Source organism: Pipistrellus hanaki (assembly GCF_964339955.1).
Source record: "Pipistrellus hanaki genome assembly, chromosome: 4".
Taxonomy (NCBI): Eukaryota; Metazoa; Chordata; class Mammalia; order Chiroptera; family Vespertilionidae; genus Pipistrellus; species Pipistrellus hanaki.
The window spans coordinates 72,317,554-72,388,538 of NC_140506.1; the positions used below are offsets into that span (position 1 = coordinate 72,317,554).

The window sequence follows — 70,985 nt, forward strand, 5'->3', positions numbered from 1 at the left end:
GGGCCAGATCACGGTCCCTCAGAGAGCTGGAGGGCCGGACTATATGAACTACTAATTCCTACTGTAACACCTCGGCTGCGCTCACTGCCCAAAAAACCTGGCGGGCCGGATCAGACTCCTCTGCGGGCCGCATGTGGCCCGCGGGCCGTAGTTTGAAGACCCCTGCAAAGGAATCGTCTTTTGTAAGTCCTGCCCCATGGAACACGCTTTGAACTGGCTCATCCTTGCTAGTTTCCTTGCGGCAAATCCAAAATGAACTGCACTCAGTGAATTCACCAAAGGAGCTTGCTTTTACACTAGTCACAGTGGACCTGTATCCCCCTCATCCCCAGATAGTGTTCCAGTTATAAGTGCTCTGGCACCCTGGTTTGGGATCTAGAGTTGCTCAAGAGAAGGGATCGATTCTAGTGTGTGGACAAACTGTTGTGGCCGGCAAGACCCAGTGGAGGTGGGGGTCCAGATGGCTAGCAAGACCCTGTCGAGGCAGGACTCCAGGCCAGGGAAGGTGCGAGCAACCAGACCCACAACAAAGAATGTAGCATAACTTTTAGTCATAAAATAGTTCTGTTGCAAGGCTCAACCCCCAGGCAGGCATGTCTTGTTTCCAGTAGCCGCAAGGCAGGACAAACAGACCAAACCAGGTCAAACATCTCTCTAATCTATCACCAATGGATTTCATGTGATTGAGACTGCTTAAGCTGAAAATAACCCCCCATCCCAGGTGTTGTATAAACTTTAAATGTTACTGTACTAGTGGATTTTTTCTATAACTTATAACTGACGTTTCTTTGTTAAAACTTTTAGCCAATCATAATCTGCCAGGCATCCCTAAGACAGGGATAAAAGTAACATGCTTAGAGTGGGTTGGGGCTCTCGTTGCTCGCTGCTGTGTCAGTTGAGACGTGACCGTGGACTCGAGTTCATAATAAAGGCTTCCTAAATTCCAATTTGGCTGACTGGTGGTCGTCATTTGCGGGTCGCCCACAACAAAACCAGGCTTTTTACCCTAACGCCTGAGGGAGAGAAGCCTTTTGGGAGACAGAGTTTTATCTTTCTGGTGGTATCCAACCTTTCCATGAAAACCTCCATTAGCCCTTAGGAGCGGCTTAGAATCCATCACTAAAAATACCTGTAACCTGTGAGGAAAATTTGTGAAAAGTCTTTGAAATAAGCAAAAATATTACTGGGTGTTCTCCAGCTCTTTCAGGTTATCTGATTCCATAAGAGTCTGTGCATTTCCTAGTCTTTGTCTAAGATATTTTACAATTCTGTAAATTGTAGAAAATCTATAGTAATGCAAATGTTTGCAAATGATTGTGTCCTTAGAGATGCAATCAATTTCAATTTCTGCCTGTGGGAGAAGCTATTTGTGCATCTATCAGCAAATTCATCTCTGCATTCCTGATTGCCTTTTATATAAATGTTATTTGCAATTTCCTTTGAACCAGTTATTTACATCTTAGTTTCCCTCAGTGCATGAGTTAAAACAAAATCTTTGACTCATTTTCATTTTGTATTTGCATGATCATGACTTTTTTTCCCCTCTCTTGTCCTAACATACCTCATCCCTTTTTTTCTCCCTGACAGCAAAGGCAAAGTTTTAAACCTGCACAAAAAGTGTTAGTTCACTGAGTGTCACAGGATAGAACATGAAGCCACCCCAAACACCAGCGGAAGGGGCAGCTGTAAGCAATGAAAGACAACTGACCATCCTCAGCCATCTCCCTCCCTTTCCCTCTCAAGTTCCTTATGGAGGGAGGCAGGACCCTCTGACATCACTGCTGGAGGCTGCCTCTTGGGCCTGCCCAGGGCCAGCTTCCTGCCCAGTTGAGGCCATCTGGAACTGAGTTTGGGCTAACTTTCAGGTCAATTCCTAGTCACCCTTCCTCTCCACCCCAGGCACATCTACTTCCTCTTTCTGCCGAAGACAACAGAAGTTGAACGAGAGAAGAGTTCCCAAGGTGTTGCAACATCCAGGAGCATGAGGGCAAGTAATGGGTGTTGTTAAGGCAGGGACGGTCCCCGGGGTGTCCTGGGAGTAGCCTTTGCTTATAAAACAGCTTGGATTGAGCACATGCTGGACACCACGTTTCACATTAATCCTCACAACAACCCTGAAGTGGAGAACTTCCTCATCTGAAACAGGATCATGTTGCTAAGCTGCAGTAAACAGGCTCCGTCAGGGGTAGAGCTGGGTGCTTGAGAGACAAGCATCTGGCGCTGAGAGTCCTGCTGCACGAACCAGGATCCCATGTGCTCTCCTCACCCAGCCTCGACATTCCCGTCCTGCAACTGAAGGGACCTGCCACGCCCGTGGTGGCGAGGAGACAGGCTGGCTTTCTCTCCGCCTCCAGGCCATGCTCTCTGCTGCTTCAGCTGGTTTTCCTAACAGGCATGGTCCATCCAGGGCACTCAGACCCTTTAGTGGCTCCTTTTCACCAGCCCTACTCCCTCTCTACTCCATCCTCCTCCGGGGCCCAGGTTCTCCCTGTTCTCTCCTCCTTCCACACCCATGGCTCCCACTTTGCTGATCTAGCACCTGCTAACTTGACAAGCTCAGGGAAGGCTTGCAAACTCAGAGACCTAAAGTAACCACAAAGGATGGTCTGAAGTAAACCTTTTAACTAAAATAATGGTGGGTAGTTACATCCTAGACCTGTATCTTCACTGACAAGGTCAACCTTTGTTGAGCTTGTCTTTTTGCATTTATAATAACATCCTTGAGATGTCTGGGTAAACTTGTTAACTTCCCTTTTTACAAACCTCTTGGGGCTCAACCTAATGTGCCTGGGTGCCAGGACAGGTACCACAAATTCCTTCGTTGTTATGTTAATTGTTCCTGCACCCACCTAAGTAAGTGTCTATAGTTTTACTTTTTATCCAATCACCCCCCTCCCCCTTTGTTTTCTCCCATCTCTCTAATCTATCACCAATGGATTTCATGTGATCTACCTACATCCCTTCCTTTGAATTCAATGTATGAAAATAGACGAGAAACCACCATTCTGTTGAGATATTGCTTCCTGGCAATTGTCGACAGTTTGGCTTAAATAAACTCACAAAATTATTTACAGGTTTGAATGTTTTGCAAACACTTCTTTTATTGGGAAGCATACACAGGTCACTTCACAGGGTGGAAAGCAGCCCGACGCCACTTGGCAAGACCCAGAACAATGTTGGCCAGAGTCAGGAAAGCCACCATCGCTAGGACTAACCCCAGCATCAAAGAGGTGAGAGAAGAGGTCGACTCCTCCATGTCAGGGGTAGCAGTCTTCTCCAAGAAGATCAGTGGCCCCACTGTGACATCTGCCTCTTCTGTCACTGAAAGATGAGACACCCAAGGGTCACCTTTGTCCCTCACCAGGAATCGGGTTAAGGGTTTTGCCTTGCCTCAGTGGGTTGAACTAGGTTTTGTTTTAATCAAGAAAGCTCAAGCCCTAGCCAGTTGGACTAAAGAGTTCTAGGCTTGATTCCAGTCAAGGGCACATGCCCAGGTTGCAGGCTTGATCCCTAGTAGGGGGCATGCAGAAGGCAGCTGATTAATGATTCTCTGTCATCATTGATGTTTCTATCTCTCTCTCCCTCTCCCTTCTGCTCTGATAGCAATAAAAATATATTTTGTTAAAAGAAAGCTCAAAATTGCATCCCTCGGAGTAAACATCTTTAAATGGGGGATAAGGGGAAAGAATGTCACCCTAAAATGACAGCAAGTACCTTAGACCATGAGGAGAGCAATAGCCCTGTGGCCAACTTAAGACCTACCATGCCTGCGCCTGCGGGAAGCAGACTCTTGTCGCTGTCCCGCCAGTCTCCTGGAACGACTGCCACAGCTGCCCTTGTTACAGCAGTGACAGATATCAGCAGTGCCTTCTACTGGGGACCAGCTGAGAGGGAAAGTCAAGAGGATTAGATGACTGGGTTGCCTGCAAGAAGCAGTTTGCTGATAATACGTGTTGAGAAATAGACACAAGGGTAGTTAATCAGGTTTTCTACCCCAGCCATGTCCAATCCCATCTCTTCACCTGTTGGAAGACTTGCTGAAGGAACAGGCTTTGTTTAGTTGGTCTGGGACGTGGTCGGCTGAAGTGACCTTCAGATGGCAGGTGATATATATCTGGAAGTAAAAGCAGTTATTACTAGGGGAGCTCTAAGTTGTATCAGTGACTTTAATAAGTTATTTCTTATATAAAGCTTAACCCTTGGGAGGAGAGGTAGAAGAGCTACATTTTAGAGATGGGCCACAGAAGGTCAGAGAAGAACTTGTCTAAAACTACAGAGCAAGTAGCAAATTGGATTCTCAATTGGAGCCCATCATCTCTAACTTCCCAGCCTTCCCCAAAATTGTCTAATCACCAAGCATGCCCAACCTCGGCCCATTAAGTCAGAACCTTGGGGCTAGGGCCAGGAATCTAGCCCAAAGGGGCCATTATCCCCCAGACCACCTGGGGTAGGTAAAATTTGGACAAAGCCAAGGACCTCTTAGCCAGAGGTCCTATTATATACTCTTCGTGGCACATCAACAGCCCCTGCTAACCCTGCAAGGGCATGGAAATTCTATCACCTTCTCTCCAAAGCCTTTTGCAGAGCCACAAACCTTGGCCACCACCTAGTGGCCAAGTATACAGGCAGGGAAACCATTTCAGAAACAAGGCAGGAGGCACTTCTATCGGCCCACCCACCACAGAAAAGTTCTGGGGCCTAGAGTCCCTATTCCAGGAGGGAACTGTTTTTATCCTCAGCTTCTTCTCAGTACATTTTTTCAGATGCTAACTGGAGCCTAAGATTTTAGGGTGGTTCCCCATTAGCTCCTGAATAAGCTGTTCCTTCTCTCCTTTGCCATGGCCACAGTCAGCCGGGCCATACAGCCCATCTTTGAGGGAGAGCACTCCCGAGCTTGGGCTACCTGCCACTGATCAGCATTGTCTTCCTGTCTCTTAGTACCTCCCTATCCCTGGAGATGCAGATACCAGCTCAGGCGACCACCTGTATAAAATCTTAGGCCCGTCCTCCCCACTGAACCACTTCTGAAGTCAACCTCAATTCCCTATCCCCAAAAGGATCCTCTAGCCCAGTGGTCGGCAAACTCATCAGTCAACAGAGCCAAATATCCAACAGTACAACGATTGAAATTTCTTTTGAGAGCCAAATTTTTTAAACTTAAACTTCTTCTAACGCCACTTCTTCAAAATAGACTCAACCAGGCCGTGGTATTTTGTGGAAGAGCCACACTCAAGGGGCCAAAGAGCCACGTGTGGATTGAGAGCCGCAGTTTGCCAACCATGGCTCTAGCCTATGACCCACAAGGGGGGGACCAGGACCCTTTCTCAAAGTCTGTTCTCCTTTATCCCCGTTCAATCTAGGACCTGCCATCAGAAGCTTCGGGACATCACACTAACAGCTTTCTTGCCTGCCCCTCCTGCTATCTACCAGTCTGTATCAACTACTGTTCTGAGAACAGAACTCTGGGCGAGGTGAGGGAGCAGCAACATACTCTTCTACAAATTCACACTGCTTGCCCCTGAGGCCTCCCAGCTTTTGAGCCTCTGGTTCAGTGGTTTGCTAACCTGGCTGTTTATTAGAGTCTCGGGGAGCTTAAGTGGCTTTTGATGCATTTTCAAGTAAAACAAGATAGACAAGAGGATGGATGATATAGTAAAACATTAATGGTAGAACCTAGATGGTAGGTACATAGGTGTTTGCTATAAGATTCTTTCAGCTTAATTTTTATAAGATGTTGGAAAAGGCGAGGCCAACCTCTCCCCTCTCCCCCTCCCCCCCCCATTAAGTGAAACTATATGGAAATATATGCAAGTATCATAATCACTTTCCAGGGGATCTGTATAGAGCTAGAGTTTAGAACCTCTGTTTTAATCCCTTCTCCCTCCTGATCAGCTATTCCAAACTTTACAACCCCTATTCCTAACTTGCTTAAAAGCTACTTGAGCCCAGCTGGCATGGCTCAGTGATTGAGCATCAACCTATGAGCCAGAGGGTTATGGTTGGATTCCTGGTCAGGGCATTATGTCTGGGTTGCAGGCTAGATCCCCAGTAGGGGGGAGTGTAGGAGGCAGCTGATCAATGATTCTCTCTAATGTTTCTCTCTCCCTCTCCCTTCCTTTCTGAAATAAAAATATATTCTAAAAATAAAAAGCTACTTGATTTTATTTGTAAAAATCTACTAGCACTGTCTGACTATAAGGCAGTTCTACTTGTGCTTCCTGCCCCATCTGTCCATACCTCAGTCATCAGGAGCAGTCTGCATTTTAGCTCCCACTCCCTCCATCCCCTTAGTTTCAAGTGGGCTTTCTCACTCAGTGGTTCTGAAGGGGTGGCCCCCAGAGTCACAGCAACAGCCATTGGGGACTTGTCAGCAATGCAGACTCTAGGCTCCAATCCAGACCTGCTGAGCCAGACCCTGGAGGCAGGGCACAGCAAACTAGTTCAACAGGCCCTCTAGGCGATGCTGATGCATTTGGGTTTCACAAAGTCACTGATCTAAGCCTATGATCGAGTTTAAGATGCTTTGCTGTATGAAAAGTTCTCACCTGCTTTCCTTGCCCTTCTAGAAAGCCTCTGGAAAGCTGACACCTGCTTTTGTCAACTCCTTTACTCAACCCTCCGACCCATCATCTGGGTTCTGGCCCTACTGACCTTGGCAAAGACAAGATCAGTGACCTGGTCACCAAATACCACGGTTGTTGGTGCTCATCTTATTTGAACCGTCAGCTAAGTCTCCTGGGTTCCTCTTCTACTTTGTTCTATTTCTAGGACCCCTGATTCTGTCTCTATCCTTCATGGGTTTGCTACCTAAGGGCCTGTGCCAACCATGCCTTCTCCTTGAAGATCTCTCTAGAGCCCATGGCTTTATCTACTTGGCAAGTTGTGGAGGTACTAGGAAGGGGGCAGAGCTATTAAGTTATTACTTGAGACAACTAGTGAGCCAAAGCATCAGAGTAAGCCTGATAGGCCTCACCCCTAATGTTCTGGGTATTAAGAAAGAGGAATTACCATGTTTCTGGAGTCATTGGCAAAGTGGAACACATCCACTGTGAACTGGAGAGTCTCCGGCCCCGGTCTGGGTGCTTTGAAAGCAGACGAAGCATCGGAGAGGCCATCCACGAGACAACTTTGAAGAGAATGAGTGAAGAATGAGGTTCAAGGCTGAGGAAGGCGGCATGGGTATGAGGGTTCCCCAGAGAGGCAGCCCAGCCCTCACCCATGGAAGTCCACGATGGTGTGATAAGGGGAGGCATTCCGATTTGGCGTCGGGGTAGCCACGCAGTGGTCCACGAACAGTCGCAGTGGCACGTGGCTGCCAGTGTGGACTTCGGCCTGCAGGTGGGCTGTGTCTCCCAGCTGGAAGGTGGGGGACCTCTTCCTAGAGCTCCAGTTCTCTGAAGGACACAGTCAGGTGTGAGAGCCTCTCCCTGCCAGCTCCTCCCGCCAATTCCCCCCACCAGCCCTCCTTGCTTACCCTCCATCAGGTACAAGGAGAAAACCAGCTTCTCCTCCGAGAACACTGTGGTTCTGAAGGGCACCCAGGTGGGGAGTATGCCGTGGCTGCTCACGTTGCCCTGCCTGGGAAGAGAACAGGAGCTACTTGTCATGGGGCTCACCCCATATGGCTCCACATTAGAGGGGGTCTCACTTCCACCTCATTGCGAAGTCTTTAGCTGTGACCCAGCCAGACAGCTAGTCAAGGAAGCTAAACAGACACATGAAGTCTGAGCCTGTCCCTTAACCTCCTGAACTCAACATGGGTGAGTGGTTCCTCCCAGCCACGAGGACATCTGAGCTACAGCTGGGAGGCAGCCATCTGTTACTTTGGTTTCTAGACCCACATCTGCTCCTTGTTAAGGTTCACCTGGGAGGCTCAGTCCCTCTCTACTACTCAGGATTCTTGAGGCCAGTCCTAGTGAAGAAGTCCTCAGAGACTGATGCAGGTAGTTCTCTGGTTCTTTTTTATATATAAATATGTTTTTATTGACTTGAGAGGGGACTGCAGAGGGCGGGGGGAGAGAAAAACATTGGTCACTTGCCTCCTGCATACTCCCTTCTGGGGTTGGAGCCCTAAACCCAGGCATGTGCCCTGACCAGAATCAAATCAGCAACCTTTTTGTGCAAGGGATAACCTCAACCAACTGAGCCACACCGGCCAGGACTTGAGGCAATCTTTTAAATCCACTTCCCTAACACGTGTGCATGCTTGACCTTGCTCTTAGGTCAGGATTTTTAGCAATGCACCAAAGTTCACTAAACAATCTATAATTATAAAAGCGTAATATGCTAATTAGACCAGACATCCTTCCTTCCGGACCAAGAAGCAGCAGGCGGGGGACGCAGGCATCTGGTTCTTGAGAAGCTAGTGAGATACTGAGCCTAAACCGAGACAGGAAGTCCCTGGAAGCAGTCAGGTGTCTCAAGACATCTGCCCCGCTGACCCCAGGGGGATCTCATGGGAAAGGCTACTTCAAGAACCAGACCTCCGCTAACTGGAGCTAGGATAAGGTATCTCAGCCCGAGGCAAGCCTCCCCACGGTCTGCAGACATCAGGCCGGGTGAGCCAACATGCTCCGTTCAGTCCCAAGCAGAGCTATTTTGAAGTGAGAGATGGCCATGATCCCAGCAAGGCTTCAATTCTCTCTGGTTTCAATTCTCTTCCTGCCCTTGGTGACTCCATCTCCCTCACCCAACATCATCAGGCACCAGCTCCTCCAGCTCTCCTTAGCTCTCTCAAGTCAGCTGCCACAGGTCAGTCTTCTCTCATCCCCAGCTGGTCCCACCAGCTCCCACATGTCTCTCCTACCAGCTATCAGAGGACCTTCCAGGTTGAAGAATCAGTTCTCATTCTTGGGGAGGGGCACCTGCAAACTGAGCCTGAACACCTTCACTGCATCTCTGCCCTTCAGAACCCATCTGTCCCCCTCCCTTTATTAAGCCACAGGCACCAGGCCCCCAGGCTGTAGCCTCAACTAGTGACTCACTGCCCTCCCCGGGGGTGTCTGTGGCTCTGCCTAGCCCTAGACTGTCTCAGCCTCACCTGTCCCAAGGCCCCATCCGGAATCTTGTTCTGGGAACTCCTCCCTTGACCTCTCTCCCTGTGCATGCTCACCCCTGTACCCTCGTGGTATCAGCACCATCCTCCCCGAGCTTCCCCCAGAGGGGAGGACAGGGATTAAGACCTACACACTCTGCACTCAGCCCAGCACAGGACCTGTGTTGTGTGATAAGCCACAGCCACCCTCTTCTCACACTGCAGCGCCAAAGTTCACGGGCACTGCTTAGTGCTCAGGGCTTGAGGGGCTTCCCCCACCCACACAGGTGGACTGGGTTAAACCACAGGGAAACAGCCAGATGTGTTGGTCAGAGCTTGGGACCTCCCCCTACACTATTGAAAAAGTGTTCTCAACTCCAAGGGGGGCCTGGACAGCTTTCGCCCAGGGGCAGCGATGGCCCAGCTGCAGTTCAGATGCTCAGGGGGCCCCTGACTCCACCCAGGGCTGAGGGCAGTGACCACAGCCCATGCACGTCCACCTTCTTGCAGCCATGCTGCCAGATGCTGCTGGGAGGCCGACGGGATCGCCAAGGGGCCTTGGCACCCCCCACACTGACCTGGGGAAGCGGCATTCTATGGGCACCTCCACGCGGTTGGTCCTCACGATGGACAGGTTTCCCACGGGGCGGGGGGTGTGGAGCAGGAAGGTGCTGTACACCAAGGCGTCCTCGGTCACCTGAAGGAAAGGGGAGGGTCAACCCCACCAGCTTCACCTGCCAGAGCTGGGCCCACCTGGGCCAGGGAGCAGGGAGGGGAGCCCAACGGAGGCCGGAGAACACAGGCCCGGACCCAAAGCCTGCTCTGCTGGGACCCAGGGAGAGCGTGGTTCCTAGGCCCACATCTGCTCCTTGTTAAGTTCCCTGTGGAGCTCAGTTAGCACCAGGTGCCCTGCCTCTTCTGACTTATTCCACAGAAAGCCAAGTGGGTTCGGGGGCTGCCTGAGGCAGGAAGAGTACAGGCAGGTGCCACTGGAGCAATTTGCAGCTTCTCATCAGCTTTTCAGGAGGTCACCTGGGGCCCAAGTGATTGCCTGGCCCACCCAACCCCAATAGAGCCCTAGCTTTCTATTAAAGAGTGCCCAGCAGACCAGCTGCATAGTTTGTGGGGCCCATTGCAAAGTGAGAATGTTCACAAGATTTTCAGGGCAGCAGGGGAGTGAACCACGTGTGGGCTGTGGAAAGGCACGGGAGTCATTCCCAAGCAGCCCTGACCCCAGGTGATCCTTATCAGGCGGGACTGGGAAACCAATCGCGGGAAACTCTGCACTTGTCAGGCTAGTGGAGTCCTCTGGGATCTGAGATACTGAGGTCTGGCTCCCCTTTCTGTTCTGGTTTGGGATATGGGAACCGGGAGTTCTAAAAGCCCCAGCTTAGTTTTAACAGCTGAATCTAATGCAAGGATTGGAGAGTTACTAAACTAGACTAATTCCTTAAATAACTGCCACATCTAGCTGGCTTCCCAGCCCTCTCCCCAGGGACACAAGGGCCCAGGAGTCTTCAAGGCAAACCCTGGGAACCACACCTAAAGCGGGAGCTCCAGGTGGATGCCTCCAGGGGCTGGGCTTGTCCCGCCCCAGCCAACTACCGAGATCCCAGTCCAGAGCTGGGTGGGCAGAAGTGGGAGCCCCATGATGGAGGGAGGACAGGTTCTCCATGAAGGAGAATGAGTTCAGGGGATTGTGGACCAGCTAGGGTCCTGCCTTGCTGGAAGGTCCCCTCTACTCTGAGGATAGCAGTTTCATTATAGCATTAATTCAATTTGCCTGTCGTAAAATTGGTTTCATTATAGGCCATATTGTTGAAAGGCACAGAACCTATTCATGACATTGAGGACTTACTAACCCCCCCATTTTAGGGGAGAGGTCTGGCCTGGACAACTCGTTCTCCTGAACATGCCTCCCACATTACGCCCTCACTCCCCAGTCTGACCTAAAATGCACTGCCCTCTGGACTCCACCCACCTACCTAATTTGGCCAGCTAAAGGCAGGAGCCATCACCTCCCCCACTCCCCAACCTCATCCCTCCCTCCTCCTCCTCCCAGCCCAGCTTTAGGCCTCAGCTGCTCCTCCTCCCACCCCACAAGTGAAAGGGAGCTGCCCTAGTCCCCGCTGCATTGTCTCTGAAGCCACACTCCGCACTGGGAGCCACCTCTCCCGGGTCCTCCCACCCATGCCAGGCCAAGCCTCACCTGCAGGCTGTTGCCACACTCATGTAGCCCAACCTCAAACCTGACCACCTCATCGGTGTCCACAGAGTCCAGGGGCTCACAGTCCTCGGGGCCCAGGGTGAGGTCTGCAGGCCTGATGAGCTTCCCGGTGCCAAAGAGGTCTTTGCTGACAGTGACCAGGAGCTGGGCCTCCAGGCACTCCACCACAACGCGGCGGGTCCCCCTCTGCAATATGGGCTGGGAGCAGCACAGCTCCGTGCCTCCCCAGAGCAGAAAGCAGACGAAAAGCCCGTAGCTCAGCGCCATGACACCTACACACACTCCCTCCAGTAACTGCTGGGCAGCCCCGCCTGCCCTCTTATAGCCTGGAGGATGGCCACCCACACCTGGGCTCCCAGCTGCCCCCCCCACCTCGGCCAATCCAGTCAGCGAGGCTCTTGCTGCTCAAACTGGCACCCGGTGCGGCAGCATGGGCATCACCTGGAGCTTGTTAGCAATGCAGGCTCTCAGCCCCACCCGAACCACAGGGTCAGAATCTGGTTTTACACTCCCTCCCCAACTGATTTGTATTCATGTTAAAATCTGGGAAGTGTGACCTGGCGGCCTGGTCAATCATAATTTCTCAGCCCTTTCTACTCCCACCCTTTGTTGGCCCTGTCCTCATAGCCCGCTGAGGGAGCTGAGCTGTCCCCGGTGGATGGGGGAGGCCAAGAGAAAGGCCTGGATTGGAGGGTGGGGAGAATTTTATTGGAGAAGGCAGGTCGCTTATTCCAAGTAAGAGCAGGAAGAGGTATCATTAGGAGCTGGCAAATTTTGATCTGCTGCCCGACGTTATGGAAGATAGGAGGGGAGGTCAGTTTAGGTAGAGGCAGCTAATAGAGGTGTAGACAGGACACTGGATGGGCGGGGGAGGGGCAATTTGAGCTCAGAGTTGCTGGAGCTTCAGATTGGGGGGGTGGGGTTGGAGGAGCAAGAGTGGCAGTTTAGCCAAAGTCGGTTTGGCTCAGTGGATAGAGTGTTGGCCTGCAGACTGAAGGGTCCCAGGTTCCATCCCGGTCAAGGGCATGTATCTTGGTTGCGGGCACATCCCCTGTGGTGGATGTGCAGGAGGCAGCTGATCCGTGTTTCTCTCTTGTCAATGTTTCTAGCTATCTCTCTCCCTTCATTTCTGTAGGAAATCAATAAAATATATTTTTTTAAAAAAGAAAAGAAAAAGAAAAACCTTGCCTTCGACATCATTAATAAATACCTTATAAAAAAAAAAAAAAAAAAAGAGTGGCAGTTTGGAGGGCTGGGGAGGATCCTGAAGGTGCGGGCTGAGAGGTTGGGTTGTACTCTGAGGTGGAGAAGCACCACAGGGGGGTCTGAATCAGGTGAATAATCCGGTTAGCTCTTCCTGGAAGTCTTGACTGGAGTCAAGGGTCAGGAGGCTACTGCAGCAGTCCTGGTGGGAGAGAGTAGAGAAGGACGGACAGGGTCAGCATTTACAATGCCCTGTTCTGCCAGGCCTGGGTAAAACTCCTTCCAGAGGGAAAGAGAAATACAAAAATTAATGGCACTTAATTCCTAGGGTAGAAGTATGTACTCAATTGTAAATGCATGCCTGTAAAGTAATTGAACCACAAAAAAGAAAAAAGAAAGGAAAAGATGAAATCCTATCTAATAAGAGAATAATATGCAGATTGACCATCACTCCAACACACAAAATGGCTGCTCCCATGTAGTCAAAGATTCTGCCCCCATGTGGACACAAGATGGCCAGCAGGGGAGGGTAGTTGGGAGGGACCAGGCCTGCAAGGGAGGACAGTTGTGAGTGATCAGGCAAGCAAGAGGGGGCAGTTGGGAGGCACCAGGCCTGTAAGAGAGGGCAGTTGGGGGTGATCAACCCTGCAGGGGAGGGCAGTTAGGTGTGACCAGGCTGGCAGAGGAGGGAAGTTGGGACAAACAGGCTGGCAGGGGAGCAGTTAGACATAAATCAGGCTGGCATGGGAGTGGTAAGGGGGTGAATAGGCTGGCAGCAGAAGCCGTTAGGGGCAATCAGGAAGGCAGGCAGGTGAGCAGTTGGGAGCCAGCAGTCCTGGATTGGGATTGGGCCTAAACGAGCAGTCGGACATCCCTCAAGGGGTCCCAGATTGGAGAGGGTGCAGACTGGGCTGAGGGACACCCCCCCTTCCCAGTGCACAAATTTCATGCACCAGGCCTCTGGTAAATAAATAAAATAAAGCAATTGAACCATAAATGTAAATTGCTGAAATATCCTATTGGTATTTGTGTGTGTGTGTGTGTGTGTGTGTGTGTGTGTGTGTGTATTTCATATTCTAGTTTACTTGTGAAAAAATAAATAAATAAACGGAGGGAAGAGATTACCCCACAACTTCCTCTGAGCTGATCAACATGGGGGTGGAGGGCAGATACAGACAGTCAACAGAGAAGCAGGTAGAAACTCTGAGCACAGGCTGCAAGCTCACTTTGGTGGCCTGCCCCTGTGGAAGCCCTCCCCTCTGGGTTTCCTGCCTTCCAGGCCCAGAAGGAGGGAGTCAGTTGGCCTGAGGCCCCTGAGGGACAATGAGCTGAGAGGCTGTATCCTACCAGCGGGGCCTCACTGGAGGAGGAAGGGGCCTCTTGTATTTGTTACCCACAGCTGTGTTTTCGGAGTTGTGCTTGAAATAGGGTGGGGTGGGGTGATGAGAAATCAGGAACTCCCTAAAGTCTCATATCCATCCCCTCTTGCTCTCTGCCTCAGAGCTAAGCCCCCTTAGAAGATTGCAGAAAAAAAAGATATGAAGAAATTGGATGGGGGTCAGATGAGGCATGTACTGGTGGGGCAGTCTGGGTGAGGATAGAGGTGTCTTAAAAAAAAAAAAAAAATATATATATATATATATATATATATATATATATATATATATATATATATATATATATATTATTTCAGAGAGAAAGGGAGAGGGAGAAAGAGATAGAAACATTAATGATGAGAGAGAATCATTGATTGGCTGCTTCCTGCATGCCCTCCACAGGGGACTGAGCCCGCAACTGGAGCATGTGCCTTTGACCAAAATCGAATCTGGGATCCAAAATCGAATCCAGCACCTTTCAATCCTCAGGTCGATGCTCTATCCACTGAGCCAAACCAGGTAGGGCGACAGGAGTGTCTTTATACATTGGAATGGTGGTAAGCAAGTGGTATGGGGCTTGTGTTTCCCTCTTTTTGTTTGTTTCTGTGTGAGTGTGAGTGTGAGTGTGAGTGTGTGTGTGTGTGTGTGTGTGTGTGTGTGTTTCTCTTTTTTGGAAAGAGAACTAGAGACACCTCCATCAGGAAGCATGGCCTGCCCAGCCCTATCCAGATTCTGGGTCTTTTGCATTGTTTTTCTGAGAAGTACTGCCCTCTGGTGACCAAAATGCACCAAAGGCCCGGCCACTAGCCCAGAGCATAGCATTTTTCTTATCTCCCAGATGTTGGTTTCTAAATACTATTGCTCTGTAAAAGCAGAACCCAGGGATCCTTGGAGAGTTGGCTGATTCAATGGTAAGGCAAAAAATACGAGGAACATATAGTTAAGCCAAAAAAAAAAATGCTCACAAAATGACAAGGATGTGTCAAAAGAACACAAGAGCAAACCGAATGGTGGTGGTGCCTGGGGAGAGGGGAGAGGAAAAAGGGAGGAGGAGGAGAGAGGTAATCTCACTGGGACAACTGTGCATCAAATGAATAGGATAATAAAAACTACACACTAAATAAGAATCTATGAGCATCCATGCTGATGATAAAAACACACATAGGTGGGAAAACTTTTTTCTGTAAAATTGAAATTTCCTTACACTAGAATGCCAGCTAATAACCATTTGCAATCATTATAGTAATAGATTCAGGCAGGAATTATCCGTGCATGTTAAAAAAATTAGTTGATGATATGATGGAGATATTAGCTAAATCTATGGTGATGATCATTTAGCAATATATAAAAGTACCAAATCAATGTGCTGTACATCTTAAACTTCTACGATGTCACTATATGTGACTAAACTTCTATATGTCACTTATATCTTGAGAAAGCTGGAGGAAAAGTTCTGAAGATGGATAGTAATGATGGTTGCACAGCAATGTGAATTTACTGAATGAATGCCACTGAATTGTGCACTTAAAATTGTTTAAAATTGTAAATTTTATGGTATGTATATTTTACCACATTAAACCTAGTTGATGGAAGTTTGAATGCATAGTTTCAAAGCTTCTCCCTAAAGATTCTTTATCAATTACAAAGGATTAAGTGGTTTCTTTATAGTAGATAAACCTGGCAGACACCACTTTAGCCATATTGTCAAAGTTAACTAACCATTAGTGGAATAATGGGATAAACTGACATGAGGTGCCTCCTGAGTATTTTTTAAAAAACCGCATATGTTGGGATATATATTTTATTTATTTATTTATTTATTTATTTATTTATTTATTTATTTTACACACATGTAAAGAGATACAGAGAGAGAATGTGTAGCAAATCGTCACGTTTGCTGAATCTGGGTAAAGGGTAAACAGAATTTCAAACCCTCTCTCACCCTGACAGAGGAGCTCAGTTGCTTAGAGTGTCATCTTGATAAGCCAAGGTTGCAGGTTTGATTCCTGGTCAGGGCACATACAAGAATCAGCCACTGGATGAGTGGACCAACAAATCTCCCCCGCCTCAATTAAAAATATTTAAAAAATTAAAAAATTAAACATAAACCCTCTCTAAGTCAGATTCAACTGAAAGAGAAGACAATGGGATCCAATTTCAGAAAAAGGCTATTAACATGTTTTCAAAAGCAACTACTGAAACAAAATACAACGTTACTAGGCGTAAAACAAACCAACAAAAGAGCTGTAAAATCTTTGAGGAAAATTTTGTGAAAATTTATTGAAAAATCATCAAAGAATACCTAAATGCAAAGAGAGATACTCCATATGCAGGGATGGGAAATGCAATATCATAAAGATATTTCCCCTAAATTAATCTATCATTTCTATAAAAATTCCAACAGGAGAGAGAGAGAGAGAGAGAGAGAGAGAGAGAGAGAGAGAGAGAGAGAGAGAGAGGAACTTCAGAAACTGATTCTAAAATGTATATGGAAAGGCTAAGGGCCAAGGAAACTAAGACTTTTGAAGAAAGAGAACGGGGAGCATTTGAGATCTTGCTCCCTGGCATATATAGTAAGTTTGAATCAAATAAACTCTTATAAAAATTTTCTACATCAACATTTACTTGATGCAGTTGACAAAATTCTAAAGAAGTACACCCAGGACCACCCTGCAGTGCCAGGTACAAACAAGGGCCCATTGTACCCCACCGGCTCCCCATGTAGACAAAGGCATGAGACGTGGATGGAGAATTACATTCACTGCGGAAGCAGACCAGACCCCAGGAGTGGAGCCAGGAGACATACAAGAGAAAGAACATGAGGTGTCCCAGAGGGACGGCAACGATTTGCACGTGACATACAAGATAGCACTTGTGGAAGCCCTCTGCAGGTTTCAGTTCACACTCGCGCACCGTGATGCATGTCAGATCACGGTGAAATACCCGCCAGGCAAAGTCACTAACCTGCATGAGTCCATGTGGTTCGAGGTGAAGGAATGCCACAGTGTTATAACCCCTTTGTGAAAGGTGATCTCTCCATAGAGATTGATGTGCAGTTTCCTCAAAACAACTGGATCAACTCCGACAAGCTTTCTGAACTAGAAGACCTGCCATCCAGACCAGAAGTCCAGAACATTACCTGAGACACAGAGGAGGTAGGGCTCCAGGAATTCAACAGCACTCAGGCTTGAGAGGCAGGCAGAGGCGCAAAGCCTATAGCGACAGCTCCGATGAAGAAAACAGGAGCCACCACAGCTCAGGAGTGCCGTGTGCCCATCAGTAAACCGAACCCATGTGCCCTGGTTGGTTTTTCAGCAATCCATCAATTCAAATAAACAGATGGACATGTCCTGGTCTATGTGTAACTTTTAAAATTGGTATAATGCCAATTGATTTATAAAATAGGAAGTCATGGTTTGATTCCCCATTAGAGCACATACCAGGGCTGTGGGCTTGATTCCCACTGTGGGGCATGCAGGAGGCAGCTGGTCATTGATTCTCTCTCATCATTGATGTTTCTATATCTCTTCCCTCTCCCTTCCTTTCTGAAAACAATAAAAATATCCTATGTAATAAAAGCATAATATGCAAATTGTCCCCTCAACTGGGAGTTCGATCAGGGGGTGGGGCCAGCCGGGGGAAGGGAGGGAAGCCCCAGCTAGCATCTGGCAGTCGCTAGGGACCCTACCAGTGTGTGATTTTCAGGCATTGGTACTCTAGTATTTTTTAAAAATAAAATGAAATTGGTATACTATCTACAGCGTGTATAATTTAAAATAACTACAAAGCTCTACAATGTAGAGTCTACATCTTCATCTGATTGTTCTGTAGCAGAGGAAAGCACTTGAGGAAGCAAGACTTACACTCAAGTTCTAAGGTTCAGTCTTGGACATCCGTGCTCGTTTTCCATCAGTTTCATGTAGTAGATTTTTTTGTTCCCATATTTGAAATTCAAAGCCCACATTATAAAGGTTGTGTGCACTCTGTCCTGAAGCTTTGTGTTTGGCTGCGCCTGCATAACAAGCTGCCACGACTAGAATAAAGGATTTCAGACCGTGTGTCTTGTTTAGGTGCATGGAAATGGGCTTTGCACACAGGAGGTTTGGAGCTGACTGGGAACAATGGGAAATTACATCAGCTGTCATCGCGTTATTGTGTTTTGTTTTGTTTTTTTTCTTTTTCTTTTTTTTTATCGTCTTTTGAAAGATTTCAAAATTCAATAATAAAAAGCAGTTGGTATAAAAAAAAAAAATAGGACTTTTCCTTTCTGCCTGTCGCCCTGTGAGGACAAAACAGCTGGCATGTAATAGAGATAAATTGGGCAGCTGGAATTTGCCGGACACGCCTGTGTACACACCACCATTTGTTAATTCTGTAGTCAGACTTTTGTTGGAGGGACCCTAATGGACTAAGATTTGGTATACTGTTTCGTTCAGTGGGTGAAGTGAAAGGAATTTTAGGATTACAAAAGGAAAGGGGCTCTGGAGTATGTGGGAAAATTTTCATTATCTCACTGTTAAATGTCAAATAATATATTAAATTTATAGTCCACTTGACAGACTATGTGACCTTGATCACAGCTAAGGAAGACTGATATTTTTCAAAGTTTTGTACAGTGTTTTGGCTTTTTATTATAGAAGTGTTAAAAAAATTACCTTAAAAAATCGCCGGGACCGGTTTAGCTCAGTGGATAGAGCGTCGGCCTGCGGACTGAAAGGTCCCGGGTTCGATTCCGGTCAAGGGCATGTACCTTGGTTGCGGGCACATCCCCAGTAGGGGGTGTGCAAGAGGCAGCTGATCGATGATTCTCTCTCACTGATGTTTCTAACTCTCTGTCCCTCTCAATTCCTCTCTGTGTAAAATCAATAAAATATATTATAAAAAAAAAATTACCTTAAAAAATAAGTGCCTAAAGTAAAAGGGAAATCCACTCCCTGCCTGCCCCAACCATTGTTAACTGTTAGTGGTCAGTCCGTCCAGATATTTTCTTTTCTTTTTAATATATTTTTATTGATTTCAGAGAGGAAAGAAGAGGGAGAGAGAGATAGAAACATCCATGATGAGAGAATCATGGATCGGCTGCCCCCTGCAAATCTCCCACCGGGGATCGAGCACACAACCGGGGCATGTGCCCTAGACTGGAATTGAACCTGGGACCTTTCAGTTTGCAGGCCGATGCTCTATCCACTGACCTCCTGTTTCATAGATTGATGCTCAACCGCTGAGCCACACCAGCCAGGCGGTTGTTTGCCTTTTATGATAGAGAGCAAAGTGTGCTTAGAAACTCAAAGTGAAGAATCCAGTTGGGAAAGAGCAGATGACTAGGGAAGAGAAAAGACACCCAGATGGAAAGAGGGAGGTCCCTGTGAAGACAGAAGGAGAGGAGGTCTGGACTGAGGGGGGAGAGGGGGGTCCTCAGGCCAGGGAGGAAGGAAGATGGGGAGGAAAGGAGGAATGAGAGCAGCGTGATGGCAGACCTCCCATCAGAGAGTTTTCTTTTTCTGAAAAGTGGGAAGCAGGGTGAGATCTGAGAGTCAGGAAACTGAGTCCTTCTAGGTGCATGGGCTGTGTCCCCATTTTTCACTCTTGGCCTTGGTCTTGCAACATAAAGAGCTTTGGCTAAACTCCCGTCCCAAACATGTCTGAGCCTCAGGGGCTTTTGAGAAATACACTTTTAGGGGGAACCCATCCCTGAACAGCTTCACTGGAATCTCTGGGGCAAAGGTAGTGAGAGCAATAATCTATATACAGGGTGTCCCCAAAAATATGCACACACTTTAACAGCTGATAGCTCAATATTGAAAATGAAATGTATTTTAATAAACACTGCCTTTATAATTATTCAAAGTGTGTATATACATTTTTGGGACACCCTATATATTTTTAAAAGTACCCTTGGTCCCTAGCTGGTTTGGCTCAGTGGTGAGAGCCATGACCTGCGGACCTAATGGTCCCAGGTTTGATTCTGGTCAAGGACATATACCTCAGTTGCAGGCTCCTCCCTGCCCCAGGCCCTGGTCAAGGCATATGCAGGAGGCAATCAATCAATGTATTTCTCTCACATTGATGTTTCCTTCTTTCCCTCTCTCTTCCACTCTCCCTAAAAATAAGTGGAAAATATCCTCCAGCGAGGATTAACAATAAACAAATAAATAAACAAACAAACAAACAAACAAACAAATAAATAAATAAAATGTTCTTTTTTTAAGAAAATTCTTGCCAAAACCGGTTTGGCTCAGTGGATAGAGCGCCAGCCTGTGGACTGAGGGGTCCCAGGTTTGATTCTGGTCAATGCAGTACTTTGGTTGCAGGCACATCCCCAGTGGGAGGTGTGTAGGAAGCAGCTGATCGATATTTCTCTCTCATCGATGTTTCTGGCTCTCTGTCCCTCTCTCTTCCTCTCTGAAAAAAATCAAATATATATATATATATATATATATATATATATATATATATATATATATTTCTCTTGCTCTCTTTCACTCTCTCTAAAAATCAATGGAAAATGTTCTTAGTGAGGATTTAAAAATAAATTAAAATCACAAGGGGAAAAAAATGCCCTTGGGCATGATGGAATGTATAGTCAGGTTTGGGAACCACCCTGCAGGGCCTCCAGCTCTGTGGTTCCAGGGAGAAGGTGCACCATTTCACTGAAGGTATAAACTATAGAATAAGCCACATGCCACTCCTCCTGTCACCTACAAAGGCCCAAAAGGTACCAGAACTCAAGAGGAACCATAGTAAGATAAAATCAGTAGCAAAATCAGAGACTCTACCACCTGCGTGGGAAACTCACCATGCACATTTTGGCTCCTGTGGCCGTGTTTGCAAGCCAACAGGTGGGCTGTGGGGCAGGTCTTGGTAAAAGGGACTCCCCAGGGAACAGGACTACGGGGTTGAATCAGGGCTATCACAGAAGATCAGGGATGCTTGGCTGCCCTGCAAAGGGGTGGAGACCAATCCAGGCATTTTTGAAACCTGAGACCTGGAGTTGTGGGGAGGGGAAGGAGGGGCTGCCTGGCCCTGAGTGTCCAAGCCAGTCCCCCATCCCCCTTATAGCTCCTCCTCTGCCTGGATGCCCCTTCTCTAGGGCTGCTCCAGACTGTGCAGGACACCTCCACGCTCCCTTTGCCTCCCTCTGCCCCTAAGGGCTGGTGGAGACAGGCTGGGCCACCAGCCAGCTCCATGGACAGAGACACTGCCTCTGCTCACCTTCTAGCTTTGGAAAGAAAGGAAGAAAGATCTGTGTTGATTTGCATTTGGGGGATCCTACCCCCTCCTAAACTTCGGGGGGCAGCAAAAGGGATTTGACCCTGGATTGACTGTAGAAGAAGGGACAGAAAGAGCCCAGAGCATTCCCCCAGGTATGAATTCTTCACTTTTGGTGGTGGTGGTGGTGGTGGTGGTGGTGGTGAGGGGTGTGTGTGTGATAAGTTTTCCACTGGTCAGATGTGGAGTTGTTCTTGATCTCCCAGACCCCTTCTGACTGCTTCATTCCATGAATCTGCGGCACTAGACTTCATTCAATAAACATTTCCTGTGTGCCCATCCTGGGCCAGGTCCTACTATTGAATAAATACCTAGTCAGTCCCTGCCTTCAAGGATTCACAGTCTAGATGGGAAGACAATAATAGTCATAATAGCTACCATACTTACAGTGGGTCAGACACAGAGCTAACCCTTTTATAAACTTATTTAACCCAGCAACAACTGCAAGAGGGAAGTGTATTACTAACCCCATTTTACAGATAAGGACAGCGAGTCTTAGCAAGGTGAGGTCACACAGGGTAGATAGTAGTTGATGGAGCTGGTGGAGTTGTGTTGTGTGGTCTGCCTGCCCTGCACTTAAAGAGACAGTTCAGGGCAGAAGGTGTACTCATGAAGGGTGGGGAGAGAGGGAGAGTGCTTTAGAGCAGCAGTCGCCAACCGATGGTCTATGGACCACTGGTGGTCAGTGAGGTCCGAAAGGTTGGCGATCACAACTTTAGAAAGCCAAGTTCAAAGAGGGCAGGGAATGGTTAACCTTCACTTTGACCAAGGTTCCCAGGGAGTGAGGCAGAAGCAAGCTTGGGGCCAAGTTTGGAGCTAGAGGTAGGCAGGCTCCAGGAGCCCACTGGGAGCTCTTGGGTCAGCTGGGATTTGAGGTCAGTGGAGATCAGGATCAAGGGCCCTTCTCCATCACCCCCAGACTGGGGTGGCAGGGGATACGGTCAGGTGACTTGAGGTTTCCCAGCGAGGCTCCCTGGAAACTGGCTGTCCCCATATTCACATGGGGGGGCTGACCTGACCTGGAGGCAAGTGTCCCAGCAGCCTGAAGGTTGTGTGGCCTGAGGCCCAGGAAGTGGGGGGCAGACCCCAATCACTATGGATCTCCTCAGCAAAGACTGGGCTGTGGCTCCCCCTACTCACAGCTCTCAACTCCCATCTCCCAGCTGTCTCCAGGCCAGGCAAAGGGAGGACAAAAGCTGATTATTCCACTGGGGGCTGTCCTAGGCCCCATGAATGGAGTATTGAAAACCCCGTGCCCACATCCAGATAGGTTTTCATCCTCTCCCCAACCAGACTCTTTGTATGCCAGGGCCGAGGCACAGCCAGGGAGAGATGGGGGAGGGGTGTGTGTGCTGGGATGGGGCACCTATGTACCTGTACTCTCAATATATTGAAAACAGAACTATTCCCTAAGCCAGCACCCTACCCCTGTTTTTATGTGAAGAATTAGGCCTGGGGGGTCTTTCTGGGATGCTGGTTGCATGATGTAAATGTTCACCGAGTTCTACACTTATACCTTAAGTACTTTCTATTTGTATACCGCAATCTAAAATTTAACAACAACAAAAAATCCTCAAGGGCTTCTCATCCCCAAAAGACAGAGCATCCCAAATGGCATTTATTCTCTTAACACTTCACCATTTTTATTTTTTTTTTCCATATTTGTGAGTCACAGGAACTATATTTCCTTGATTTTTTTAATAGACTCATTTCTTCTGATTTAAATTAACTTTAAAGAGAAACTTTATATTGTTCCAATAAATAGAAAGCCAGGACCCTTTGCCATAAATAGAAGGCATTGTTCAAAAAATAAGCACTGAAAACAAAACCATAAATATTTATCTCCCCCTAAATTTATGTGGGTTGCCACCAGAAGCACCAACACCACCCTTTGGGATGCACTGCCCTGGAGGATAAACTCAGTCCTGGGCACAGCTCCTGAGTGGCCTTTCTGGGTTTGGACCCAGGCAACCTTCCAACTTCATGTCCCACCATTCATTTTCACACACTCTCTGCTCCAGCTAGACCAAACTCCTCCTCAGCTTCCATCTGTGCTCCCTTCCTTCTCATCTCCCAGCTGTTGCTCCTGCTGCCTCCACTCAGAATGCCAAACCCACGTGGAAATATCACTTCCCCCTGAAGCTCTCACTGGGCCCTTCCAGCTGGAAGAAGTGACTTGGAATTTTTCATTCCAGATGTTCCTGCTGTGACTTCTTCACCAGCTCCATGATGGAACCATCCACTGGATGGACACTCAAGGAAGCAGAAATTCCAATTGGTCCCCAACCAGATCAGAGCGGGGGGTGGAGCCCTGGAGACCGGAGTACAATAGCTGCACCTCTCCCCCCAGCCCTATCCTTCCTCCTCCTCTTGCCACTGGGTGAGTGCTGACCCCCTAACCCCAACCACTTCCCTAGCTTTTCTGACGCTCAGTTTTCTGTAAAATTATGGTGGGAGGTGGTCTGTAAATGAGGCGGTTTCCAACATTCTTTTCATCTCTGACATCTGCCCAGGGTTGATTAGAGCTAAGGGTTTGACTTGGAGAAGCGGAGGGCTCGGTGCTGGAGATGAGGGATCAATGTGCTCAGAGTAGGGGCAGTTAAGGGACATTGGAAATAGGAAAGGAGGGAAAGGGGGTGGCTGTGGGAAAGGCAGCTGGTAGAATAAATGGAATCAAATGACTTAGGGACTATCCTAACTTTAAAAAATGAAGAAACCAAGTCTCAGTTTCTTCTTTCTGTAAAATGGGTACCTTAGTACATGTCTCAGAGCATTGTTATAAGGATTCTCTGAAGTGATAAATGTGAAAGTGTCTAATCACAGTGATAGCTTGTGAGCAAGTGGACTATTATGGCATTTTTCAATTTCCCTTGATAGGCCAGTTTCCCTGTTTCCTCCCTGCCTCTCAGGCCAGGCACTCAGAATTGTGAGGTAAAGGCGAGTGTGGCGATTTCGGTTGGAATCCCAGTTCTACCTTTTGCTGTGTGGCCTTGAGCAAGTTGCCTAACCTCACTAAACCTGAAGTTTCCCCATCTGCAAAATCCTACCTACTTTATAAGTTGTCCTACTGACTAAGTGGGCCAGGCCACATAAAGCAGTGAGCACAGTGCCTGGAACGTACATTCATGAGAACTGGTAAAGTTTTGAGGGAAGTCAAAATGAACCCAAAAACCAGTTTACACACTTAAAGCAGAGCTACTGAGCATCTGCTGAGTAACAGGCTCAGGGCAGAGGGCTCTGGGGGACACTGAGATGAGACAGGCATGGACACATCACCAGGCAGAAGGCCCAGAAAGGGGAGTGTCTGTGGTGCCCAGAGATTCAGAAGGAATAGAGAGCACTTTTATTTTTTTAAATATATTTTATTGATTTTTTTTTTTTTTACAAAGAGGAAGGGAGAGAGAGTTAGAAACATCGATGAGAGAGAAACATTAATCAGCTGCCTCCTGCATACCCCCCCACTGGGGATCAGAATCAAACCTGGGACCTTTCTGTCAGCAGACTGACACTCCATCCACTGAGCCAAACCGGTTTCAGCATAGAGAGCATTTTTAGCTGAGGGCTCCAGGAAGGCCTTCTGGAGGAGGGGGTTCTGAGCTGGGTCTTGAAGGCTCCCAAGGGCTGTAATGAGCAGGATTGATCAGAGGAGTCTACATGGTTCAAGCCCTGAAGACAAGACTGATGGGATATTAAGAAGTAAGGTGAGGTGGTCAGAAGATACTAGAAGGCTTTGCAGAGAAAGCTCAGGGGTTGGGCCTCCTGTAAGAAATGAGGAGTCTTTGAGAAAATTAGCAGTGGAGTGAGATAAACAGATCTGTCTTAAGCAGCTCCCTCTGGGTGGCCCATGACCAATGGGCGAGGGGTGAACAAGGAGGCCATCTGGGACAGTCAGGGGGGGCGGTGAGACTTTGGGAGAGTAGGAGTAGTGAAGAGGAGGGGCATGATGGAAGACGGGGAGCTAACGCTCTCCTCACTCTATTTCAGCCAGTGCCCTACAGTCCACCCCACTGTCTTTTCCAGGTAGGTGCCCCTGCTCCTCCCCCCACCCCACTCTGACCCCGGGTGCTCAGATGCTCAGACAGAAGACCTCCATTGTTTTAGATGCCCCAAGGGGATTGCACCAGTCTCCCCATTATATAGGAAGGGAGAAATGAGATCTAGAAGGGACTGCTCCTGAGGCTCCCATAACTTCCTGGCAAGATGGGCATCCTGTAGGTTGGACCCAGGGATCCCCCAGGTGCCAGTTCAACCCTCTCCACAGAACTGAGGTTGGTGGGGGGTCCGAGCCGCTGCCGGGGGCGTCTGGAGGTCCTGCATGGCGGCTCCTGGGGCAGCGTTTGTGACGATGACTGGGACGTGGTGGACGCCAATGTGGTATGTCGTCAGCTGGGCTGCGGCCTGGCGCTCCCTGTGCCGAGGCCCCTTGCCTTTGGGCAGGGCCGAGGCCCCATCCTGCTGGACAACGTGGACTGCCGTGGTCAGGAAGCTGCTCTGAGCGAGTGCGGCAGCCGAGGCTGGGGAGTCCACAACTGCTTTCACTACGAGGATGTGGCTGTCCTGTGTGATGGTGAGCAGAGCCTTGTGACCTTGGAGGGCAGACTGTGTCAGATAGCCGGGCTGAAGGCTAGCTACGTGAAGGGACTTCCCAGCGGTAACACTGTTCCATGTAGAAGACCAAGCCAGTGGCTGCATTGCATGGTGCTGGGGAAGAGCTCCAGGCTGGCCAAGAGCCCTGGACCCCAGTGGTGCTTCTAGCTCAGCATGTGACTTTGGTCAAAACTCAATATTACTCCTTCCATATAGGACTCTGGCTATTCCAGCAAAGTCCCCTTCTCATTTTAAAAAATATATATATTTTATTGATTTTTTAAAGAGAGGAAGAGAGAGGAACAGAGAGTTAGAAACATCAACGAGAGGGAATCATCGATCAGCTGCCTCTTGCACATCTCCCACTGGGGATGTGCCTGCAACCAAGGTACATGCCCTTGACCAGAATCGAACCCGGGACCTTTCAGTCTGCAGGCCGACGCTCTATCCACTGAGCCAAACCGGTTTCGGCATCCCCTTCTCATTTTTAAAATCAGATGATTGGGGTCATCACTGGCCACAGGTCCACTTGGCACAGAGTTGCAGCAGAAACCTCTGAGAGGCTTTGATCTTGAGAGCAGTGGTTTTCATGTTCAGAAGAATCCCCTGGAAGCTCAGATTGTGGCCCCACCCCAGTTTCTACTGAGCCTGCGAATTTACCGTTCTAACAAGTTCTCAGATTATGTGATGCTGCTTTACGCACTAAAAGAAGTCCTCTAGAGCTAGGCTTTCTGGACCCGGGGGGCCCTTTCACCTCTCATATCCCTGGCTTTCATCCTTCGTGGGACCAAAGGCCCTGAGGAGCAGACACCTCAGGGTCCACACCGTGCTACTTATACATCTGAGGGTGTGAGGATGGAGAACAGAAAGATCCATTTGTCATCCTCCCTTCCTTTCCAGAGTTCCTGCTCACACAACCCCCAACAAAGAAAGTGTTAACCAGTAGGGCACCCCCTACCACTACCCAGAATGGGAAAGGTAAGTAAAGGCAATATAGGGGGTGGGGTGGGCGGGAACCTGGGTTTTAGGAGAGGGACCCAGAGAACAGTCTGTGATATTAACCCAAAGTGAGAAGAAGATTACTGATGGTTGAGTCTGGTCATTCCTCCTCCCCATCCTGCCTTTTGTACCCCCTCAGGCTGCTCACCTTCTGGATAGGGAAAGAGGATTCATTCCTATAGAATGATTAAAAATAGTCAGCACACGGGCTGGAGAAAGTGAGAGGTGAGCGCCTGAGCTTAATCTAATGGGAGAGTCAGATATGCACAGAAATGGTGATAATGATGTAGAACAAGAAAGTGAAAAGCAACCTAAAAGAGGCACAACAGATAAAAGGCAAGGAAGTCCAGAGGAGGAAGAGCGTCCAATCCGTCAGAGATCAGGCAGGGCTTTCTGGAGGAGTTGTTGGTGCTGCACCTAGGAAGGTGAGAAGGCTTTAGTGCAGTCTTAAAGGCGGAAGCAGCACCACCCAGGCGCTCAGGAGAGCATGGAGGGTTGCTCTAGAGCACATGTGTCAAACACAAGGCCCTCGGGCCAAATCCAGCCCTCCAGGCCTTGCCATGTGGCCCGCACCGCGCTGTCATCACTGCACTCCGCTGTCAGTTTATGACATTGTCAGTTTATGACTGTTCAGTAAACCATTCGGCCCGCGATTTAGGCTGGATTTTAGATTTTGGCCCCTTCTCTGATTGAGTTCGACACCCCTACTCTAGAGCAGGGAGTGACACAGTCAAAGCCAGTCTGTCCTCTGATCCCATAAACCACCCCAATCTGGACTGTGAGGGGACAGTGCCTTGGGGGTGAATGAGTAGCTCCTCCAGAGCTTTAGCTTCCCAGACACCATGCGCTGTGGATATGAGGTGGGCCTAGGGCATTGTAGAAGTGCATTGGGCTAGGAGGTGATGGGAGGCAGAGTCCTGTGCGATTTGCTCCTTGCCCCCTCTTCTGCCCCCACCATCACCAGGTGAGGGCAGCGTGCGCCTGGTGGGGGGCACAGGCCCCTGCCAGGGCCGAGTGGAGATCCTGCACGGAGGCCTGTGGGGCACTGTGTGCGACGATGACTGGGGGCTGCCGGACGCCACCGTGGTCTGCCGCCAGCTGGGCTGCGGGGAGGCCCTGGCCGCCACCACTAACGCCTTCTTCGGCTATGGCACGGGACACATCCTGCTGGACAACGTGAACTGTGAGGGCAGCGAGCCCCGCCTGGCAGCCTGCCTGAGCCTGGGCTGGGGCGTGCACAACTGCGGCCACCACGAGGACGCCGGAGCGCTCTGCGCAGGTGCGGGCTCTGGCTGGACCACGGTCGGTGGGCGGGATGAGGCCGTGTCCAGATACCGGAGGAGCCTAAGTGGGGCTTGGGCGGCCAGGGGGGTTGGTGGCTACCTTGATGTTTCCCAGAGTAATCCAGAAAGGCCCCAAAATTACTGTTACTATCTCAGTGCTGCTCTAGAAGTGCCCCAGGAAACATCAGTACTCTTTGTGGTGAGCTCCACAGCTATGTAATACTGGAGTGTTGTTCTACCAACACTCTAAGACTATCTAGCAGTACCCCAAGAATGCCCCAGGAATTTTCAAGCATATCCTAAGTACTTTTCATGGAACACTTCAAAATAATAGAACCCTATAATTGCCTCAGAAATACTACATTGCAGCCCAAGTGTGTCCCTAGAATTATCTAGCACAGCCCTCTTTAATCCTGATGCTCTTATAATGCCCCACCTGGCCCCTCTCCATTTTAAGAAGTCTTTTGAACAGATACAAAAATAATGGGGCCAATAATGGCACTGCACAAGTGGATTCCACTCTATAAGGTATAAATGCTTGCCCATGCCTCACCGCAGATCAGGGGCCATAATTTCCAGGTCACAGATGGGAAAGCTGAGGCCCAGTGAGGCAGAGCCACACCCATGGTCACACAGTGAGCCTTGGCAAAGTCACGGCTAACGTTGCTGCACGGTCTCAAGCATGACCTTTGCCCTTTCTAGTCCTATTTTATCTGTAGGATGGGGATAACGAGTCTTGTTCTTCAAGTCCCTCAGGACTGTACATGGCCCTCCCCCTGTGGTCTCAAGACCTTCTCTATCTCTCCATTTTGGACACACATTGGGTTTCTGAGAACATCGGAAAGAAATGAAGGCATGTCTGTGAAAGTTCTGTGTAAACTGTGATGTGGACGCTTGTACAACACAAGTGAATTACGACCATTGTCAAAGTGGGGCAGACCTCCTGGGACCCCAGTTGGGGCTAAGCCCCCAGCTCTGGAAGTACAATCCGCGGTCTTCCTCAGAGAAACCCTTCTATCCTCCTGACAGCCAAAGGCTGACCAGGAATAGAACCTCAGCCTCTGACTCTGCTCCCTTCTTTCCGGCTCTAGTTCTAGGGCCCCCGACTCTCACTGCACTGCCACCCTCAGCCACGAGAGAGGACTGGGCCTGGCACACAGAGCCAGAGGGTAAGGAGCCCAGCTTGAGCCTAATTAGCCTCCAGGCTATCATGGTAGGGGGGAGGTGCGTAGGGCTGGGGATTGAGGGGGCTGTTGAGATCCATAGGAAGGGGGCCTGACCGGAAGGCCAGAGCTTTTGACCAGATGGTAGAGACAGGGGAGAGAACAGAGGAACAGAAAGGGAGCAAGGATGAAATCCAGACCTCTGAAAAGTTCCGTGAGGTGGAGAGAAGTAGTAAGCGATTTCTTCAAAGCTCTTAAGAAAAATTTGGGTTGGTGGTGAGGGTGGGAATTAAGAGGCCTTGTGAGAGGTCTGAGATAAAAGTTGAAGGATAGAAGTACATTTAAAATTAGGGTTGAAACTATCATCGGGATTGAAATGAGGATAATGCCTGCAAACAGGATTTGGTTTGTTCCAATCCAGTTTCCAGAGGACACCACCACACCGATCCAGATGGTGACTCCAGAGTTGAGGTTGAGTGTGGGGTGCAGATGTGGTACCGTTGGGGGACTTCAGCAGGAAGCTCCCATGCCCTACTGTGGGCCAGGAGGCCTCTTTGTCCCTTTCAAATGCTCTATCTCGGTGCCCTGTCTCCGCAGCCACACGAGTTGGTGCCCTGCCTTCCAGGGAGACAGCGTCGTTCACCACAGCGCCCTGGGTCGCGGGGAAGAAAAGTAAGTGGCAGAGCGGGGACTCCGCGGCGGGTGGGAAAAGAGGAGGCTGGGACCCTGCCTGGGAGCTGGTGGCTGCAGCCCAGTCCCTCTGGCCCCGGGCCTGTGCGCCCTGCAGGCGGGCGGCTGCGGCTGGTGGGCGGCCCGGGACCGTGCCGCGGCCGCGTGGAGGTTATGTTCGCCGGGGGCTGGGGCACCGTGTGCGACGATGATTGGGATTTCGCGGATGCGCGCGTGGCCTGCCGTGAGGCAGGGTGCGGGCCCGCCCTGGGCGCCACCGGCCTCGGCCACTTCGGCTTCGGCCGCGGCCCCATCCTGCTGGACAACGTGGGCTGTGCCGGCACGGAGGTCCGCCTGAGCGACTGCTTCCACCTGGGCTGGGGCCAGCACAACTGCGGCCACCACGAGGACGCGGGAGCGCTCTGCGCAGGTGAGCCCGCCGCGGGGCCGCGCACGGGGGCGGCTCCGCCCTGGGCGGGGCCCCGCGGGCGGAGCCGGGGAGGACGCGCCATCCGCAGAGGCGGAGCCCGACCGTGGACGCCCCGCCGCTGCGCTGCACGAGCGGCGCCGGAAGGGAGCCTCCTGCAGTGCGAGCTGGGGCCGGCCTGGGGAGGGCGCGCCTTCTGCCGCAGTGAGGGGCGGGGTTGGGGCGGGGTGCGGGGGAGAGACAGAGATCGGGGATAAATTCAGAAAGTCTAGGGCGGGGGCTGGGGTGCTATTGCTCTGCTGAGTCAAGGACACCCCCCCCCCCCCCCCCCCAGAGCTCTAATAAACGGAGAGTTAATCAGCTTTTGGAAACAAGTGCCTGATCTTGGAAGGAATCAATAATATAGGGGTGTTTGCAGTCTTACACGTTTTAAAATGCTGTTCATTGCTTGGTTTGGGAATGGATATATTCGCCCTAGTTTGGGCGCCAGGGTGAAAAACTGTACAATCACCATTTCTGATCCAAAGGGGGAGAGGGGGGGGCTTTTTCAGGGTCTGGTCAAGTTCGTTGTCATTAGGTCAGACTTTCCTTGCGAGGTTAGGAACATGTTCCCCAACGTGACAGCCACCTCTTTTTCTTTGTCCTTGACGAGCCAGGCCCAGAGGAGCTAGGTCTGCAAGTCCAGCAGGATGGTTCTGAGACCACCCGAGTGCCCACGCCTCGGCCCAGGGACGGTAGGTGCCCACAACCCCTGAGAGGGAAGTAGGGGCATCAGGATCAGAAGAGGCCACAGCCTGGAGTTAGGCAGCTCAGCAGATTTTACCATGTCCTGGAACTTATACCCTTTTGTGCTAGTCTCAAGTCTCATTAATAGAGGTATAGTGTTCAGAAAGAGGGAGGTGGGTTTTAAGTTAGAGGAATCTGTAGCTTAAAATGAGGGGACAGGGCCCTTTTCCTGAGGAGGGAAATGAAAGAAGTTGCGCTTTAGCCTGGGGAATCCCGAGGGTGATGACTTCAGGAGACAATGATGACGTTAGAGGACACAAACACAGAGGATAGCCCTGTCGCTGAGGTACTGCGATTAAGAACCGTGGACTAAGGAGAGAGCGGACATGGTAGCCAACATGCCCAGAGCACCCCACAAAGGCTTGTACATGTTCTTCCACTTGGAGGCTGAGTATTGACTGATGTCCATCCTATTTTATTTTTATTTATTTTTTATTTATTAAAGCATTCTTTTTAAAAATATATATATATTTTATTGATTTTTCACAGAGAGGAAGAGAGGGATAGAGTTAGAAACATCGATGAGAGATGAGAGAGAAACATCGATCAGCTGCCTCCTGCACGCCCCTCACTGGGGACGTGCTCGCAACCATGGTACATGCCCTTTACCAGAATCGAACCTGGGACCTTTCAGTCTGCAGGCCAAAGCTCTATCCATTGAGCCAAACCGGTGTCGGCTGTCCATCCTATTTCAATCTCATTTGTCTGCCCTTGTCCAGTGGCTCCCAGGGCAGTGCTGTGTCTCATACCAACACCCTTTGCCTCCTCTACCCCTTCCCTGGCCTTGCTTGGGAGTGGCGAGGCATGGGCCAGCACCTTCCAGCCCCCCGCCTTGTCCCCTTACAGGGCACCTACGTCTGGCCAATGGAGCCCATCGGTGCGAGGGGCGTGTAGAGCTCTTCCTGGGACAACGGTGGGGCACTGTTTGTGATGATGCTTGGGACCTGAGGGCAGCCGGTGTCCTGTGCCAGCAGCTGGGCTGTGGTCAAGCTCTGGCAGCCCCTGGAGAAGCCCACTTTGGCCCAGGCCGAGGCCCTATCCTCCTGGACAATGTCAAGTGCCGTGGGGACGAAAGCACCCTTCTGCTCTGCTCTCACATCCGCTGGGATGCCCACAACTGTGACCACAGCGAGGATGCCAGCGTTCTGTGCCGGCTGTTGTGACCTGCAGACCGCCTCTTCTAGGAACCTACTGTGGCCTGCCCCTTCCTCCAGGAAGCCTTCCTCCTGTGACAACTGCAGTTCGCTCAGCCCCTCCTTCCTCTTGCCTGGGAGAGAGCCTGCCCAAATGGTCTGGTCCTGCATGGGACAGCCTGGCTGTTATCCCATCAGCTGTTGTGTGGACCCAATTCAACGAGCGCTTCCACTTTCTGCTCAGCCAAAACAGAAAACTGGGGAAAGGGAATGACTCTCTCTTTGGTAGGGTCCCAGGTACAGCACCCCTAATCCTACCTTCCTGGAACCCACTCCAGGTGATTCAGGAGAAAATGGGGACTCTCCTTTCCCCCCCCCCCCCCCGACCCATCTTGGGATCCCCCAAGAAGAGGGAAGACAGGAAAAACCTGCAGCTCTTACCTTAGCCTTCCTGGGACTGGAGAAGAACCTGGGTCGTTGCCCTGGCTTGTTCCATGAGGGCCCAGGCTCCGATGGTGCTTGACTGGATAAGGGGACTGGAGGGGCCAAAGCAGGGACAGTGGCCCCTCCCTGCAGCTAGAACCAGCATCTGTGATTTATGCTGCCCCCACCACAGAGCCCCCACTTTGCAATAGCAAAGAACTGTGGGGGCCTGTAGCCATCCATTCATAGGTGCCAAGTCAATAAAGCATTGTTCCCCCTGTCTTTTAACTGAGGTCAGTGTTTGGACACAAGTGCATTGTTTGTGGCAGCAGGAGAGACCGATAAAGATTTTTTTTGGAGGCTTGGGGATGGAGGACAGTTCAAGAGCATCATCAGAGAGCTCTCTGCAGACCTATCACATCCTGGAAACGCTGACTCAGTATCAGGCCTGGAAGGCCCCTAGAGAGTCTCCTAGTCCATCCCTGTTTTGCATTTACATATAGGAACATCTAGGTCCTGCAAAAGGAAGGGTCTACTCAAGGTCACATAGCAAGGTGGTGGAGTCATTAGAACAGAAAAAACTGAGAGGAGGCAGGAAGGCAGATAAGGTAGAGAGCAAAGCAGCTTTGGGGCTTTTGCAGAGGCTTCTTTTGGGGCACCTCACCTGAAGTCCTAGGGGCTTAGAGAAGTGGCAGATCCTGACAGAGCCTCTCTCAGCCCCAGGGTCTTGCCAGTAGCAGCTGTCTGGCGTCAAGCCTCTGTCCTACCGGTCCAGCCAGCAGGCTCTGCATTGGTTTCCTACAGCTGCTGTAGGAAACCAAATGACCACAGCTTAGTGGCTAAAAACAACACAAATTGATTATTTTACAGTGCTAGAGGTCACTAGTCTGAAACGGACTAAGTTCAAGGTGTCTGCAGAGTGGTGTTCTTTCTGGAAGCTCTAGAGGAGAATCTGCTTCCTTACCTTTCCCAGTTTCTACAGGCTGCCTGCATTCCATGCTTGCTCATGTGCTCCTTCCAGCCAGCAATTACATCACTCTCACTGCTGCGTTACCATCACACTCTCTTCCGACTCTTCTGCCTTCCTCTTCCAGTCTAAAGCTTCTTATGCTTAGGTTAGACCCACCTGGATAATCCAGGATAATCTCCCCATCTCCAGGCCCTTAATTTAATCACACCTGCATAATCCCTTTAGCCAAAGAAAGTAACGTATTCAAGAGCTCCGGGGATTAGGATGTGAACATCTTGGAGGGGCCATTATTTTGCTTCCCACAGGCTCTAAATCTGGGTTCTGGCTCTCAGCCAAGGAGGGAGGCAGACGTGAGCTCCAAGCTCTTGGCAGTAATGGCCTTGTCTCCATTTGTCAGGGAGTTCTCTGAGACCCACTGTGTCGTTGGAGAGATGAGGGATGGAGGGATGAAAATGCTTAAGAATTCAGGGAGTTGGACAGGGATGCTCTCTCCACCTCACAGCCCCCAGATCCGAACTCAGCATACTCAGAATCTGCTTAGACTGTAGTCATAGCCACTCCAGCATACCCACATTTGAGTGTGCCTCTCTGTTGTCCCAGAAATATCCCAGCTTCCCACCCCTTAAGTCCCCTTTCCCATCTAAACAATTTTTATTGATGATCTCTTATTTGACCCTCATAGCAGCCCTGTGAGGGAATTATTATTGTCCCGTTTTACAGACAGGGAAAACTGAGGCTCAGGGAGGAGAAATGACTTATCCAAATTTGTACAGTGGACCCAGGGCTAAGATTCTTGATGCACATTAATACTGGTCACCAATATGTCCAGTTCCTCACCTTCCTGGTACGTGATAGCTTTGCACTTCCCTACCCTCTTGAAGTGAGGTGTGGCCCTATGTCATGCTTTGGCCAATGAAATGTGAGTGGAAGTGCCTCCCATGCAGAAGCCTTCAAGGACCGGGACACAATTGTCAAGTTCCCTTGCTTCAAGGTGATCAGTGATGTTCCAGGAGGTGGAGTCTCCATCAACCTGTGTGGCTCTGAGTCTTCATTGACTCAAGATGGACATGGAGAGTGAGTGAGAAATAAACCTTTGCTGCTCCAAACTACAGAGACTGGGGGTTGTTTATTAGAGCAGCCTAACATAGCCCATCCTGACTGAGACTTTCCTGTGGGTTTACCTGAACCCTGTTTTCCAGCCCGTTATTAAGGCCAGTTCTGCTCACTGTTTATTCATCAAATTTAGTGTTCTATGTGTGAGGGCATCGTGGGGTTGGGACCATACAGATAAATAAGAGAGGCTTTTGTCCTTGAGAAACTCCTAGAATAATCCAATGATGACTTGAATACCCTGTAGTCTCCTGAAACTCAACCTGTCCCACTGAGAGTTTTGCCACCTACACCTATATCTGGGTTTCCCTGTTTAATAAGTAGCATTACCAACCACTAGTTTAAGCTAGAAATCTGAGTATTATCCCAACAACACCCCCATACCCCACCCCCCAAAAAAAGCCTAATTAATCACTAAACCCTCTTGATTGTAGCTACCAAATCCTGCTGGAACCTGTGTACTTCTCTCCAGCTCCACATTTCTTACCATGGTTTCTTCACTGTCTTCCAACCCACTCCCCATCACACAATAAACTGTCTGGTGTTTACAAATCTGATGGTGCCACTCCCCTGCTCACACAAACCCCTTTTATGACTCCCCAGTGCTCGTCCTCAACTCCTTAGCTCCGGTTATAAGGTCCTGCACAGTCTGGCTCTGCCTGTGTTTTCAGCATCGTCCCTTACCACTTGCTGTCGGGATCTAGCCAGGTTGAACTACTTTCAGTTTCTCTTGGGCTCAATGTCTGGGCTCTCTTCCCACCAAGCCTCTGCACATTCTGTTCTCTCTGCCTGGAATAGGCATCACCTTCTCTCCTCCTTCCCCTCAGTCAACTCTTATTTAGCCTCAGATCTTGGCTTTCATTTTCTCCAGAGGCCTTCATTGATACATCCCTCCGCCCCCAGCTGGACTAGGAGTCCACACTGCCCCTTGTACCTCTCCAGTGACAGCACCCATCCCCTGTATCTCAGGGGACCCTGGAGGGCTGAGTCTGGGTCTGTTGTGCCCAACTTTGTACACAGGATCTCACACACAGTAGTGCTCAAATATTTGCTCAGTGAATGTAGGATATGAGGAAATATTTCTGGAGCACCTGTATGCTAGGCCAGGTGCCATGCTGGGCTCTAGGGCTGCAGAGCAAGAAGAGACGTAGACCAGGTGCTGGTTTGCATGGCACAGAGATTACCTTCAAGGGAAGATGGATAAGCCATTAAACAAATCAATAACCAGGAGAATTTGACCTACTGATTAGTGCTATAAAAAACATAAAGCAGAGTATTGTGGTAGGAATTGGGTGAGCAGGGAAAATCTCCGAGGATGTGAGGTTTGAGCTAGGCCTTAGTAGTGTGAGGGAGCTGACCATGAACTTCTGGCCATTCCAGGTCCTTGTGGGGGTGGGGATGGAAGGCTGAGGATTTAGCCCGACCTTCAAAAGGACCAATGAGAAGGGCATTGTGATTGGAGCAAAGAAGGTCATGCTGAGATGAGTCAGAGAAGCTGGGAAGGACCAGACCGCTCAGGGCTTTCTAGGCCATGGGAGGAGTTTTATCTAAGGGCGAAGAGTGAAAATGAGTGAAACAGGTGCCCCAGATGTCAGCCTCTTGAATATCTCCTATCTCATTCAACTTGCTGAGAGCACCTTGCCTCTTAAGATTTAATTAAAAAGACCCAGCCAGGTATCTCCTATTTAAAGTAGGATTGCCAGCATCCCTATCAAAAGCCTCAGGAATTCTTAAGAAACTTAGATTCTGCTGATCTCTGAATCTCTGAGTTTTGCTGATTTCTGAATTTCCCTCCTGCTTTTGACTCCTCTGTAGCTCTCCTTTTTCCTGGTCACTGACTAAGCTTTCACTCCAAAAGTTCTCCCAATTCCATGCCATGCAGGTAGCACACCTGGCTGATTTGTAGCAAAGGCCCAACAAGCAACTGAAAATTTAAAATTAGATACCCTGGCCTGGCAGTTGTGGCTCAGTGGTTGAGCATCGACCTAAGAACCAGGAGGTGGTGGTTCAGTTCCTGGTCAAGGCACATGCCCAGGGCTTCAACTCCATCTCCAGTGTGGGGGGTATGCAGGAGGCAGCTGATCAATGATTCTCTCTGATCATTAATGTTTCTATCTCTCTCCCTCTCCCTTCTTCTCTGAAATCAATAAAAATATATTTTAAAAAACAAATAAAATAAAATATTCTGTTTTTAGAAAGCCCTTGTACACACACACACACATTCCTAGATGAATTTCCCTGATTTTTTCTTTCTTTTTAAAAAATATATATATTTTTTTATTTTTGAAAGGAAAGGAGAGGGAGAGAAAGATAGAAACATCGATGATGAAAGAGAACCATTTATCAGCTCCTCCTGCACGCCCCACACTGGGGATCAAGCCTACACCCCGGGCATGTACCCTGACCAGGAATCAAACCGTGACCTCCTGTTTCATGGTTGATGCTCAACCACTGAGCCACACTGGCCAAGCTCACTGATTTTTCTTTACTTTAACCCTAATGGTCTACCCCAAACACTGGGACCCTCCCTCTCTCCTGCCACCTCCTTTCTTCTCTTCCCGTTTGCAAGACATCCGACTCTCACATTTTTGCTTTAAAAAAAAAAAAAATTAACAGCTTTGTTGAGATATAATTCACATACTATAAGATTCACTCTTTTAAAGTATACAATTCAGTAGGGGTTTGTCTATTCGCAGGGTTGTGTGACCACCACCACTATTTTAATTCCAGAACATTTCATCACCCCCACCAAAAATCCCCTCATATCCATTAGCAGTCATTCCCCATTCCCACTCCCCTGGTCCCTGGCAACCACTAATCTACTTTCTGTCTATGGATTTGCCTATTCTAGACATTTCAGAGACATGGAATTGTGTACTATGCAGCCTTTTGTGTCTGGCTTTTCTTTTTAAAAAATATATTTTATTGATTTTAGAGAAGAAGGGAGAGATAGAAATATCAATGATGAGAGAGAATCATTGATTGGCTGCCTCCTGCACGCCTCCTACTGGGGATCAAGCCAGCAACCTAGTCATGTACCCTTGGTGAGAATAGAACCTGGGACCCTTTAGTCTGCAGGCTGACGCTCTATCCTTTGAACCAAACCAGCTTGGGCATGTCTGGCTTTTCTTAGTTACCATAATGTTTTCAAGGTTCATCTGGATTGTAGCATGTATCACTGCTTCATTATTTTTAATGGTGAAATAATATTCCTTTGTATGGACTTCCCCAATTGTGTTTATCCTGTCATCTGTTGATTGACATGGGCTGTTTTCATCTTTTAGCTACTATGAATAATAGTGCTATGGATATTCCTGTACACATATCTATTTAAGAATCTGTTTTCAATTCTCTTGGATATATACCACCTAAGAGTGGAATTGCTGAGTTATATGGTAATTCTATGCTTAACATTTTGAGGAACTGCCAAACTGTTTACCACAGTGGTTTCAACATTTTCCAGTCCCCCTTGCAAAGCACAAGGGCTCCAATTCTCCACATCCTTGCTAATTCTTATTTATCCCCATTTCCACTCCCTTCCAACCCCCCCCCCCCAAAAAAAAAAAAAAAATCTAGCCATCCTAGTGGCTAAAATTAAAATGTTATTTACTGGGTTTGGTTTCCCTAATGGCTAATTATGTTGAGTACCTTCCCTTGTCTTTATCATTTGTGTATCTTCTTTGTAGAAATGTCTATTCAAGTCCTTTGTCCATTTTTTAATTGGGTTCTTCCTCATTTTTTTATGCAGAACAGTCTAGCATTCTTGTCTATTAGCCTACAGGACTGGCTTTCCAAAATTGTCCTTTTTGTTTTGCTGGTCAAAGCTGGCCTTTCTAATTGGAATTCTGCAGCCACCTATGAAACTCAAGCCCTTTTATTTTCTCTCCCCAATTACCATATAACTGTCTCATTGCACAGTCACAACCTGAGCTGGATTTTACACGCAAGGATTAAAGGCCTGGCCAGGATCACACTGCTAGCAACTAAGGGGCGGGGTTCACACTCGGAACAGACAAACTTCAAAGAGCCCCACACTCTTCGGAACTAATACTGTCTTGTCTCTTGACCACCTGGAAGGAAAGGAAACCAAGGGTAGAGAAGGGCCGTTTTTTCTGGGGCACACAGAAAGCTCAAGGACCAGGGATAGGAACTCCCACCTCAGCCCACAAATCCTCCCTCCAGCCCCACAAGCTCAGAAGCGTGCACCTGGAGGGGAGGGTGCGGCTCGGCCCTTCCGGGCCAGCTGGGCCGCGCCTTCCCGCTGAGTCACGGAGGTGGAGCGGGGAGGTGCTGGGCTGGCGTGGGGTTGGGGGTGAGGGGCGTGAAAGAAGGGCGAGTAGGAGCCCAACCTTCTTGAAAACCGAAGCCCCACCTCTGACTCCGCGTCCGCCTCTGGATTGGAAAGCCTGGAAAGGCAAGGAGCCGCCTCCTCTTCCCCTCGAACCAGCCCCTCCAGGGCGCGCCCAGGGTGCGGCCTCCTAGGGGACGACTAGGAAGGCTCGGCCAGGGCTCCCCAAGAGCCTTGGGTGAAGGAAGGCTTTTCTAGTCTGCGCGGCCATTTGCACTTGAAAAAGAGCGTTTGGCCTCCCCAACTGGGCCGGGCTGGGATCCTGACTCTTGCTTTCACCGATGAACCTAGAGAGGCCTGTTAAAGTTGTAAGGCCAGTTTTCACTAAAAGTGCAATTAGAAAGGCGTGGGCATTCACAGGCCTTCGCACTAGACTGAGGGTGTAACAACCAGCTGCTTAGAGGTACCTGTGGTCTCCAGACTTGGCTCTGAAGGCCTTTGAGATGTAGCTAAGGCAGGGAGGGTGGTGGTCTCTGGATCTCAGTGGTTTGCTTCTCAAATTCATAGTCAAGGTCTGATGCCCTGCCCACACCCCTCCCACCCCACCTTCCCCTCTGACACTGTCCCTTTCTGCACACACACACACACACACACACACACCCCTCCCTCCCACTCTTGCTCCTGATGTGTCTTGGTCAGTTGGAGTTTATTTTACTCCCAAAGACTACTTTCAGTCTTTCTTCCTTTCAGCTCACCCAGCTACTCAGCAAGTATTTGAGCCCCTTCCTGTGCCAGCAGGGTGAAAAAGCCAATCAGGGCAAACCAGGTCTCTGCTCCTCTAGACTTTACAGTCTAGCAGAAGACAGACCAATGGTTATATCAAAGCCAGATGAGAGTTGGGATGGGAAAGAACAGACTGCTAAGTCAGAGGCAGGTTGCCCTGGCCAGGTGGCTCAGTTGGTTGGAGAATCTCCCATGCACCCAAAGGTGGTAGGTTCCATTCCTGGTCAGGGTGCCCATGAGTCCAAGTTCAATCGATATTTCTTTCCTCTCCTCTCCTCTCCTCTCCTCTCCTCTCCTCTCCTCTCCTCTCCTTTTTTTCCCTCTCTTCTCCTCTCCTCTCTCTCAGTTTATGTGTGTGTCTCTCTGTCTCAAATCAATAAAAAGCATATCCTTGGCTGAGAAAAAATAAAAATGATTATTGTCATTATCCCTGATAGACTAATGAAAGCTAACCAGAGGTTTTTAAACAGAGGGAGAGACATAATAAGATCTGAATTTAAAAAAGATCACTCTGGAAACCCAGTGGAGAAGAGGTAGATACTAGTAGGAGAATAAAGTTGGAAGCAGGGAAACCAGTTTGGAGATGACTGCAATAACACAGGGAGATATTATGTTGGTTTGGACTTGGTGGAAACAGCAGAGACAGTGAACAGAAGATGAATTTTTGACCTGTCCAAAGGGGGCTCTAACGCTTCAGGAGACTTGCAGTGGCCCCATTTATGTGTTCATTTATCCTCTTATTCAATAAATATTTGAACACCACTCTGGGCCAGAAATTATGCCATCGCCCAGGGAAAGGGGCTACTTCCTGACCCTTTCAGGAAGTAGGGTGTGGAAGGGAAGGGTTGATGTCTGCAGAGGGGTGGAGGTGGGGAGACAACTGCATAGTATTTGAACATTAGTGTGTGTGTGTGTGTGAGAGAGAGAGAGAGAGAGAGAAAGAGAGAGAGAGAGAGAGACAGAGAGAGAGAGAGGGAGAGAGAGAGAGAGGTCCTATGTATTCCAATTCTCACTAGGGCCTCACCTCATTTCTGCTGCCAGCCAGCCAGATATTATTATTTCTACTTGGTGGATGGAGAAACTGATGCTCACTCAGGGGACTGACCTGCCCAAGGTCATCTATCCTGAGCTAGAGGCAAACTTGGAACTTGGAGATTTGGGCTCCCGTAGGCTTCTCTTCCCACTGCAGTCTAGCTGCCCACATTGGGGTTGTTTCACACTCAGAGAGCCCCTCCACCACTGTCAGGCAGGAGGAGAAACTGCAGATTGAGGGGCGCCAGCTCTCTGCCTCTCTGTGTCCAGCTCCAACCTCGAGATTGCTATATTATTAGCAACAGCCCACGGCTGCGCAGAGCTGTGGAGCCTCCAGCTTGCCAGGGAACTTCACATGCAATATCTCATTTGCTCCATCTGGCCATACTGGGAAGTGAAGATTATCATCCCCTTTACAACTGAAAAGGCTTAAAGACATGATATATGTATAATATTAACTTCCCTTGAAATTCAAAGACACACAACTAATATGTATCCATTGAGCTCTGATGCCCTCCTACTGTGGTAGGCTCGGTAGGATGCAAAAATGAGTGGGGTCTGGGCTCTGCTCCAAAGAGGAGACAGTCTATAGGGATATAATGCATATACAGTACTAGCTCTTGTGTAAGATCCCAAGGTATGAGGTTTAGAGGCAGAAGAGGTCACTCCTTGTAGAAGTTCTGGGAAGCCTTCTGGGAGCGGGAACATTTAAACTGAACTGAAGTTGAAGACCATGGATTGGATAGGCCAGGATAGGGAGATGGATCTCCTCTATCCTCTCCCAGCAGCCCAGGCTTGTCCTCTCACATATTACTTATCTCCTCTACCAGATTTTATGCACTCCACATTTGAATGAATGAAAGGGCAAATGAGTGGTGGAGAGGCAGGATTGAAGTCAGTGTGCAGGAGGCTCTGGTGATCAGGAAAGTCTCTTCTAGTCCAATAGTGGAGGGCTGCCATCTGGGGTTAGGACAAAGGAAGGAAACACCTTTTCTTCCTTGCTGTGACAGGGCTTGACATTCAGCATAAGAGTTCAGAGCTGGGGTTTGAGTGTGAGGGGAAGTGGCTAGGAATCCTTAATTGGTGGGATCTTTACCAATTGTGCAGCCCTGGGAGCTGGAGTCACAATCTACTCTCATGACTCATCACCCTCAGCCCAATCTGCTCGGCCAGATTTTTGGAACTCTCCCCAAAGGGTGCTGGGAACAGAGGCAGGGAAACTCCAACTTCTTGTTGGACGTAAAAGACATCCTTAATGCCCCAGGCTACCCAGATCGCTGACTCTTTGGAGCAGGTGATAATGTCAGGATCATTGAGGGTTGGGTGAGGGTTCTCATTTGGCAGGTGGGAATGAAGATGCAGGGAGCTCAGTGGCTGCCAAACGTCACAGCTAGTGAGAGGCAGAGCAGGAGCCCATGCCTACAAAGCAGCCCCTTCTCGGACCTCCTGCTGCTCCTGAGGAAGCCCTCAGGGGACATTCCTTAGTCTGCTTTGGGCAAACGGGGTCACCGGGCTGGGCTTTCTGCAGCAGGCTGTGTAGGTGCAAGAGATGGCCCAGCTGCCTGGCCTGGTGGCCTCTGCCTTCCCAGAGCACATCCATCTTGTACTGACTGGGTCCAGCCTAGCACCAGCCTCTAGGATGAGCCATGGCACCTGGCCAGCCTGCTCTGTCTCCCCATCTCTGTCTCAGGTAGTCTATCTTCCTGATTGTCCCTTTGTCGGGTCCTTGTATGTGTATGTGTATGTGTGTCTCTCTACTGGGTCTATATATCTCTGCCACTGTGTCTCTCTGTCATTACCCTTTTCTCAAATCTGTTTGTTTGTTTGTTTGTTTGTTTGTTTTGGTCTGCCCCAGTGCCTCCTCCTGAGCCAGGAATAATCTCTTTCTTCCCCTGCTCCAGAAGTAACCCAAGACATTCAACCCCTCAGGAATCACGGATGCCCCACTCTGCTTGCTGCCTCTCCTCAGTCAACTGCAAGACCCAGTCAATGAAAAAATTATGAAGCAGGGAAATACCACTGTCATGCTCCAGTTTGTTCAAGCCCTTAGCCATGTCTTCTCTCACTATGAAGCTCTAATTGTCCTCATCTCACAGAGGTGGAAGTGCTGTCCCAGAGATGAGAGTCAGGGGAGCAAGATGTGAGGGTGGCAGGGCCTCTGTGCCAGGTAGAGCCAAAAGGTGCAAAGGTCCAAGCCACTAGCTGTCCTGCTGGTTGGGCACACTAATCCTTCCACATGTCTTGGGCAAACTTCCTTTCCTGGGGCTCAGGCTTATAGTTCTGTGAACCATCCCTTTGCCCGTACAGCCTAAGGCATTCCTGGGTGGTATTCCTGAGATCTTTGGTGCCTTTTGCAGTTTGCCTCCTTCTCCAGGCCCTGCCTCACTCTGGGGGTCTCCAGCATCCATAAAACATAGCATCTCCCACCAGAGCCTCTCAGGGGAACCTCCTTAAACCTGGGACTCAGCCCTAGCCCACGTCCACTGCCCAGAAGTTTCCGTGAGTCTTGGGTAGCATCCCAGAATCATGACACCTCACTCTCCTGATCCTCTGGCATTCCCACTCCCCTGTTCCCTGGATTTTATTTTCCCTACCTCACCTTGTCCTTGGCCAATCCTGGCACTCACTCCTTTAATATACTGGGCTCTCTATACCCGTCTGCTCTGGGTGGTCTGACCTCAACCTACTTAGCTCCTGGCCCGCAATATGGTGAAAACCACAGGGCAGAGCAGATAGGATCCCTTGTGGTGGCCTCTAGACCCAGCTGGTCTTCAAATGGTCAGCCTTTCCTCAGCTCACTCCCCCATCCTCCCCAGAGGCTCCCTTAAACCTTCATGGGCTCACAACCTCCTCCTCTCCTCTTCCCATGACTCAGCAGATGACTTAAGCTTCTCCTTCTCAGAGAAAGAGGTTCCCAGGAACCTTCCTTCTTCTCACTCAGAAGTGCATCCCACCTGCCTTCCATCCCAGCAGACTCCTCCTCCAGGGCTCCTAACTCCCAACCCCACCTCAATTCATCCACCTGTCCCTTCTACCTCCCCCATTCTTCCAGCCTTTTTCTCAACATTCTTTCCCCTGAGCATCTGAACAACTAGTCTCAGACAAATGAAACCCTCCCTCTGTCCTTAGTCACAGTAATGACAGCTTCTCCCTCCTTCATTTGACCATTAAATGACCAATGAAAACAGTTACCTCCAAATCCTAATTCATTGCCCCTCTACCTTCTGCCATTCTGAACCACTGTAGTTGGGCTCCACCAAAATTGCACTTGTCAAGGTCAATAGAGATGCCCTAACTCGTGAAATAGCCTTATTTTCTGTCGTTAAATGAGTTTTCTGGAGGCATGAGTCACCATGAGGATTGAATGGCCACATTCTTCTGTGATCCCCGAGTCACATGGTTTTCCTGATGCTCCCTCTGGGTCTCATCCTGAGCCCATCTTCACCTCCTGGGCATTTACATTCTTCTCAGGCCCCAGAGTCTACTCCCACTGAGAACTCACAATTCTATGTTCAGACCCAACCTGGGCATCTAACTGGTATATCCTTTTACACTCATTTAAATTACTCCCCAAACGGAACCTGTGATCTTTCCCTTAAACCTGCTCTGTCTATGAGAATGGGATCTTCCCAGTCCACCCACTCATCTCCCTCCTCCTACAGCCACCACCTCTCAGAGGAGCTATTACAGCAGCCCCCCAAATTTCTCTCTTCCTCTGGTCTCCCACCCAAATCACCAGCTGCCTGAGCTGCCAGAGCGACTGTTCTAAAATACAAATCTGACCCCATCTCTCCCTTGCTTAAAATCGCTCCTGGCTGTCCTAGCTGGTTTGGCTCCGCAAATAGAGCAGGGACTGAAGGGTCCCAGGTTCAATTCCGGTCAAGGGCACATGCCCAGGTTGTGGGCTCAATCCCCAGTGGGGGGTGTACAGGAGGCAGCCAATCAATGATTCTTCCTCATCACTGATGTTTCTACTTTCTCTCTGCAGTAGGGGCAGAGCACAAGACAGTTTCAGAGGCAAAGGACAACGGGGAAATCTCAGTGGGCTGCCTCTCTTCCTGAGGACACTGGGGCAGTAGAGAATGCCTGTGCTGGGAGGCAGGACCCACAGGGGAAGCCTTGATTTTGCTATTAATCTTGCTGGGTGACCTTGAGCAAGTCACTTTAACTTTTGGGCTTCAGATTGTGCATCTATAAGATAAAAGAATTGGATGGATGTTTTTATTTTTATTTTTACTTATTTTTATTTTTATTTTTAAAAAAATATATATTTTATTGATTTTTAACAGAGAGGAAGGGAGAGAGATAGAGAGCTAGAAACGTCGATGAGAGAGAAACATCGGCCAGCTGCCTCTTGCACACCCCCTACTGGGGATGTGCCCGCAACCAATGTACATGCCCTTGACCAGAATCGAACCTGGGACCTTTCAGTCCGCAGACCGACGCTCTACCACTGAGCCAAACCGGCTTCGGCTGGATGGATGTTTTTAAAGTCCTAGCCTATAACAACAGCCATTTTAAATTTTTAAATACATTTTTATTGATTTTCGAGAAAGAGGAAGGAAGAAGGATAGAGAGAGAAACATTGATTGCCTGCCTCTGTCATACCCCCTACTGGGGATTGAGCCCACAACCTGGGCATGTTTCCTGACGGGAATCAAAACAGCAGCCTCTTGATTCATAGGCTGATACTCAACCACTGAGCCATACCAGCTGGGCAACAATAGTCTTTAAACTGCCCTGCTTTAATGTCTTCCCAGTCTCCCCAGTAAAAGATCTGGAAGATCTTTCCAAATGTATATCTGACCTTCTCCTTCCCTTACCTTGGCTTCGCTGTGCGATGCCTCTCCCATTGCATATGGGCCAAGGGCCCTGCTTCTTGGCCTGAAATTCAGGCCTTTCCTGAGGCTCCCTGCCTACCTCCCCAGCCACATCTTACACTGGGCACTTGACACATTTTTTTAGCACACAGTGCCATCTTCAGACTCTGGGCCTTTTTAAAAGCTATTCCTTCTGCTGAGAACTCCATCTATCCCTCCCCCCATTCAACTCCTATCTCCTCATATTTCAGACTCAGACACTATGAGTTAAATTGATGGCCCCCCTTTCCCCCAGCTCCATGCTCAGTACTTCCAGCCTAGGGTCTAGACCTCCTTATTGCACTTGTATGTGTATAAGTCTGTCTTCCCCTCGGGTCTTACAAACAACTCCTCAGAGACAAAGACCCATCAGAGTCACCTCTGAGCTCTCTGCTTCAAGAAAGGATTGACTGCAACCAAGGTACATGCTCTTGACCGGAATTGAACCTGGGACCCTTCAGTTCACAGGCTGATGCTCTATCCACCAAGCCAAACCAGCTAAGGTAAGGTATCTTTACATTTTCCCTTTCCCTATAAAGAGGCAACTTCAAAATTTAGTACACCAAAGGAATGTCTCTCACCATAAAAAAAAAAAAAAAAAAGTACTATCTCAAACAAAAAAATGAACTGTCCCCATTCTTAGAGACCAGCATTTGAGGGCAAAGGAGCCTAGACTAGAATCTTCATTCCAAACTCAGCTGTGTGAACTTGGGCCAAGTGCTTCTTCAATCTGGACCTCAGGTTCCCCACTGAATCTTTTTTCTTTTTAAAATATATTTTTTTTTATTGATTTCAGAGAGGAAAGGAGAGGGAGAGAGAGAAAGAAACAACAATGATGAGAGAGAATCATTAATCAGCTGCCTCCTGCATGTCCCTTATTGGGGATTGAGCCTGCAACCCGAGTATGTGCCTTTGACTGGAATTGAACTCAGGACCCTCCGGTCCACAGGCCTCATCAAGGCTGCCTCAGGACCTATAATCAATGCTTTGTCCTCCTCCTATTCCTAAATTCTCACCTCAGTTCTAACACTCAAATAGCAAGGAGAGGCCAACAAGTGAGGGGGGGAGGGGGAAACAAACAGGAGAGAAATGTGTTTGCCCAATGCCCTCATGGACAGTAGAGAAACCACACTTCAGATGAGGAATTCAAGGCACAGAAAAGTTAAGTAACCTGTCCAGGTCACACAGCTAGGAAGCAGAAGGGCTGGGTCATAAAGGAGGCTCATGTGTCTCCGGTGCGTCATCTCACTACCCAGAAGTACCACCTCAGCGAGAGAATTTCTTGTTGTTGTTGGCCCCTTTTCTAAGCCAGTAAAGGCAGGCCCGACTCCCTACCCACAGCTGGGTTTATTTCTAACCTCTCCTGTGGGAGGATACAGATAAAGCTGACATGAGGGGGACAAAGGGAGGGAGGGAGTGACCTGTTCACTCATGGCAGTGGGTAGGAGTGTGCTCTACAGGGGAATGAGTCAAAGACAAGGCCCCTCTGGAGTTGGAGGGACAGCAGTTTCCAAGTGCACTGCCCAAGGCTGTGGCTGTCCATGCTGGGTTTAGGGGCCTGGTACAGAAAACAGAACACAATGACGTGCTGAATAACATTAAATAAATTATTTCTCTTCTCTGGATCTCTGTCCCTCCTTTGCAAAATGAGGAACCAATGACTTTCTCTCCCTTCCTCTCTGAAATCAATAAAAAACATTTTTAAAAGAAAACACACACACACAAAATCACTCCTGACTAAAATCTTAAGGGCAGTATCTGATCCATTCTGAAATTCCCAAACTTGGTGCCTCTCAGGACTCTTATTTATCCTCTCTTCCCTACCTCTAGAACCCAGGAAATCCCTGTGAGGTCATAGATATCCAGGAAACCCTATGATAGCACTGTGAGATATTCTGATCTACAAAGGATAACTGTAGTTCTGATCATTTAAAAAATATATATATTTTATTGATTTTTTTTTTTTACAGAGAGGAAGAGAGAGTGATAGTTAGAAATATCCATGAGAGAGAAATATCGATCAGCTGCCTCCTGCACCCTCTCCCCAAGTTGCTTCTGAAGCTGGGCTGCTGCTGCTGCTCTACACCAATTAGGGAGCTTTCCAGCTGCAGGAGGAAGCCAGGAGCCAGGGGATGGGGCTGCAGTGGTTTATGACTACACAGAAACAGCAGGACACTAATGCCTCTCATTAGCCTGCTTGTCTGCCTTCTTAGCCAGAGAGGCACTCTGTATGACTAACTGTATGACATGTGCTTGACTTTTCCCAAACAGATTTGGCTTCTAAAGGTCATGTCCTCCAACACTAGAGATGGGGTGGACTGTTAGTCATACAGAGTGCCTGCCCAGTGCCCTTGTGTCAGGTCTGCCACCACAGGGCAGAGCCCTTTCTTTCCTGAGCACATGCCAAGGGATAGATCCTCATAGCCTGGGTAGGAAAGGGTGTCCTGGCTATGGGGAGTCCAGAAGATCTGCCTGGTTTTGAATTCAGGCTCTATCAGTCACTTGTGACTGGTCACACAGCATCTGTGTCTCAACTTTCTTGCCTAAAAAACAAGGATGATTCTGCTGTAGCCAGTTTGCTCAGTGATTAGAGCGTTGGCCCTCAGACTGAAGGGTCGTGGGCTTGATTCTGGTCAAGGGTCAAGGGCACATAACTCAAAAGGAACTCACAATATGGTTGCAGGCTTGATGCGGGGGAGGCTTGGGTTGGAGTGCATTTGGGAGGCAACCAATCTTTCCCTCTCCCTTCCACTCTTTCTAAAAACCATGGGGGGAGGAGGAGAGGAAATATCCTCTGGTGAGGATTAACAACAGCAACAAAAAACACACACACAAAAGAAAAACAACAACGAGGATGATTCTGAGCCTCTCAATCCTTGGCATTCAACCATCTCTCAGGTTTTAGGTATAGATCCCTTGTTTCCACGGCTAAAGAATGCCAATAGTTTTCTATTTCAGAAGAGGAACATACTGAATCTAGAATTATGATTCATCACAGCTGGGTGGAGCACTTGGTTCTTATTTAGTTTCATTTCTCACTTCAGAGGAGGGTAAATTGAGACCCAGAGAGGGGACAAGGCCTTGCACATTGAGTTGGGGGCCACACAGAAGTCAGAATGCTAGTTCTCCAAATCCCTGCTTCAGGTTTCTTTCTGCAGTACCAGGCAGTGTAGGAGGGAGCCAGAATATTGAGCCATTAAAGCATTATATCATTAATATTAGTATAATGTCACCATGCCTCTGAAGCAGTCCTCTAAAAAGCCAAGGGCTTCTGGGCTGCTGCAGCTTTAAGCCTAGTGTCTTAAAAAAAAAAAAAAAAAAAAAAAAAAAAAAAAAAAAAAAAAAAAAACTTAAGGGGAAGGAGGGCAGGGCCAGCTCTCCCCTTCGCCATTGGAGGGGGGCCTTGATGTGGAGATTGCAGATGTCATTACTGTTTGGCTTTGGAACATCCTTTCTTTGCATCTGCTTGACTTTTCCCAAACAGATTTGGCTTCGATTTTTTTATTTTTATTTTTTAAGGCACATTGGACTGGTAAGGGAAGGAACTGAGGTGGAGAGGTTAAGGGAAGCAGCCTGAAATGTGTCAGGAAGTTCCCAAGATTTAGCATTGACACATTTAACCCACATATAGACAACCAGGGCTGTCATTCCCACGGACCTGTGGAGCCCAGGCCAGAAGAGTTCAGGTCTGGCCTGCAGGCAGGAAGAGAAAGGAAGAGGGATGACTTGGCAAACTGTTTTGTAAGAGACAGAAGGAAGTAGGAGGGTTCATTCACCAGCAGGATTGCATTTTGCTGGGTGGTGCATGAAGGGAAGAGGGGCTGAATTCTGTGTTGGAGGAGGGGGAGAAGACAGCCATTCTAGATTTTCTCCTCACTCAGTCCATATTCATTCCTTTCTTTAGTATGTTCTATATATTTACTGTGTACCAGGCACTGTGCTAAGAACCAAGGAGGTAATGATGAAGAAGACAAAGCACAAATCTTATTTTCTGCCCTTGGTTTTCTATTTGTTTCAGAATAAAGATTTCACTCTCTTGCCTGCCATTCAGGGCTCCCCCTGTTTTGGCTCCAGACACCATCCCTAGCCCAATTATCCATCACTTTAGGCAACCAAAACTGGATTCTTTGTCTATCAATATATATGTAAGGAGGCAACCTGCCTTTGAGTTTTTTTGCCTGTTCCCTCTTTCTGCTCTCAAATCCTATGTGTCTAAGAGCTGAGTTGGAAATGTTACCAACCTCCCTGGAGAAGCTTTTCAGAATCTACTCCCATCAGCCCCAAATAAATTTGTTTTGGGGGGAGGGCAAAATCCTATCTAATAAAGAGAGAATATGCTAATTAACCATCATGCTGTTGCAAAGATGGCAAAGCTCTCAGCCAATAAGGAGTGAATATGCTAATGACTGCCCTGTCCTCAAAGATGGCAGCATCCAGAGCCACAAGATGGCGACATCTAGTCCCCTCAGCACTCCAGCTGTCCAGGGCCGCCAGAAGCCCGGGTAACCAGGGCTGGCCAAGGCTTGTGCTACAGGCAGTGGCAGCAGCAGAGATATGATGGGGTGTCGCCTTCCTCTGATCGCTGGGTCACCTCCTGCCCCTGAGGGCTTCTGGACTGTGAGAGGGGGCAGGCCAGGCTGAGGGACCCCTCCTCTAGTGCATGAATTTTCATGCACTGAGCCTCCAGTAATAATAATTTTTTAAAAAGTTAGGCCCTGGCTGGTGTGGCTCAGTTGGCTGAGCATCTTCCCATACACCAAAGGATCACTAGTTCAATTCCCAGTTAGGGCATATGCCCTGGTTTAGGATTTGATCCCGTGCAGCAGGCAACCAATCAATGTCTCTCTGTCATAAGGATGTTTCTCCCTCTCTCCCTTCCGCTCTTTCTGAAATCATTTCAAACACACACACACACAACACATTCTAAATTCCTGAGGGCAGCGTTCCATGCCCTCTCCCCCTAGCATCTAGCATAGAGCCTGGAATATTCCCTCAGAGACACTCCTTCATTCTCTGTTCTCATACACACTTAACATCTCTTACTTTATATTTTTCCTCCTTATCACTTTCTAACATATTCTACATACAGGGGTGGGCAAATGTAGGTTTACAGTTTGAGTACACGAGACAGAGTTTATTCTTGTATCATTATTATTTTATTATTTATTTGTACAACTGTAAATATATTTTTGCCCACCCGTATTTATATCCTGCCTATTTTCTTGGGTAGGGTTTTGTTGTTGTTTTGTTGTTCACTGCTGTACTCCATTGCTTAGAACAGTGCTGGAGTAAGTGCTCAATACCTGCTGAATAAATGAAGTAAATAAAATGTGCAGTCAAAACTATGGGGTGTATGAGCTACATGGAATGTCAAAGAGGGAAGCACATGGGCAAGAATTTGTCAGCTTGACCTCAGTGTGTTATGCCCTAGGTGGAGAGGATTGGTTAATTCCAGACACAACCCGGTGATAAGCAGGCCGTAGGCTCTTAGTAACAGAATCTTTAACACTCCATCCTGGAGAGGAAGAGGGGCTCCCCAGGGGTCAGCCGGCAGACAGCTGCATCCTTTCTATAAATTAACCAATATGCCTGGCCAATATTTATCCTTTCATGTTTTCACCTCATCAGACCCAAAAACCTCAAGGTGAGGTGGGGAACTGGAATCCTGTGAAGTATTCCAGTTTAGCTCCCAATGTTTAGCTTTTTAATTCACCTTACCCCAGGGAGAGCATTACCTGGACAGTTTGGATCTACAGTAGGTGAGCCCCCTCCCTGTCACCGGTGAACCACCTTGGTCTGCTACTTCACCTCGAAGACCAGGTCTAGGGCTGAGGCTCAGGCCCTTTCTTTACCTTAGAAATTTCCTGGAGAATATGGGGCGGGGCCGTGAATCAGCACTAGCTCGGGCTGAAGCAGCCTTCGTCCCCACCAGGGGTCCCCAGCGGCCGCCGATGACAACCCATCCCCTCCCTCCCTGCGGTTGCGCGCTATGACCTCTGGGAGATGTAGTACTGACCGCCCCTTTGTCCTTGATCTTTCCAATGGATCACCTCGCCATTGGATGAACTACAACTCCCAGGGGGCCCAGGGGCCGGGGACCGGGCAGGGCGGAGGCCTGGGTGGGGGAGAAGGGGAGGCATCTGGAGAAGCTGGGACGCTGGAACCGGGGTGTAGTGAAGAACCACGAGTGTTGAGAGGCAGAGAGAAAGGAAGGGGCACCCTGAAGGCGGCGGAGAGCCGATTTGGGGAGGGGAAGCCCCAGAAGCGGAAGAGCTGGGGCGGAGCCTGGCGGGGCGCGCGGGTGGGCGGGCCCTGTGCGTCACGCGGCGTGGGCGTGGCCGCAGGGGGTGGTCCGTCCGCGGCACGCACTGCAGTCGCAGCCGTCTCACGCCCGTTCCCGCGGTTGCAACCCGAGCTGCAGCCTTTGCGCCGCCTCCATCCCTCTCAGCCACCCGCTGCGTGGTCGGTCCCCCCGGCACACGGCTCCAGCCGCGCCGCAGCTGCCTTCTTTCCGAGCCCTTCAGGCCTCCCCGGTTTTCTTTCCCGGCCCGACCCAGCCCGCGAAGATGGTGGACCGCGAGCAACTGGTGCAGAAAGCCCGGCTGGCCGAGCAGGCGGAGCGCTACGACGACATGGCCGCGGCCATGAAGAACGTGAGTTCCTCCTCCCCTCCCCCCGCATCGCCCCAACCCCCTTTGCAGACGCGTGGACGGCCCGTGGCTTAGTCGCCTGTGGCGACTGCAGGGCCTTCCCGCTCTCTTAGCGGACAGGGGAGGGGTCCCCATAGCGAATGGGGACCCGGGTTGTGACGCGGCCTCTCCCCGAGTGTCCCCAGGGCCCACGGCATTGCCTTCCAGACCTTCCCGGGGCTGGGGCTGGGGCGGGGGCGTGCGGGGCTGACCTCTGAAGTGGGGTCCCTGCCCCCCGCGGCTCCAGGGCTGCCGGGGGCCAGAGCGGGGGTCTTGCGCATCCTTTGTGCCCTGCTTCCCCTCCTCCCAGCCCTGGCGTGGGGGCGGGGGACCGCATGGATGCGGTTCCTCTTTCTCTCCCTGGCGTCTGGGCGGCGCCTTTCGCATTCACTCGGCTCGTCTCCGGGTTTCCTAACATCTTCCCCTCTTCCTCCCACCGCCCTCCCAGTCTTCCCCGCTGCCTCTCCCCACAGATCCCGTAGAACCTCCCTAAGAAACATGTAGGTTTCCCTGAAAACCTGGGCTCCGTGGTGCAGTCGAAACCTTGCCCACGTTTTTTCTTAACAAAAGGACCTTTCTCTCATTTCCCAAAGCAAGGTCCTCGTGCTTTTAGGAAGGGGGGGAACGTTTGTCTTGCTAGCGTTTTCATTGATTGTTCTCTCGACATGTCATTTCCATTTTTTCCCTAATGTTTTGTATTGAAAACGGTAGGTATTGTCTTTAAAATAAAGGCTGTGAATTTATCCGACTGGTTCAATTTGTAAGATGCTGTGTTGTTTTTTATAATACAGGCACACGTCTGTTGAAATTTCTATTAGGTTGAAAAAAAATATTGCCTCTAACCTGTTATTGCAAACAAAGCGATGGTGGGAGGCAGTATCAAGTCATTCCAGAAGATTCTGCATTTGTCATATTGCAGAGAGCCTAGACTGGGTGGAGGCTGGGAGGAGTTATTTTAAATGGGGGGGAAAGTGTTTTTAAATTTTTTTTGTTTTGTTAGATACATCTAAGGCTTACAAAAAACACACACGCAAGCTAGCACATCCTCAAGCTGATGAAAAGGGAATACTGATCTCTAATTGTCTGCAGATTCCTGCCTGTATTGCACCATTTTGTCAGTAACACTACATTTATCTAATAAGCTGTCAACGAGTTTGATTATTAGAGGAGGAGGAAGGTATTGAGCATTATTAAATGAAACATGGAAAATGAATCCAATTAACGATATAGGTCTCCCACTATCTTAATATTTAACTTCCTACCTTATGTAACAAAGATTTTTAAAAATATATCTTTAGTGTGAAATGGATTTAGATGTGTAGCTTTCATGTTAAATCTTTTTAACGAAGCAGTATAGGTATTACAGATTACTGAATAACTAGGAATTCACAAAAGATAAGCTGATGTCTTTATATTCAAGTCAGCTACACGAACAAAATTTTACCTCATTAAGCAAGACAATTGGTTCTGAAAGTAGGAGGACCAATGAATTAATATGTCGCCACAGTTGCTATCCTAAAACATACTAACGCTCAAATGAAAAAAAGTTGCATTTTTAATAGTTACAAATATTGGAAATATATTTAAAGTTCATGTTATTTAGACTTTTCTAATTTTTCCGTACTTCTAGTTTCACAGAAAAGCGAGTGACCTCCCACCTAGATCCAAAGCAACCCAGTGATGTCACACAATGACAAGAGGCTGCAATGCACCTAAGGGCTGGTAGGGAGTACGTAAATGGCATTTGTCCAAGGTAATGCAGAAATTAGCAGATAAGCCAGGTAGAATTGAACACGTCATTTTTCAGCAGATGAGGATTAGTGCAAAATATAATTTCATTTACCCTTTCACATGCAGGTCAGTGACCTCTAGATAAACATATTCATTTTTCTATTTCTACTTTTCTCAAGAGTGTATAGGACATTTGTATTTTTAAACATCCATCTCACCATTAAAATTGGACAGTAATGGAATAAAGATAGAAAATTGAAACAGTACATTTTATGGTCATAGTGCAGAAACGAGCTATATTCTTGGGTTTATTGCCTCTTATTAACTTGGAAGGTTTAAAAACCTTAAAAGATAAGACTTCCTACTCAGTCATTTTCAGTAAATGTTAGGGGATATTCTGTTACAAAACACTAGATTGGGATTGGAAAAGTTTTCTTATGCTGTATTTATGCTTCTGCTCCTTGATGGAGTTGGAAGAAAAAGCACTCAAAAAAAAACCAGACCTCTTTTCAAATCTGTTCACTGTGACTTTGATGAAGTAGGTTTACCTTGAACCTCATTTTCCTCATCTGTAAAATGGGTCAGTGCCTACTTGAAAAAGTAGTAAGGGTTAAATAAATGCAGTAGGAGCTCAAAATGAAAATTTATTTATAAAACTTTGTGGTTTTGTTTTTTTCTTATAAAAGTCATCTCATCATAGAGAATTTGGAAAGTACTGGAAGGTAAAAAAATACTCAGTCCTACATGTTGGAGGGGTTTATTTGCATTTAATGAAATTATTTTAGTAACACTGTTGGGATCTGTGCAGAGTGGTAGTTGTATGTAGATAACCAGGCTAGAAATAATATGCAGTATTTTGGAAAGGGGGAAAAAGGGAAATTTAGTCTTCTAAGACAGATGTGCAGTCTTACATTTAAGAAGACAATGAACACCTAGATTTTTCCTCCTGATTAGACAATGCTGTCTTGTCCTTTGGATTTTAATGGCCTGGGAAGTTAATGTTCTACTTAAGTAGGCTACTGCTATTTGCCTGGGGTAGGTGTAGGGAAAAAGGTCGGGGCTACTAATTTTAAGCCACTGGGTTAAGCAGGTTTAACTCGTGTCTGTGGCTGGAGCATTGGTGACAAGAGGCTACTTTTTTTCTTCTTCTTTTTTTATAAAAGTCTTTCTAGTAGAACTGATATACTTTAAAATTCTTGCTATCTGAAATACTCTTTTTCCTATTAGCTCTTCCAGGAGGCTAGATCAATAGCCATTATCTCTAATGGAGTAATGACACCTCTGTGGACTCTTCAGAGGTGGAGTTCTGCCAGCCATTATTCTAAGTCATGTGGTTTCAATTGTTCTCTTCTTGGGAGTGGAAAGAATACAGATAACAGTTTGCTTTTTATGTGTTATCTTTCACAATAACTGAAATGAATGTTAACTGCTTTTTGTAATTATTTAAAAATCATGTTGAGATAATGATGTTGCTAAATGTACATCTTCATAAATCCTTTGGATTAACTGCTGACCCTGGAGAGTATTTCATCCCTTAATACTTACCACACCAAACTAAATTATTTAAAAAAGTGGAGAAAATGACTTTGCTTTTTTAAAAAAAATTCTTTACTGTTTAAAGTATTATATATGTCTCCCTTTCCTCCCATCGACCTTGCTTTTATTGAGGTAAAAGTCACATAACAAACTAACCATTTTCTTTTCAAATTTTTTTATTCATTGATTTTTAGAGAAAGGGGAAACCACGGGTGGGCCGGGGGCTCAAACTAACAGAACTGTCTTCCCAGGACACAAATTAACCACTTTCAAAGGTATAATTCAGTAGCATTTACATATTTACAATGTTGTATAACCATCATCTCTAGTTGAAAAAAATGAGAGAAAATTATATCTTTAAAAGTGATGATGGTCTGGCTGTCGCTGGCTGGATTTAAAAATCTGACTGGTTCAGGAATGTGTCAGTAATGAAGTACAACAGCAAAGCCAGTGGTAATCCGTATCCCTTTGTCTTTGTTTTCTAACGTCTGAACCTTTTCAGCATAAATTTACAAAAGTTTACCCAAATAAATAAGAAAAATTTACCTGAAATCAGAGCAGACTATTAACTATTGGAGATCATGGACATTTTGCTGGTGGTTGTGTGTCTCATTTTCCACCCCAAGGCTGACTTGGTTATAGATGATTTCCCTATGAACCTATGCATTACTGAGAATGGTGAGCCATTCAAACATGGGATTCCCATAAATAAGATGGTAAATACAGTGGCTGGATGATTCTAAACCTGCCAGAAGCTTCTTTCTCATCCTTATATCACTAGCCCTAACCCTTTTATTTGGCAGTGCATTTTTCTGTATTTCTACCAGATTTCAAGGGATGTAAAAGAAAAGACTATATGTTTAATAGTCAAGGGCGGAGGGGAATTACATATAAACCACTATCTTTTGTCTTATTTTTTAAACTTTTTTTTTTTTTAGTGCTTGACCAGATATTTGAAACTATAATTATGGGGGGCTATATTTGTTGTCTTTCTAGTCTGCTAGTACCAGCTGCCTTATGGCCTTTTCTCTCATAATCATTTTTCTGTTTTCTTCCCCAAATTCCACGTTAGGTATCAGCTATCACTTTGGTTCACTATCAAACCATATCATCTTACTTTAAATTGGCACTTGTAGATATTCTTGAAATTTTAATGTTACTAATTTATGAATTTGAATAGTTAAATTACATGAAAAGTAATCAACAAAAATTCCCCAAAGAAAATTTTAATTTTAAGGTAAATGGTTAAATAACTGGTCTGGTCCCATGGTTTTGCAGAAACAATAAAAATTGTAAATCTTAAAGCGTTTGTATGTGTTTCTCTCCCTTTTAAAAGAACTGCCCAGCGGGTGTGGCTCAAATGGTTGAACGACATTCCATGCACCAAGAGGTTGCCAGTTCTATTCCAATCAGGGCACATGCCCAGGTTTTGGGCTTGATCCCCAGTAGGGGGCGTGCATTAGGCAGCCGATCCATGTTTCTCTTTCTCTATCTCTCTCTAAAAATCAATAAATACATCTTTTAAAAAAAAATAAAAGAACTGCTTAAGTCTAAACTAAGTTTTCATCAGCATTTCACTTGTAAGGAAGGATGTGTCCCACAGCGGTAGATTTTTCTTTACCTTGAGTGGAATACTCTTTTATTTATTTATTTTATTTTTTAAAATATATTTTATTGATTTTGTACAGAGAGGAAGGGAGAGGGGTAGACAGTTAGAAACATCAATGAGAGAGAGTCATCGATCAGCTGCCTCTTGCACACCTACTGGGGATGTGCCCACAACCAAGGTACATGCCCTTAACCAGAATCCAACCCAGGACCTTTCAGTCCCCAAGCCGACGCTCTATCCATTGAGCCAACCCGGACTCGGCATTGAGTGGAATACTCTTAATGTGCCACAAAGCTTTAGTTGGGTTGTGAACAGGTAAATAGAAATGAGTGTTCTCACATAGATTTAAAAAATTTTTTAAACAAATCTTTATTGAAAGTATTACATACGTCCCTTTTTTCCCCATTGCCCTCTCCCACCCCTTTCCCTCCAAGCCTTCACCACCCTGTTTGTGTCTATGGGTTATGCACATATGCATATGAATTCATTGGTTGATTTCCCACACACACACCCTCCCCTATTACATAAATATTTAAAAAATTTATCTTTCAATTATAGCTTACAGTTAATATTTTATATTAGTTTTAGGTATACAGCATAATGGTTAGACAGTCATATACTTAATAGTGTTCCCCCAACCTGGCACCATATATACTTAAAAAATATGTTGATTTTTTTACAGAGAGGAAGGGAGAGAGATAGAGAGCTAGAAATGTCGATAGAGCGTCATCGATCAGCTGCCTCTTGCACACCCCCTACCGGGGATGTGCCCGCAACCAATGTACATGACCTTGACTGGAATCCTTGAATCCACAGGCCGACGCTCTATCCACTGAGCCAAACTGGTCAGGGCCATACATTGATTTTTAACATGACATGTAAAACATTTCCAAATAAACTTTTCTGTCTTATTTTCTCCGGAATGTTATATTTTTTGGAGAGATCTAAAGCCAGACCTAGTGAGTAGGGCCCAGGTGTAGTGTCCTTAATAATTCTGTTACTATAACAGGTTATCAGAACTGGGAATATGACAGTGACAGCAATGGGCAGCTGAATATGTAATGACAGGAGCTCAAGAGGAATCCCATATCTACCCTCCCCCGCAGCTGAGTGAAGAGCAGCTGCGTTGGTATAGAGAAGTGAGAGAAGGCTAAGAGGTAACAAGAGGAAGGCTTTTATGCCCCCATTGCCCTTTCCCACCAGGTTTACTACGGAAGATCATTGAAATTTCTTTAGCTTTCTGGAAGGAATTATGGCATATTTAAATAGCCTCCATCTAGGAAACAAAGTTGCCTATGGTGCCAGTACTTTAAAGATACAGAGATAAGCTTAATTTTTTTTTTTTCCTGAATTGTTTCACTTCAGTACCATTCATTTCAGTATAATGCTCTTTTTGTGGCAGTTTTAACATGAAATAGTGAATTAGTATGTCTTTGAAGTGTATGTCCAGCATGAATAGTAGCTAGGCATACTATCCCATACTCCCTGCAGTACACTTTCACATTAGGCCTGCCTGGTCTGGGTACACCATGGGGATGGTTGTTCATTCCAAATCATACTCCAGTTTTCACATATGAACTACATCTGGTCTTTTCTAATATTTGTGTAGTAGAAATAAAAACTTTAAAGTTTAGACACTAGAATTTTTTTCTTCTAGGCTGAAAATGACCCAATCCAGAAGGGCAAGGAGAACTAACGATAGAAGAGTACAGTAGTAAAGAGCATTCTGAGGCAAGCAAAGCAAGTGAGCAGGGAAGGACTGTTCTAGAACACCTTGAATTTTGGGATGCTGTGGTTTTCTAAGAACCTGGTTTTTGGAAGGCTGTCATCAATGGGACTGACTACTGATGATTAAAAGGTCTGGCTTTTTAGGATGCTAGAAATTTTTTTGGGGAAAGACAAGTTATCACCATAATAATTCCCCAAGGACAGATATTACCATCATGTCTTTTCCTACAAGTTGCTTTTGTACATTGTCTTTTTCCCTTAAGATTTCAAGGATATTTTCTTCTGTCATTAGTATTTTCAGTGGCTGAACAATCCTCTGGGTGTGTCATAATTTAGTTGTTTTTTGTTTAACATTTAGGCTATTTCCAAATTTATAAATAAAACGTATGGCCTTCAGTCCCCAAGCCTCTATCCACTGAGTCAAACTGGCTAGGGCTATTTAGTTCTTTAGATTCCACATATAAGTAGAATGAAGGGTCCCAGGTTCGATTCCAGTCAAGGACATGTACCTTGGTTACAGGCTCCCGGCCCTGGTTGGGGGCATGCGTAAGGCAACCAATCTACATGTCTTACATTGGTGTTTCTCTCTGTCTCCCTTTCCCTTCCACTGTCTCTAAAATTCAATGGAAAAAATACCCTCAGGTGAGGATTAAAAAAAAAAAAAAGTGGACTAAAAAAAAACACCAAAAAACCACTTCCATGAATATCTTTGTGGCTAAAGCTTCCAAATAGTTTAGATATTAGGACAGAAAAACAAAAGAATTGCTGAGTCACTAAGAATAATTTTTTAGGATCTTGAAATTATCACTAGTACTAGGTTTTATCTCTTACAAATTTTGAAAAATGTAATTGTTGGAGTAGGTATTATATACACGGTTCAAAATTCAAGGATGCCCTACCCCTCTATCAATGGGAATAAAAGGTTCAAATGGGGGAAAGCTTGACTGCTAGCTTATTTGTGGTTAATTCCACAAAGTCTCCCTTTTTCTACTTTCTGGTGGTTAGAATAATTGCCTTAATAATAATATGGCCGAAACCGGTTTGGCTTAGTGGTAGAGTGTCGGTCTGCGGACTGAAAGGTCCCAGGTTCGATTCCAGTCAAGGGCATGTACATTGGTTGCGGGCACATTCCTGGTAGGGGGTGTGCAAGAGGTAGCTGGTCGATGTTTCTCATCAACGTTTCTAGCTCTCTATCTCTCTCCCTTCCTCTCTGTAAAAAAATCAATAAAATATATTTTTAAAAAAATAATAATAATATGGAGCCCTGGGTAGTGTGGCTTAGTTGGTTGGAGCATCTAGTACATCAGTCAGGGCATATGCACAAGTTTCGGGTTCAATCCCTGGTTAGGGTGTGTGCAGGAGGCAACTGATCGATGTCTCCCCCCACCTGGTTCTGGATATTAATGGCTTGGAGTAGAGTTTTTCTTCCTTGGCACTATTGACGTTTGGACCAGATTGTTCTTTGCTCTCTTAAGGGGGGCTGTCTTAGGATGTTCATCAGGATCCCTAGCTTCTGCTTAATAAATATCAATAGAGCTATGTTTTAAAAATTGCTACACTATAGCATAGTTCATACAGCGCTTTCTCACATACCAGCCACCGCACACCCCAAGGGAACCCCCCACCCTGATCTGAGATACCCTTCAGGGCAAACCAGCCGGCCCCAACCCATGCACTAGGCTTCTATCCTATCTAAAAAAAGAGTAATATCTAATGAAAGACTAATATTGACCTGTATGCCTGAATACTATTCCATCCTTTATAATAATCCTATATAATAAAAGGGTGATATGCAAATAGACCTAACAGCTGAACAATGGAACAACCAATCAAAGCACAATATGCTAATGACTAGAGGCCTGGTGCACAAAATTCATGCACAGAGGGGGTGGTGTCCCTCAGCCCAGCCTGTACCCTCTCCAACCTGAGACCCCTTGTGGGATGTCCGACTGCCCGTTTAGGCCTGATCCCACAATCCAGGACTGCTGGCTCGCAACTGCTTGCCTGCCTGCCTTCCTGATTGCCCCTAACCTCTTCTGCCTGCTAGCCTGATCATCCGCTAAACACTCTGCTGCCAGCCTGATTGATGCCTAACTGCTCCCCTGCCAGCCTGTTTGCTCCTAACTGCCCTCCCCTTCAGGCCTGGTCACCCCCAACTGCCCTTCCTTGCAGTCCTGGTCCATCTCAACTGCCCTCCCCTGCTGGCCATCTTGTGGTGTCCATCTTGTGTTCACATAGGGGCAGGATCTTTGACCACATGGGGGCAGCCATCTTGTGTGTTGGAGTGATGGTCAATATTACACTTTCATTAGATATTACTCTTTTTTTAGATAGGATAGAGGCCTAGTGCATGGGTTGGGGCCGGCTGGTTTGCCCTGAAGGGTGTCTCAGATCAGGGTGGGAGTTCCCTTGGGGTGTGGGGTGGCCTGGGTCAGGGGCCTGTGGTGGTTTGCAGGCCGGCCACACCCCCTTGGCAACCCAAGCAGAGGCCCTGGTATCTGGGATTTATGTATCTTTTACAATTGAAACTTTGTAGCCTGGAGCAGATCCAAGCCTCCTGCTCGCTCAGTGGCTGCAGCCATTTCTGTTGGAATATGTTTACCTTCTATAATTGAAACTTTGTAGCCTTAAGTGGATGCTTAGGCCTCCGAGGGCAGATGGAAAGCTTGGCTTTCTCTGTTGCTAGGGAAACACAAGCCTCCCTCCTGCTTGCTCTCTGTGGCTGTAGCCATCTTGGTTGGGTTTATTTGCATACTTGCTCCGATTGGCTGGTGGGCTTGGCTTGTAGGTGTAGTGGAGGTTTTGTCAATTTGCATATTACTCTTTTATTAGTATATGCTAAAGCTGCTCAACCACTTGCTATGAAGTACACTGACCACCAGGGGAGCAGACAGTTGGCCAGTCGCTATGACATGTACTGACCACCAGGGGGCAGATGCTCTAACCAATAGGTTAGCTTGCTGCTGATTGGGATAAAAAAGATGGAGAGATGGTCCCTCCCCCTCAGAACTGGGTGAGATGGGGCCAGACACGGCCTGGTGCCCTCCTGTGGTATCTCCCTGGCATGATCGTGCACTGGTGGGGAGTCCCTCAGCCTGGCCTGCACCCTCTTGTAATCCGGGACCCCTCGGGGGATCTCAGACAGCCGGTTTCAGCCCGATCCTCTTTGGGAGGGCGCCAGATGAAGGGTTCATGGCTGGGCAAGTGCCTCTTCAGCAGCGCAAGCCTCTCCCCATTGAAGCCTCTCCCTGGTAGGACTGATTGGGCGTGAGCCTGCAGAAGGCAAAGTGGGCCTGAATGAGCAGGAGCAGCAGGTAGGAGCTGCTGGTGGCGTTGGACTGTGGGTTTTGCCCGATCCCTGCAGGCCACCCAGAGGGACTCCACACATGCCAAATTGTGCCCTTGGCCTCTATTTGAATGGATAATGTGGCATTTTGTTTTTCTACTCAGTTGACATTTGGATTTTTTCTACTTTTTGGTTGTTGCTGCGGTGAACATTCATGTACAAATTTTTGTGTGGACATTGTTTTCATTTCTCTTGCGTATATCTAGGAGTAGAATTGCTGAGTCATGTGGTAACAACATTTTGAGAAATATTGTGCTTCAGTTCTTAAGCTGGAGAAATAGACATGTATGAATCCCTAGATCTTTAAGGACTAGGACTGTACAGAATATTATTTTTAAAAAGTGTCCCCTCCTTGGTTCAGAACAAGTACAGTGGAGAGCATGTGGGATTTTGAGCCATTGCATTTGGGTTCCATTCTTTGACTCTTAATTTTCTTAACTTTAAAATGGAAATAGCAATACTTAATCATCAAGGCTATTTGGGGGGTTGTAGGGGAATTACAGTTTTGGTGAAGAACCCAATTTGATACTAAAAAAGTTATTTAAAAAAATACAGAATAGTTGGGTACAAGTGATATTTGGAAACTGTAAAATTATATATGTAGGAAATAAACTGGAAAAAATGTTAGAATTAGTAATTCAAATAAAAACAGGGTTAAAGTCTGTAGTATATATTTTACTATTAGCTCTAATCCATATAAAGATATAATGAAAGATTTATATACAACTAAAATAAGTTTTTTTTTAAAAATATTCTTGGTGGAGGTGGGATTGTGATGGTTGAGGGTTTGAGTTAGTTTACATCAATAAACTTGTTTATAAAACAACAGGTTTTATTTATTTGTTTAAAGACTTGGTTTTCAAAATTAGTTTTAAACTTTAATTGTAGATATGATGAACAGGGCAAATTATGGAGAGGGTTTGTTTGAATAGGCACTACTGGTAACAAGTCATAGTTCAACCTTCTCTACCCTGACTGCTTCCCTCCCCCCTCACTCCTCCAATATATTTTTATTGATTTCAGAAAAGGGAGCAGAAGAGAGGGATAGAAACATCAAAGATGAAAAATAATTATTGATTGGCTGCCTTCTGCACGATCCCTACTGGCAATTGAGCCCACAATCCCGGCATGTGTCCTGACAGGGAATCAAACCGTAACCTGTTTCATAGGTCAATGCTTGACCACTGAGCCACACCAGCCAGGCAACCATTTTTAAATTATTGATTGGTATTAAATTCTTTTTAGGAGGTCTTTATGTAATAGAAATTAGACCTTTTCCTGTGATGTGTTGCAATGTTCACATTATCAGACTCCACATGGGTGAAAGAGCACAGGATTTGAAGGTAGAGGGTCCTGGTGCTACTGTGTGTTAATGGTGTGATTGGGGGAAAAATGCTTCATTTCTTGCATCACATATAATGTCTCACTGTAGGGTAGTTGTGAAAAGATCATAGGATTTGGTGGTATCAGAAAAACCCAGGTGCTCAGCCAGCTTTCCTCTCATCTCAGATCTTGGGTGTGGCCTGAATAAGCCATGGAAGTTTCATGAATCTTCTAGAATGTCCCTCTTTCTGGAATGTTTTTCCCTTCTGTAATTTTTATCCAGGGTGACTGCTGCAGGTTTTTAAAATCACAGCTAAAGTTGTTACTTCTAATTAAAATATTCCCTAAGCTTTCCAGAAATAGTTTTGCTACCTTAAGAATACCTCTGTGACTGATATTCTAACGTGAATAAGCTTGTTTCCTCCTTGGGGAGTTTTGCATCTTGAGCACAGTGTGGTGCAGGGTGACACACATGCAGGATGCTCAATGAATGCTTGATGAATTATCTAAGGAGTAACTTTTCCTTGCCATCAGACCTTATGGAACATGTTATATCAAGTTCTCTAGAATGATTATGTGCTGGAGGTCCCCAAGACTATCCCCCTAGATTTAATGATTTGCTAGGATTCAGCATAATTTCACTGGTGGCTCTGGTTTATTACAGTGGAAGGATACAAAGCTAGATGGACACAGGGAAAAAATGTTTAGAGTGAAGATCAGAGCAAATCAGGCGTGAGCTTTCAAGGGTTCTCAATCGCACAGCAAGGACATATGTCTGAAATGTATAACAAGGAAACTTTTTGTTGTTGTTGTTGTTAATCCTTACCTGCTGGTATTTTTTCCATTGATTTTTCAGAGAGAGATTAGAGAGATACATTCATTGGTTGCCTCTTACACATTCCCCAAGCAGGGCTGTGGATCGAACCTTCAACCCAGGTACTACATACCCTTGATCGGGAATTGAACCCACAACCCTTTGGTGCATGAGGATAGAGCCTGCAACCTGGGTATGTGCCCTGACTGGGAATCAAACCATGACCTCCTGGTTCACAGAGGCTGGGCCCAAGGAAACTCTTGAGACTCAGTGCCTAGCAGTTGTATTGGGGCTGGTCACATAGGCACCCTCTGCCCATCACATAGCAAAACCTGAGACTCCTAGAAGGAAAACGGGTGTTTAAAGTAAATCACATTATATGTACAGTTTAGGGACAGTGAGCCATTCTTACCAGGAATTGTGGGAACTCTTCTAATATCCAAGTTCTCAGATGCCAGCCAAAGGTCAGTTTTGCAAGTAGACCTTTCTAAAGATAGCAGTCTTGTGCCTATCTTGTTTACTCTTTCCTGCACAGAAAAGTTTAAGATATTTTACTCAGATATGACTTAGTAGACAAGTCATTTCCAGAGTACATGGCTAATTGTATTCAAGCAGAACAGAGTCACATTTATTTACAATGTTATTTCACTGCCCACACAGTATATAGACACCATGTTCATTACATACCCACTGATGCCCATCTTGTACCATGCCATCTTATTTCTTCGGTTTTTAGTGTAGGATGTTCATATGTAGTAATCACTGAATTTACCTTTTTCATGGCTTCTTGGCCCTTTCCATAGTCTCAAGGGTTTTAATCTTAGAAAAGAGTACTCTCCTCAATTCTTAGGGAAGAAGCATCAACACTAATGAACTAATATCTAATTTCTTAGTTTTAAACTGTTGGTGAAAATAACAGATTTCTCTGTCCCTTTTTCTCATAGTTCTTTTTTTTTTTTTTTTTTTTTTTTTTTTTTTTTTTTTTAAGGTTTTTATTGATTTTAGAGAGGAAGGGAGAGGGAAAGGAAGAGGGAGAGAGAAACATCAATGATGAGAGAGGATCATTGATTGGCTGCCCCCTGCACACTGGAGACAGAGCCTTCAATCCAAGCATGTGCCCTAATGGGGAATTGAGCTGGGATCTCCTGGTTCATAGGTCAATGCTCAACCACCAACCTACACAGGCCAGGCTACTCATAGCTCTTTATCTTCAGCTCACTAAAAGAAATTTATCTTTTGATAGTTAAAAGTAGTATAGTTATGATCTTTATTTTTTTAAAATATATTTTATTGATTTTTTGCAGAGAAGAAGAGAGAGGGATAGAGAGCTAGAAACATCAATGCGAGAGAAACATCGACCAGCTGCCTCCTGCACACCCCCAACTGGGGATATGCCCGCTACCAATATACATGCCCTTGACCGGAATCAAACTTGGGACCCTTCAGTCCACAGACTGACTCTATCCACTGAGCCAAACCGGTTTCAGTTGTGACCTTTATTTTAAAGTAAAAGTCCTTCTCATACAAGTCATTTTGAACTTAAGGATTTTTCAGAATTCTGACAAGGTTTTTAAAGAAACCTTGCTTTCCTTTGAACAGACTTTTTAGAGTTAAAAGCTGTTCCCTCTTAATTTAGTTTCTCAGTGGCAGAGAACATCTGAGTATGTTCCAAATGTGGTTGAGTTACTGTATCTAAAGGTGATATTGTTATTTCATAATCTCCATGTTCCAGTTTGTCTGCGGCAACTAGATAAACTTTACATGTGCAATATTGCTACCTTTGGATTCTGCAACCAAACTTTATTTTCAGTGTAAGAACTAATGGTATGTAGCATACTGCTGAGATAATTTGAGCTTTAAATAGTTGCTAGCTCTTGAAATAAGGATAGAATGATTTAGGTCAGTGGTCAGCAAACTGATTAGTCAACAGAGCCAAATATCAGCAGTACAACGATTGAAATTTCTTTTGAGAGCCAAATTTTTTAAACTTAAACTTCTAATGCCACTTCTTCAAAATAGACTCGCCCAGGCTGTGGTATTTTGTGGAAGAGCCACATTTAAGGGGCCAAAGAGTTGCATTGGCTCACGAGCTGCAGTTTGCCGACCACGGATTTAGGGGAAAGGCCAGGACTCTGTCTCAATAGCCTTGTGACCTCTGGCTCCTCCTTGCATGGAAGACATTTATCAGGTTGCACTAGAGACAGTCTTCTGTAGCTGCACACTCAGGGAATATAGGCTAGAGTCCTATGATATGTTGGCCCAAGGCCTACAGAGGCCTTGGCTTGTTTGAAAGCCAGTCTGGGGAATTTTTCTAGATATATGATACTAAAGTTTATGGAAAGAAAGTGTTGTAAGGTAGATAAGGAAGTTTCAGCTTAGAATAGAGCACAGGATAAAATGCAGAAGAGATACTTAATATAGGAAGATAAGTTTGGAGATTAAGAAATTTAGAGGCTTCCTAGGTGAGAACTAAAATGAAGGAAAATTATTCTCTAAAGTAATTGCTCACATCTCTATAGCACTCGACTGTGCCAAAAGCAGTTTATATCCTCCATCTGATACACCTTTACAATAACCTTATGAAAAAGGCAGAGGCCTCTGTTTTACAGATAAGCAGACTGGGGCCCAGTAAGATGACATATCTTGCTTTCAAGGTCACTTAGTAAATGGCGAGACTGGGAAAACCCCAGTCTTCTGGGATATTGGAACAGATATATCAGAAATCAACAGGAATGGCAATGGCCTGAGGATAACAATAGTTGTCTCCAAAGCCTAGAATATATAAAGAATTGGATGTGAGATGATAAGCCTCCTTATTCAGGAAAAGTGGTGTTTCTACAAGGGGATGTGGTAGGGGAGCAGAATGCACCTCCATCCTGGTTCCTTTCTGCTCTGAAGTCCAGTGTACCAAACCCAAGCTCCCAGTCTGGTCTGTAGCACTTAGGTCATGTCTGGTAGAGGTCCTGGTGTTCTCTAGCATTATAATGGAGAATTAGTAATGCATAGTAAGAGATTAACATAAAAACTGATCAAGTTTAGTCAATATTTGTATATTACTTGGATTTGTATATTACTGTTGGATATTGTGAAAATTAGCAAAGCATGATCAGTTCATTTAAAGAATGAATTGCAATAAACTAATAAAAATGATCTGGTTTACATTTTGATTTTTGAGAGATACTATTTAAAAAAAATTTTAAATATGTTTTTATTTATTTCAGTGAGAGAAAGAGAAGGGTAGAAACAACATCAATGATGAGACTCATTGATTGTCTCCTGCATGCCCCTTACTGGGGATTATCAAGCCTGCAACTTGGGCATGTGCCCTGACAGGGAATCGAACCGTGACTTCCTGGTTCATGTGTCGGCACTCAACCACTGAGCCACACCAACTGGGCCTGAGAGAGATTATTTAAATTATGCAACAAGTTTCAATAAGCTTAGCCCTTCCCCACCCCACCCCCTTTATAAAAGTGTAAATGATTCATTGACAGAAAACAAGTCTCTTGGGATCCCAGCAACCCTCTTCCCTCTATAGTTTAACAGATCTTTTTGGATTATATCTACCTACTACCCATTATATCTGTAACTAATATGTTGTTATATAAATGCTATGGTTGAGCTACACAGGAAACAGTGAGGCCTCTAGAGAGTAGCCAGTTTTAACGGGGTGGAAGGGGAGATGGGGAAGATTTCACAGGGGACATTAGTATAAACTTGGTTCTTGATAATTGTGTAAGTATTTTCCAGACAGGAACACTGGGACACAGTCTAGGCAGGGGCAGAAGTATGAAGTGTTTTGCAATTAATGTTTCAGCTGGAGCACATGAGAGGGTCAGGCAAGGGAACCACCTAATCTGCTGTAAAACTTAGGAAATAGTGAATGATCTGGGTTTCTTGATGTTGTGATTGATTTAGTATACACCAGTTTAGATGTGATAGTTAACTAGACAAATAAAAATGCAACCTCAGAATAGGAATAAAAAGTAAGACTCTATCCCTGCAAAATTTTCTGTTTCTTATGGTTGTCAGACACTTGCTACTCTATATGGATGGCTCTGATGTCACAAAAATCAAATTATATAAATTAAATGTAGTGTTAGTGATTTGATTTAATTTCTTTATTATATTAGTTTCAAATGTACAACATAATGGTTAGACTTTTATGTAACTTATGAAATTATCCAAAGTTAATAAATCTAGTACCCACCTGACACTATACATAGTTACTTATTTAAAATAGATTTTATTGATTTTTTACAGAGAAGGATAGAGAGTTAGGAACATCAATGAGAGAGAAACATCAATCATCTGCCTCCTGCAAACCTACTGGGGATGTGCTCGCAACCAAGGTACATGGCCTTGATCGGAATCAAACCTGGGACCTTTCAGCCCGCAGGCCGGCACTCTATCCACTGAGCCAAATTGGTCAGGGCCATACGTAGTTATTATAATATTATTAACTATATTACCTATGCTGTTCTTGACATCCTCATGGGTATTTTGTAAGTGCCAATTGGTGCTTCTTAATCCCGTCATCTTTTTCAGCCAGCTCTTTAATCCCCCTTCCATCTGACAACTATGTAGTTATTTCCACTTTATTATTCATAATTTTGTTCTCTATTTCTTCTTAAAGAAGTCTTAAACATTTCTTGTAAGACTGTTTTGGTGGTTGATGAACTCCTTCAGCTTTTTCTTGTCTTGGAACTCTATCTTTTCTTTGATTATAAATGATAGCCTTGCTGGGTAGAGTAATCTTGGTTTGTAGGTCCTTGGTTGCCATTACTTTGAATATTTCTGGCCAATCCTGTCTGGTCTGCAAAGTTTCTGTTGAGAAATCAGCTGGTAATCTTATGGGGGCTCTCTTGCACATAACTATCTGCTTTTCTTCTGGTTCTTGTAAGATTTTATTTGTTGTCTTTGACCTTTGGTATTTTATTTTTATAATTTTTAAAAATATATATTTTATTTTTTTACAGAAAGGGAGAGGGATAGAGAGTTAGAAACATCCATGAGAGAGAAACATCGACCAGTTGCCTCCTGCACACCACCTACTAGGGATGTGCCCGCAACCAAGGTACATACCCTTGACCGGAATCGAACCTGAGACCTTTCAGTCCGCAGGCCAATGCTCTATCCACTGAGCCAAACCGGTTTTGGCAGACCTTTGGTATTTTAATTATGATGTGTCTTGTGTGGGCTTCTTTGGGTTCATCTTGTTTGGGACTCTACTTTGTGGTCTTATTTGTCTATTTCCTTCACCAGGTTAGGGAAGATTTCCTGTCATCATTTCTGCAAATAGGTTTATAATTCCTTGCTTTCTCTTTTCCTTTTGGTACCTGATTAATGTGGATTTTGTTACTTTTTCTTTTAATATATTTTTGTTCATTTCAAAGAGGAAGGAGGAAGGAGAGAGAAATAGAAACATCAGTGATGAAAAAGAATCATCGGTTGCCTCCTGCATGCCACCCACTGGGGATTGAGTCCACAACCTGGGCATGTGCCCTTGACCAGAATCGAGCCCAGGACCCCTCAGTTTGCAGGTTGATGCTCTTATCCACTGAGTCAAACCAGCTAGGGGGATTTTGTTACTCTTGATATTGTTTCATAGGCCCCTTAAACTATCTCGCTCTTTTTTTTTTTAATTTCTGACTGGTTCTTTTTAATGGTTTCTATCTCTTTGTGTAAGTTTTCATGGAGTTTATCTATTCTCCTAAGTTCCCTGAGCATCCTTATAACCAGTGTTTTGAACTGGTAGATTGCTTGCCTCTGTGTTCGTTTAGTTATTTTTCTGGCGTTTTGTTCTTTCAAAGTATTAGGTAGATCTGCTACATCTCATAGTCTTGATTAGGTGGTTTTATGTGTCCTGTGAGACCCAGTCTCCCTGTTCACCTGAGCTGGGTGTCCCAGCAGTGTCTCTTAACGTAGGTTGTATGTATCCTATTGTAGTTGAGCCTTGATTGCAATTGGCAGGTTGGTGGGATTGACCCTCAGGCCAGTTAGCAAACTGGCCATGACTATAGCAAACAAGCTGTTTAATAAAAACTGACCCTACAGAGTGGATTTCGCTTTGGCAGGGCTCTGGTGCCTGCCAAGTTCACCCTTTGGGTGTGTCATCAGTGGAGCTAATTGGGTGGTTCTCTGGTATGGTCTGAAGCCAGCCAGGCATGTTGGTTCTGGGAGAGGCTCTGGTATAGGCCAAATTCAGCTACTGCCTATCCCTGGCCTAGAGCCACCTGGTAGGAGCTACAGAATGATCTGTGGTTGGTAGCTTGGATGTATCTGGAAGAGAGGCTAGGCTATGCTGCCACTAAAGCCAGGCATCACTCAGCAGGAGATACAGGGCATGCTGAGGCCAACTACTGCTTGTTTGGGGTTATAGACCTTTGAGAGGTTTTCTTTAAAATCCTTACTCAAGGAAGGAGGAAAGGGGGTGGGTGGCAGGGGGAGAGAGAGAGAGATACACTGATGTGAAAAACATTGATTGGTTGCTTTCTGCACATGCCCCAACCAGGGATTGAACCTGCAACCCAGGCATGTGCCCTGACCAGGCATTGAACTGGCAATACTTTGATGCACAGAATGATC

The 70,985-nt window shown here is 46.9% G+C and overlaps 3 protein-coding genes across 3 annotated transcripts in view; 2 read left to right on the forward strand and 1 right to left on the reverse strand.

Moving 5' to 3' along the window:
- Positions 1-3,121: 3,121 nt before the first annotated feature.
- Positions 3,122-11,528, reverse strand: ZP3 (zona pellucida glycoprotein 3; the record flags this gene model as incomplete). Its single annotated transcript, XM_084882156.1, has 8 exons — positions 3,122-3,321; positions 3,763-3,884; positions 4,023-4,114; positions 7,009-7,126; positions 7,217-7,394; positions 7,475-7,574; positions 9,609-9,731; positions 11,244-11,528. The coding sequence occupies 8 exons, from the start codon at positions 11,526-11,528 to the stop codon at positions 3,122-3,124; spliced, it is 1,218 nt and encodes a 405-aa protein (XP_084738282.1).
- A 5,416-nt stretch (positions 11,529-16,944) lies between these two features.
- On the forward strand, positions 16,945-32,356 carry SSC4D (scavenger receptor cysteine rich family member with 4 domains). The gene is made up of 11 exons (XM_084880539.1): positions 16,945-16,995; positions 23,305-23,489; positions 25,094-25,129; positions 25,371-25,676; positions 26,597-26,674; positions 27,660-27,974; positions 29,070-29,147; positions 29,739-29,813; positions 29,929-30,240; positions 30,894-30,971; positions 31,870-32,356. The coding sequence occupies exons 2-11, from the start codon at positions 23,336-23,338 to the stop codon at positions 32,184-32,186; spliced, it is 1,749 nt and encodes a 582-aa protein (XP_084736665.1). The 5' UTR covers positions 16,945-16,995; positions 23,305-23,335; the 3' UTR covers positions 32,187-32,356.
- Positions 32,357-51,960: 19,604 nt separating this feature from the next.
- Positions 51,961-70,985, forward strand: part of YWHAG (tyrosine 3-monooxygenase/tryptophan 5-monooxygenase activation protein gamma) — a 24,117-nt gene continuing 5,092 nt past the window's right edge. The window contains exon 1 of the mRNA XM_084881576.1: positions 51,961-52,274. Coding sequence (XP_084737702.1) covers positions 52,188-52,274 — 87 coding nt within the window. The 5' untranslated portion in view covers positions 51,961-52,187. The remainder of the gene's footprint in view (positions 52,275-70,985) is intronic.

Coding starts and splice junctions, on each gene's coding strand:
- SSC4D (XM_084880539.1), top strand. CDS start 23,336: ATGATGGAACCATCCACTGGATGGACACTCAAGGAAGCAGAAATTCCA. Junction 25,677..26,596: donor TGTGGCTGTCCTGTGTGATG/GTGAGCAGAGCC, acceptor CTTCCTTTCCAG/AGTTCCTGCTCACACAACCC. Junction 30,241..30,893: donor CGCGGGAGCGCTCTGCGCAG/GTGAGCCCGCCG, acceptor TTGACGAGCCAG/GCCCAGAGGAGCTAGGTCTG.